A 72,089-nucleotide genomic window follows, 5' to 3' on the forward strand; every position below is an offset into this window, starting at 1 on the left:
TACAGTTAACACATCACCAGTTGTAACCAAACCTCCACAACTTCTCAAACGACCTTCCTTTTCCGGTAGCTAAATATACCACCACCGGTGACCTAAATCTCGGGTCGTTGCTTCAAGTAGGACTAAAATAGGAGATTTGAGATTGAAGAATGAGGAAGATTGAAACTTTAGAAAATGGTGGATGAAAGTGCAGCGAATCCGGAGTAGTAGTCGCCGGAAAAACAACGCAGGATCAGGATTCAAGGAATCAAACGCTTGTCGTGGTACCGGCGATGTTTGATTGAGTAGTAGCCGCCGGAAAAACAACGCAGGTGAAGGTTGGCCGGAACCCAAACCACGCATACTGTGTGTAAGTTATTATACTCTTTGGGTTAGTGATGTTTGAAATTTTGGCTCAAGATTAGTCAAATTAAGTCTCTGTGGGTGTTCTATAATTTCAATTGCAAATTGGTTCAAGAATGGATGTATCCAAAAATTGTTTCAGTGGATTCAAATGGAAAACATATCTGAATATATTAATTGGTGTTCAAACTAATCGGATTTTGATAAAATTCATACTCAGAATATAAACTGGTGCTCAAATTAGTATTTCGTGGATGTTTTTTATTGGACATGTTGGAAGGTGGATGAGGTGATGGTGGTGGTGGTGATGATGATGATGATGATGATGGTGGTGGGTTTGTGGTGCAGACAAAGATGGAAAGAAAATGAGAGAGGGGTGGGGTTAGACCGTGGGGTATGGTGGGGCGGGGGTTTGGGGTATGGGTTGACACGTGGATTATGGGGCACCCGATACTGAAACCCAATTTCATAGGGGTATGGTAGGCGTGGCTGGGTTGGCGTGGCCAAGCCACATCATTATATTTTTTTTAAATATATATATATATATATAGGGTAGGGATATGGTAAAAAGTGTTTAAAATGTGAGAAGGGAAAGAAGTGTTTTAAACCATTGGATATTTGATCTAATGGTTGAGATCAATAGGGTATAAAAATGTAAATTGTGTTTTAATTAGAGGGACCATATGTAAAATTGAAGGGCAATAGTGTCTTTTTCAATGTTTGAAATATGGTAACCGTAACCTACACAACCAAAAACACCTACATTCACTCCTTTTTCCTTAAATATCGGAATTAATGATTCACCTTAATTGTAGGGAGGTCTTTGGTTGCATATTCTTCATACGTTATCATAAAGAGATCTATAATCAGATTCATGGCGTGGTGTTCTAAAACAACAGGATAAATTGACTATGATTCAAGTCATGGTGTTTTATCTGGAGACATTGTTCATGGCGTGGTGTTTTAAACATCTATGATTCAAGTCATGGTGTTTTATCTGGAGACATTGTTTATGGCGTGGTGTTTTATCTATACAAAACATTCCCAGATTTTAAAACACCATGACTATGATTCAAGTCATGGTGTTTTATCTGGAGACATTGTTCATGGTGTGGTGTTTTAAACATCTATGATTCAAGTGATGGTGTTTTATATGGAGACATTGTCTAATCAGATTCATGGCGTGGTGTTTTAAAACACCTGGATAAATTGACTATGATTCAAGTCATGGTGTTTTATCTAGAGAAATTGTTCATGGCGTGGTGTTTTAAAAATCCGAAGACATTGACTATGATTCAAGTCATGGTGTTTTATCTGGAATCCAGAAAACATTGTATTGTGATTACATCCATGGTGTTTTAACATCTGGACAATCAATACGAAACATTCCCAGATTTTAAAACACCATGACTATGATTCAAGTCATGGTGTTTTATCCGGAATCCAAAAAACATTAAAACACCAATTCAAGATCGAAGCTGTATGTATATAACCCTTTAAAACACCAGAATCGAAGAAGGGCGCAGAAGTTAAACAACTGTGTTGTCTCTAGCGATTTCATAAGACTTCTTGTATTTATAATTGATGAAGAATGATACGTAGATAACAATCGTATTGGATCTTGCAAAAAAAATACAAAATTTGAATCAATCCCTAAACATTCTCATCGCCAGTTATTTTTTTTTTCAGTTATATTGGAAATCAATTAATTGACAAGAATGCACAATTACTAATATACCCTTTTGAATTAATTAAGATGAGGGACACTTGTCATTCCCAAATTATTTCTTACACTTCTTACAAAAGATGGACTTTGTACAGGATCCTCTACCTATATATATATATATATATATATATATATATATATAGGTAAAGGTTCCTGTAAAAAAGACCAAAAGTATGAGAATGATAAGAAAGAATCTACACCATTAGATCTTTGATCTAATGGTTTAGATTAATAGGGATCAAATTGTAAAATTGGTTTTATTTTTTTGGACTGAATTGAAAATTATAGGGGTAATAAAGTCTTTATATCCATTCAAAATAGGAAACTATAAATCAAAATCCCTACAATTTCGATATCTCTCTCTCCAATCGCTCGAACAGATGCTTTCTCTCTACAATTTCGATCTATCTATCTACATCGCACTGGAGCGGCGGCGGTGGCGGCCAGCGGCAGCGACAGTGGTGGTGCGGATCGGCAATGGTGGTGCGGATCGTCAGTGGTGGTGCCGGAAGTGGCAGTGGTGGTGGTCGTGCGATCTCTCTCTGTACATCGAACGACCAGATGATCTCTCTCTACACGACAGCGACGGCGGAGCGGCAGTGGTGGTGCCGGAAGTGGAGAAGATGATACAGAGGTGTTATATTCTTTACTGACTGGTGTTATATTCTTTACTAAATGGTGTTATATTTCTTTACTGAATGGTGTTATATTCTTTTACTGAATGGTGTTATATTCTTTTACGGAATGGTGTTATATTCTTTACTGAATGGTGTTATATTTTTACTGAATGGTGTTATATACTTACTGAATTGTGTTATATACTTGCTGAATGGTGTTATATAATTATTGAATGGTGTTATATATGTGCTGAATGGTGGTTGTAGTGTTATTCGTAGTGTTTTTTAGAGATCTTTTAAAAAAATCTTGTTCCTATAATTAAGGTGACGGTTATGGTAAGTTTTGAATTAATTGAATTAATTATAAAATTACTTGTTAACCCTTTTGAATTAATTTAGATGGAGGACACATGTCATCTTCATAATATTTCTCACCTTTCTCACACTTTTAACCTTTTTTACAATAACCTTAACCTATATATATATATATATATATATATATATATATAGGAGAAGGATCCGTTAGGAACCACCCTTTATTGCGAGAACCGCGAGAACCAATATGAACACAACCAAAAATGCCTAAAAATAGCTAAAAAATACACAAAAATTATTTTTTTTAACATTTTTATAAAAAAATCGCTACTAAAAAATTTTTTAGCGATTTTAATGTAAAAAATTTTTTGTGTGTTTTTTAGATTTTTTTAGGTTTTTTTGGGGTTTAGTTTTTAGTATTTTAGCTTGGGGGGGGGGGGGGGTTAGGTTTTTTGGGGGTGAGGGAGGGTGGTTTAGGTTTTTTTTTTTTGGGGGGGGGTGGGGGTTAGGTTTTTTTTAGCTATTTTAGGTTGTGTTCACATTGGTTCTCGCGGTTCTCGCAATAAAGGTGGTTCTCACATGAACCTTACCATATATATATATACCATTAAAAACTACATAAACATAAATAATAATTATAAAAAACATAGTATCAAAATAAAAACAATTATTCTTCATTTGAATCGTCGTCTTCGTCGGTTTCGAACCCAGGAATCGTTGCAGCATGATCCACCAAATCAGATCGAAGGTTGTGATGTATATCCCTTGACTTGATCAAAAATTCATTTGTTGATTTATCTTCGTATGTAACTGTTACGTTATCTGGTTGGGGGTCCTCGTCATCATAGTAGGTAAGGACTGCTCTACCTTCATCCTCCAAAATTATGTTGTGAAGAATGATACATGCGTATATCACGTTTCTAATCTGATCTTTGTCCCATAGTCGACAAGGCATTGCCAATATTCGCCACCTTTTCTTCAAAACACCGAACGCTCGCTCGATGTCTTTACGTGCAGCCATTTGGACCCTGTTAAACTTTAATCTCTTTGGATCTATGGTACCGTGTTTTGTGAATGATTTTACAAAAACCCCCCACTCCGGGTAAATCCCATCAACTAGGTAGTACCCATACACGTACTCAACCCCGTTTACAAAGAAACTTCCTTTGGGTCCTATACCATTTACCCGATCATTGAAAAGGGGCGAGTGGTTTATGATGGTAATATCCTTATGTGAACCTGGCATACCGAAGAACGCATGCCATATCCAAAGATCTTGGGACGCAACCGCTTCAAGCATGATGGTTGGCATCCCGTGATATCCACTCGTGTGATTTCCTTGCCATGCGGTTGGACAAAGTTCCCAAGGTCATTTCATACAATCTAAACGACCTAGCATCCCGGGTAGCCCATGATAATCGACATGATGTTCCAATATTTGTTGCTTGTCCCCGAACGACGGCTTTCTCAAATATCTTTTCTTATAAAGTTCTAAAATACACGAACAAAAGTTGTGAAGACTTTCTCTAGCTACACGTGCAGCCATTTTTAAATAGTCATCCATAATGTCCTAATTATTGTCGTACGCTAACTATCTAAGTGTGGCCGTGACCTTTTGCCACGTACTAAATCCTAATTGCCCGGTTACTTCCGGTTTTTGTTGGAAAAAAAACATACTTCTCCTCAAGATCCCTAGATATCCTTAAAAATAAGTTTCTACTCATACGATGCCTAAACATTTTTTTCATCATACTTAGGTTCGGCTGAGAAATAATCGCTTACCAACAAATTGTTAGCGGTGTGGCGTTCACGAGCGATGTACCTCCTCCGTTTAGGTTTCGAAGTCTCTTCCTCATCGTCTTCCATGATAGCTTTCACCACCGTCGCGATCGTTTGTAGAAATATTTCCGCACCATCGTCAGATGATGACGATTCACTTGAACTTGAAGAACTCATGGCAAGATTGTATTTTATGTGTTTGATATTGTGTGAGAAAAATGTTAAATATGTTAGGGTATTTATATAGGAAAAATGTTTTTTTTTTAATAAAATTCATGGCCAACGGCTAGCCCAAACGGCTAGTAGTCTTGGCCAACCAGGTTCCGCCATGTCATCTTCGTAGCCTCGCCCAAGGCCCGGGCTGAAACCCACGCTAATGGGGCCACGCCGAAACCCAAGCCCACCAGGGGTGGTGACGTGGGCGTTTGTACCCGACCCACGCCCCAACCCCCGCCCCATACCCCACAGTCTTATTACAAGTGCTCCTGTGAGTTTGTAAAATATATCTATTTTTTAGTGTTTTAATTTAATACTAAGGGCATGTTGGTTATTTTATATGGATTTAACAGAGAAAATTAACGAGCATCCACTCCAGGGATTATCCGTGCATTTTACTCTAATGAAAAAGTTAAAATACTACTACTACTAAAAGACCATAAATAGATTTTCATGATCAAAGCAAACAAGAAGAAAATGATACCATCAATCATTCTTGCAATTCTTCTATTGCATAACATGAACCCCATTGAAATCCCCAAATTCACCATACAAGATGCCACAATCGATGACATTCAAGCAGGACAAACTTACATCCAAAGAGCTAGTTGAATTTTACATCCAGCAGATACACAAACTCAATCCGATCTATCGAGCAGTCATCGAGGTCAACCCAGATGCAGTTCATCAAGCTGATCAACAACGAAAGAATAAGGACCCAATTTCACAATTTGGGTTGCATGGTATCCCTGTTTTAGTGAAGGATAATATTGCAACGAAAGATAAGATGAACACGACTGCGGGTTCTTAACTCGGTGGTGCCTCGAGATGCCGGTGTGGTTAACAAGTTGAGGGAAGCAGGGGCGGTTATACTTGGGAAAGCAAGCATGAGTGAGTGGGCTCATTTCAGAAGCTCATCTGCACCTAATGGTTGGAATGCTAGAGCTAAACAAGCATTTGTAAGTCTTTAAATTGAAGCACACCAGGTGTTTGTGTAAATGTCTTAGTAATAGTGAACATAACAGGGAAACTTGGTTACAATTGTGTGAATTAACCCCCTTAAAAGATTTTTTCTTTTTAATTTATGCAGAACCCATATGTAGCAACTCTTGATCCATGTGGTTCAAGCACCGGATCAGCTATCAGTTGCAACGAACATGGTTACTGTATCATTGGGCACAGAAACAGATGGATCAATCCTATGTCCTTCAAGTGCCAACTCAGTTGTCGGGATCAAACCCACAGTTGGCCTCACAAGCCGAGCAGGAGTCATTCCAGTTTCTCCTATATAAATTTTTCATTTATGACAACATGTGGTATTTGGATGTGTGTTATTTATGCTTTTTGTTGTATAATTTTATATTTATTTGAAATATCAGTTTGTTTATATCAACAGTTAACTGACCTTTTCAATTTTAGTTAAAACCATGGTTATCTATGCATTTCACTCTATAAATTTTGTTTGTTGAAAACTTGTTGAACCATCATATGATCTTTGCAATTCACTTGTGTTGCTAAATGTGAACATAAATCGTCATTGTGTTTAACGAATGTCTAAACTTATCGTTTAATGTAATGAACTTGCAAACACTTTGATGGAAATTTTATCTACAATTTTCTTAACCGGCCATTATAACTTTAAAGTTTATATCTTGCGTGTCATCTATCACACATGGTTTGTCTGAGTTTTTTTTTTTTTTTTGAACGGCCAACGAATCCTCCAAATGAGCTACTGGCGAAATTCACCACATCGGGATACACTCGCCTTCCGAACCGGGGAAAACCCGCTCAGTTTAAGGATCGAACTAGCGATCGCCGCCTACTCGCCTAGTCTTCATCACCAGGTGCCGCAGAAACTAAATGCTGAAATGTTGGGGCAGGAATTGAACCTGGGTCACTTGGAACTTTTGTAATTGTTATTCATTATTGTTTTATAAACTTTTATCATTATTATCTTTTCATTTACTTATTTATGTTTTATTGATTGTTATTCATGGGCTTTTTCCATAGTGTCATTTATGTGTGTGTTTGATGTATCATCATGGTTATTTGGGATATTGGGCTTCTGGGTTGGGCCAATGATTTGGGCCGGATTGAGTCAACAGAATTATATATATGTTTATTATTCTGTTGATGGTTGATGCTGCTGTTGTGTATTTGTTCAAATTATTTATCAAAATTTGGATTGTTGATGATCCTCCATTTTCCTGTCTATGCTCAAGTCATAATGTTTATATCTAGGCCACAGGTTTTACATTTGGTCCACTATATCATGATTATATGTTTGGCTGTTGTGGTTCAGAGTTCAAATAGGGTTGTTCAACCACATGGGCGGAGCTTTATAGGGGCGAGGGGGTGCCCTCCCTCTCTCGATTTTTCGTTCAAGCTCCGTCGCGGTTAAACTGTGTTGGGAATCATGGTATCAGAAAAATAGCGGAAGCGGTTTATATAATTTACCAAAAGCCGATTATATAAATTTGATTTATTAATCCGATTAATAAATATTCCCAATCAGGATCAAGGTTATACGCGTATAAACAAATAAACTGAATAAACAACCATAGAGGGTTTTAGTAATCAACCTTTGACGACTACACCGGAATTGTAACACGCGGGTTACAACGAATCCTCGCTAGTAGGGAGTTCACAACCGAGCACAAGATACCTCTAGTAGAACCGGCCAAGAAGAAGGTGGTTATTCAAAAAAAGTCTCTTTGGGTTTCCACCTTAAACATCCTTTTATTCTAAAAGGTGTCTCTTGGGTTTCCACATTAAACATCCTTTTATTAGAAAAAGGTGTCTCTTGGGTTTCCACATTAAACATCCTTTTATTAGAAAAAGGTGTCTCTTGGGTTTCCACTATTATTATTTCACAAATAATAATCTACCTACTCGTGAACATATACGATTCGTGTACCAACGTGTAACTCTTCGGATCGTACCAAGTTAGTTACGTTGACTTTAATTAAGGTCGGACATACATATATCCAACAATCTCCCACTTGGACGATTTTAATTAAATGAGTCAACGTGTGCAGAGTTGGACGCCTAGCTGCATCGCACTGCTCTTAACACGGCATGACACTTTACAGTCGTCAACTAGTTCTTTGCTTTCAAGTAACACTTTACTTAACCAAATACTATAGCCCTGATAATTCTATCAATAAGTCCCTTCTGTATAGAACATTCGTTGATCATAAGACATGGATCATTCATTCTTATATAGTGATCAACCATTCTCTATTCTCGTCTTTAATTCAAAGTGGTCTAACGAACTACTCTTAGTCCGAGCGTGGCCATGCGTTTATTCCAGTTTGAGTTTAACGAGGGCGCCAGAATGTCTAAACTTCTAATCCCATAGAAGTACAGAATTCCATCAGCATCATACAACTCCCACTTAACTTTGGATTCCTCCCAACGCTACCCGGATTACTACCCATGTTTCAGGACAGTGTTAGATAACATCAAAGATTGTCCTTGATCAATGTAGTTTAATATGTGCCTAAAGAAAAAGGACAGATTGAACATATCAATATCAAAACATCTCATGACTTAGATCCATGGAGATCGTTTTGAAGCGAGTCACATCCAATATCATTCCCTAGTGATATCTGTGAATTTTGATTCTCAAACTCTTGAGTTATTCATCTCATGAATACAATCATCTCAATTCACAATAGTCTTACATTCAAATTCATTCCCATGTAATTTGATCGACTACGGATATTTTAGAATACGCTTATTCAAGGATATAAACATACAAATAACGAACACAGTTACAAAATAATTAAACTTGCATTTAACCAATAAATCAAATAACTATTTCAATGTAACTGTTGTAGTTCAAAATTAAAACACCAATACTAACTACAGATCATGCCCGCTGTCTAGCAAATCTAAGCCCTATTTTTCCAGCATGCTCCTCATGTTTAGCTTGAGGTAGAGGCTTAGTAAAGGGGTCAGCCAGATTTAGATCTGTATGAACTTTGCTTATTACGATGTCTCCACGCTCTATTATCTCTCTAATATAGTGGAATTTTCTGAGTATATGCCTTGTGGTTTGATGCGACCTTGGTTCTTTTGCAAGAGCAATGGCACCAGTATTGTCACACAGCATCTCGATTGGTTTCTTTATGCTAGGCATAACATCGAGATCAGTAATGAACTTCTTCATCCAGGCAGCCTCCTTAGCAGCATCCGATGCAGCATTGTATTCTGATTCACAGGTGGATTGAGCAACCACACTTTGCTTCGAGCTCTTCCAAGTAACAGCCCCACCATTCAGAATGAAAACATATCCAGTCTGTGATCTTGAATCGTCACGATCAGTCTGGAAACTTGCATCAGTATAACACTTAACTGATAGCTCCTCATCCAGTCCTCCACATATTAAGAACATGTCCTTAGTCCTTCTTAAGTACTTAAGAATGTTCTTCACTGCAGCCCAGTGGCTCTCTCCTGGATTCTGTTGATATCTACTCGTCATGCTAAGAGCATACGAGACATCAGGTCTGGTACATAACATGGCGTACATGATGGAACCGATAGCAGAAGCATATGGAACTCTTTCCATTTTCTTCTTTTCCTCTTCGGTCTTAGCACACTGCTCACCATTAAGAATGGTTCCATGTGCCATGGGCAAGAGCCCCCTTTTTGAGTCTTGCATTGAGAAGCGTCGTATGACCTTATCAATATATGTACTTTGACTTAAACCTAATAACCGCTTTGACCTATCTCTATAAATCTTTATTCCTAGAATATAAGCGGCATCACCAAGATCTTTCATTGCGAAACATTTTCCCAACCAAGCCTTAACATCTTTTAGCATAGGGATATTGTTTCCAATGATTAGTATGTCATCTACATACAAAATTAGAAAAGTGATATAGCTCCCACTAGATTTCTTGTAAACACACGGTTCATCTTCGTTTTTAATGAAGCCAAACTCTTTAATTTTCTGATCAAAACGAAGATTCCAGCTGCGAGATGCTTGCTTCAATCCATAGATGGATTTATTTAGCTTGCAGACCTTATTAGGATTATTTGGATCGACAAAACCTTTAGGTTGAACCATATAGACATCTTCAAGTAAGTGTCCATTAAGGAACGCGGTCTTGACATCCATTTGCCATATCTCATAGTCATAATATGCAGCAATGGCAAGTAGAATTCTAATAGACTTAAGCATGGCTACTGGCGAAAAAGTTTCCTCATAATCAATTCCTTGAGTCTGAGTGAACCCTTTTGCTACAAGCCTTGCTTTGTAGGTTTGCACATTTCCATCCATGTCGGTCTTCTTCTTGAAGATCCATTTGTTTCCTACAGTCCGACCTTCGGTAGGAAGATCAACCAAATCCCAGACTTGGTTATCATACATGGATTGCATCTCTGCATTCATGGCTTCTTGCCATTTCTTGGATTCTGAATCCAACATTGCAGCTTTGTAAGTAGCAGGTTCAGCTTCATCAATCATGAAGATATCGTCATACCTTTCAGGGGCACGACGATCCCTAATACTTCTTCGAACACTTGGTGTTTCTGTTGTTTCTTGAGTCCTCTCAGGCTCAACTTTAACAACTGGATCAGTTACTTGTGGTTCTGTCTGAACAACTGGTTCAGTCACTTGTGATTCTCGAATTTCTTCAAGATCCACATGGTTTTCTCCAACCCCTCTTTCCAGAAGCTCTTCCTCCAAGAAAATGCCTCTGCGTTTTGTGAAAATCTTATTTTCAGTGGGGTGGTAGAAAAGGTAACCGATCCTTTTAGCGTATCCTACGAAAACCACTTTTTCGCCTCTGGGATCTAGTTTATCCGAAGATTCTAGAGTGACATAAGCGTTACATCCCCAGACCTTGAGATAGGATACTTTTGGTTTCTTTCCATGCCATATCTCATAAGGCGTTTTGTCAACCTTCTTTGTTGGAGCTATATTCACAAGTTTTGCGGCAGTTTCCAGAGCATAACTCCAAAAGGAGCATGGGAGGGTTGTTCGACACATCATTGATCGAACCATATCTAATAGAGTTCGATTTCTCCGTTCAGACACACCATTATGTTGTGGTGTTCCAGGTGGAGTGAGCTGTGAAACTATTCCACAATCCTTTAGATGGTCGATAAACTCCTGACTAAGATATTCACCGCCACGATCTAATTGAAGCATCTTAATAGTTCTATTTAGCTGATTCTCTACTTCGTTTTGGTACTCCTTGAACTTTTCAAATGTCTCATGTTTATGCTTTATAAGATAAACATAACCATATCTACTGAAATCATCAGTAAATGTAACAAAGTATCTTTCTCCATGTCTTGACATTGTTCTGAATGGACCACATACATCTGTATGTACAAGTCCCAACAGATCATTAGCTCTTTCTCCAACATTTGAAAAAGGTGCTTTTGTTAACTTTCCACTTAAGCATGATTCGCATTTGCCAAACGTTTCCGAACCCTTGGAATCTAAGATTCCTGCGGTTTTAAGTTGTTTAACACGGTTCTCGCTTATGTGACCAAGTCTACAATGCCACATATACGTATCGTTGAACTCCAACTTATTACGTTTATGGGAGATGTTGTATAATATGTTATTGTTTTGGATTTCTATCTCATAGATTCCATTGTTTGGTTTTGCATCAAAGTAAAATACATCATTAAAATAAGCAGAAATAAATTCACCATTAAAATGATAATTGAAACCTTGTCCATGCAAAGCAAAAACCGAAACAATATTTCTAGTAACACTAGGAATAAAATAAACATTGTTCAAAACAAGTTCTAAACCAGAAGGAAGTAAAAGAACATATTCTCCAATCGCCTTCGCAGCAACTCTTTGTCCATTGCCAACATGGACCTCCAAGTCGCCTTGTTTCAGCTTCTTAATCTTTCTTAGTCCCTGCAAAGCATTACAAATGTGAAAACCACATCCTGTGTCAAACACCCATGTTTTGCCAGAAAAAGAAAAGATTTCAATAACATATATACCTGAGGACTCTCCTCCTGAAGCCTTGGCTTGCTTCAGTTCAGCTAAATACTTAGCACAGTTCCTCTTCCAGTGCCCAATTTCATTACAATGAAAACACTTGGCATCCTTTTGAGGCTTCTTGTTTGCAACTAATTTGCCTTTGCCCTTCCCTTTGCCCTGATTGCCCCTTTTCTTGGTGTTAGGTTTCTTAACATGACCCTCCTTGATCATCAGCACTGGTGCAGTCTTGCTGGGTATATTCACCTCAGCAGTTTTGAGCATCTGGTGCAACTCTGCAAGTGTCTTCTCCATCCCGTTCATATTGTAGTTCATAGTGAACTGATCATATGACTTAGGTAATGAGTTGAGGATGATATCCCCAGCTAACTCATCACTCAAGGGGGATTCCAGAGGAGCCAAATGATCAACATATGCCTTCATTTTTAGCACATGAGCGCTAACTGATGTACCCTCTTGCATACGAGTGGTTATGAGTGATCTCATCACATCAAACCTCTCATGACGAGCCTTCTGTTGGAACATTTCAACCAGGTGCTCATTCATCTCATATGCCATCTTGTCATCCATGGTCCTTTGAAGTTCAGGAATCATGGATGCTAACATTAAACATGAGACTTTCATAGAGTCATCAAAGTGCTTTGCATAGTTTCTATATGCAACAGTTTGCTGATTGATGGGTTCATCAGGGACTGGCGTTTCAAGAACATACACTTTGCTCTCCGCCTTGAGAACAATTTTCAAGTTGCGGTGCCAGTCCATGAAGTTGGAGTGGTTCAGTTTGTCCTTCTCTAAGATGGACTTGAGAGAGAATTGGGAGGAATTGTTTTCAGTTGACATCTACAAAATTCAAAATTAATTAATTAGTATTTTATGTTTTAAATATCTTAATTTAATTTTATGACCCAAAAACAAAATTTTTAATTAAGATGAGATCCCGATTCATCATATGACAATGAATTGGCTTAAGCACTATCCACTGGTATGATTATGTAGGTAAACAACGATTGTTAATTGTGTCCACTACACAACTCTCCATTTGGGGTTATCGCTTAAAACGATGTATGTTTAACCCCAACTATGCCCACTTGATGAACAAGCGATGTTTTGTCCTTTACTATTAATTGTATCACCGGCCTATGTTACACAGGAAACGCGATGATTACCTTCTTTCATGATGGATGCCCAGATGCAGGGTATAGCACTAACATTTGGGTTCGATTTAGAATGAAGTGTTAACTCGTTAAGGGTGGCATAAAACATCAATTTAAAATTTGGGATTTATTTTAATATTTACCAAAAAAAAAATATTTTGAATAACTCGTAGCATGAGGCGAGTTACACAATAGTTTATAAAATCCAATTTTATATAATTCGTGACAATAGAAACTCCTTTCCACGCTCGCATGATATAGTTTTAAATACCCTATTAAACTATGTCGGTCTGTTTATCGCGAATGATCTTGTTTTAAATATTAATAAAACCCTTTTATTAAGTATACTTTTTAGTTTTATAAAACTTGTTTTAATAAAACCGTTGTCTTGATTGTGAAAATTTTATTTATTTTGGGTTATCTAGATTATTTACAATAAATAAAACACAACCACAAAGCACAATAATAAAAATCGAATCGAGCCCCTAATAGGTTGGCCGTTTCGTTTTAGCCAGAAACGAAACGAACTAGTCAAAAAGGGTTTCAAAAGCTAATTTTTGAAAGCTCCCACTTGACCCGCGATCTCTATCTTCATGGTACCTGTTCGCCATTTATCTTGATCTTGATCTTGTACTCGAAGGATTACAATAATAAATTTGAAAATACAATAAAACCAAATCTATTCTAATCCTATCTATTACATCGGATCCAATATCCGAAGAAAAAAAATACAAATCAAAATAAAACCATAACCAATACAACCATGACAAAGGTCATAACCTAAGGCTCGATTCACATCACAATCCATAGACAACCAAAAGCTTTTGATCTTTTGTCAAAACAAATAATTTTTGACAAATAAAACATAGATCAAAATTATAACTTTACCATCTATACGCGTGTAACCGTGGCTCTGATACCACTGTTGGGAATCATGGTATCAGAAAAATAGCGGAAGCGGTTTATATAATTTACCAAAAGCCGGTTATATAAATTTGATTTATTAATCCGATTAATAAATATTCCCAATCAGGATCAAGGTTATACGCGTATAAACAAATAAACTGAATAAACAACCATAGAGGGTTTTAGTAATCAACCTTTGACGACTACACCGGAATTGTAACACGCGGGTTACAACGAATTCTCGCTAGTAGGAAGTTCACAACCGAGCACAAGATACCTCTAGTAGAACCGGCCAAGAAGAAGGTGGTTATTCAAAAAAAGTCTCTTTGGGTTTCCACCTTAAACATCCTTTTATTCTAAAAGGTGTCTCTTGGGTTTCCACATTAAACATCCTTTTATTATAAAAAGGTGTCTTTTGGGTTTCCACATTAAACATCCTTTTATTAGAAAAAAGGTGTCTCTTGGGTTTCCACTATTATTATTTCACAAATAATAATCTACCTACTCGTGAACATATACGATTCGTGTACCAACGTGTAACTCTTCGGATCGTACCAAGTTAGTTACGTTGACTTTAATTAAGGTCGGACATACATATATCCAACAAACTGGTCATGTTCGTGGGTTGGTGGATCGACAAGTATGTTTACGGGCTGACACGATTACAATCTGTTTAACCCGTAAGAGTATTTTTTTCGCATATTAAAACTTTAAAGTTCTAAATGTGCATATTTTTTAAGCAATTATAATGTTTAATCTATGCCAATGAATTTTTGAAGTCCTAAATTTTGGCCAAAAAAAAACCACTTAAATTGTGTAAGATATTACATAAACACATTTAAAAAAAATAAATAAATGTGCCAAACAAATCAATCCCAAAACCCATCGGATTGACACAAACATGATCCATTTAGCTAAATGTTTTCGTGGGTTCGGCCCAAAACTGACCCTGGCAAATTCACACCTTAATAAGTTCTAAGGAGCATATCATCTGCTGGATGATGTTATATAAAGTTTGTGGCTTTGAGTTTGATACATAGATATTTTTGAGCTAGTGTTTCATGTGGATGTTGAAGGTTCTTTTCGTTGGTTATACATGTTATTATTGTATACAGTTGATCTTGTACATAATGCTATTGATGTGTATGTTTCATGTGGATATTGAAGGTTCTTGTCGGCCGACCTCCGTTTGTGGTTATTTATGATAGTATTTTATTATTTTTCTAGTAGAGACGAAATGATAGTATTTTATTATTTTTCTAGTAGAGACGAAGGATTATACAAATTTATATTAAAAGGGAACCCGCGTGATGCGACGCAGTGAACGATTTCAATACAATACATAGTTATATACAAGTATAATTTAGATAAAGATAAATTTAAAAAAAAACGCAAGAGTATACAATATATGCATTATTATAATTATATAATATATTATTAATATTATTATATTGTTATTATTCTTATTATTATCATTATTCAACAAACTAATGTATATATTCTATCTAAGAAACTAACAAATCATCAAAATGGGCACACCAACTAATCAAATAATTTGTTACTTACTAATCCTGGTTCAGACAATTCACAGACATTTTTAGGCCGTTGCGTTTTAGAATTAAGACAATTTTATGTGTTTTCTGGCCATTGCGTTTTAGAAAAACACATTCTTGAAGTGTTTTTAGTCATTGCGTTTTAGGTAAAACACATTTTAGGTGTTTTCAGTCCATTGCGTTTTAGAGAGAACACTTTCTTTTGTTTTTTAGGCCATTGCGTTTTAGAAAGGAGACATTTTTAAGTGTTTTGTTGCCATTCCGTTTTATAAATAAGACATTTCTTTGTGTTTTTGGTGCATTGCGTTTTAGGTAAAACACATTTTTATGCTTTTTCAGTCCATTGCGTTTTAGAAAAAAAGACATTTTTAAGTGTTTTGTTGCCATTCCGTTTTAGAAATAAGACATTTCTTTGTGTTTTTGGTGCATTGCGTTTTAGGCAAAACACATTTTTATGTGTTTTCAGTCCATTGCGTTTTAGAAAGTACACTTTCTTTTGTGTTTTTAGGCTATTGCATTTTACAAACAAGACATTTCTTTGTGTTTTCTGGACATTGCGTTTTACAAATAAGACATTTCTTTGTGTTTTTTGTGCATTGCGTTTTAGAAAAATGTCATTTTTTAGGTTTTTTTTTCCATTGCGTTTTACGCAACTGGGTTTTTTCCATTGCGTTTTACGCAACTGGGTTTTAGAAAAAAAATCGAAAATATAGCAATAGTATACTCGTTTTAAAGATAAAAAACGCTCGTTTTTTTGGTGCAATTTTTATAAAAAAATAATGTCGTATGAAAGAGTTATCAACGTTTAAAAAATGGGGGGGGGGGGATTGGAGGAGAGAGAAACTATTGCCTTAGATTGACTAGAATGTCCCTAAACAATCTCACGCGCCTCTTTTCTTCCCTTCAATTTCCCTCATTTAATCTTAGCCCTTGATTAAATAAATGGATGACCAAGATTACTTCATAGCCTTCTTAGCCAAATAAATTTTCTATTATATCCTAACGCATCTAATCTACTGCTTATGTATAATCAAACTAAAATGGACTTAATAGAATTGTATATATGTATTTTATATAAATGTTTTAATAAATAGAGTTAATCATAAATACTTTAATTGAATGCAAATGAATGTAGTGGCTAATCAAAACACAAAAGGACCAAAATGTAATTTAAACACTATCATGCATGATATATTTGTACGCAACGCATAAAAGATTTTGTAAGGTGTGTCTTGTTATGGGTGAAATTCTGAGCCCATATCCATATCCTGACATTATATCTTGAGTTTATGTTAGCTGTTAATGATCAGGATACCGGACCAGGATATTGGTAACATCCTGAGGCAGTATCCTGGTAGTTACTAACAATTTGCTTGTAGGTTATAGCTGCAGGATCATAACATTTACAAGGACTTGTTCCCCTGAAGACTCGCTCAAAATTGTTGGGAAAAGAACGGTGAAGCCGGAAGAATAGGTTTGCAACGGTCAACGGGGAATATTCAAGGGTATCCCGGAATTGTAGGATAGTTTGTTCATTATTGTAACTATAAATTCGGATGGCTAGATCGTAGGACACACACACAATTCGACCTCTCTAACTCTCACACTCTTCTTTCTAGCAACAATCGCACTTTAACACTCACTACTTGCAATCTTTGTAACACTTAGTAGCGATCTGAGCATTATCCTGCACTGTATCCTGGTTATTTGAAGCAATAAGAAGAACAAAGCAGCCGACGATTGTCAGCTCCCGAGGTTTTATGTCGGAGATCTAGATTGATCAAGGGCTTTGCTCGTACATCCTGTGTCCACGTTTACTTTTACTGCTCGTTGTTTGATTATTGGTGTAGCTTGATATCCTCGAGCTATATCCTGAAACTGTGCTTTTAAACAACCAACTTGACATATTTTCTGCAAACATCATTAGCACACTACCTCACAAACTAACTTGATCACTTAATTGCTTCGGTAATTTTTGACCAAAACAATTTGGCGCCCACCGCGGGGCAAGTGGAAACAGAAGACTCACACGACCTCGTGTCCTTAACCATCTCTGTCTTCATTTAATGCTCTTGTCAGCTCTTCTGCACACACGACCCCGTGTGTTAACGACACGGCCCCGTGGTACTTGTACTTGCTGTACGAACCCAGATTTGCAAATCTGAGAGTTGACCATGACCCGTGCTTAGGAGACACGGCACGTGTCCCTTGTCGTTTTCTGTTTGTCTTTATCTTCTAGGAATCTTGAGTGGGGCACGGCCCCATGCCTGGCAGGCACGGCCCCGTGTCCTTCTGATTTGTTGTTTTTATTCTTGGGGTGAAGCTTGGAGGGTCGGTATAGTGTGTCAATTTCCTTTCTTCGTATTTTTGCTGGTTTTTATCGTTAATTTGTTCCTTTTGTTCGTTTAAGCTCTTTTAATCTGAAAATCAAAAGTAAACAAAGAAACACACTTTTTCCAACATTAGTACCGAAAACGGTTGTTTTTATACTGTATTTGATACAATTTATATGTTGCATTTTGTGCATATCAATCTGCTCTCAAAGATTATCAGAATGATCACCAAACTCACAACTCACAAGTACAAAAAACCCTAAAATCAGAGCGTTTGAAGAGAGAGAAAAGACAGAGCAATAATAGAGTTAAGAAGATCAGATAATGTGAGATATCTCTTATCTCTTGTTTATATAGTACCGACTTCAAAGCCACAAGCCCACTAACTCTTCACAAGCCCAGCGACTTCAATAAGCCCACAAAATACTCTTCACAAATTCAAGAGTTCCATAACCACAACCACAACTCACAAGACCAATGAAAAATATAAAAACACCAAATGAGAAATAATAAAAATATAAAAGATATCATAAAAAAAGATCAATATTGAATTGTTATTTAACAAGTACATCATTCCACAATAAATAATATTCCAAAAGTTAATCCATAATAAAAAGAAAATCCAATGATCTATCTAGATTTGTCATTGTGGGCGCTATGTTTTCCTAAGAACGTAAATCGTTACCTTTTTGAGCCCATAAAAGATTAAAAGTCTAAATTTTAACCTTAGTCCGGTTCTAATATACCGGTTTAAACTAGTATAACCCAATTTACCGACGGTACAACTTTCTTGCTGTTCCCTCAGTTTACCGATATGATTCATGGTGAACAAGCTTCAGGCATCCGGTTCAACCGGCTTTTAAAACCTTATTGAAATAGTGCTCAGTATTTGATAAAATTTAGTACAAGGGAAACTGAATTTATATAAAATATTATTATTTATTAAAAAATAAGTTTCTATATTTTTATCTTTTTTCTATTTAAAGTGTAATATATTACGTCCTCAGTTTCCTAATTTTTATAAGTTGGAATACTTGAAATAAAAGAAAAATAACAAAAAACTTGAAAAAGAAAATAAAAAGGTACAACTCTTAATCCAGTCTCCTAATATACGTCCTCAGTTTCCTTATTTCTCATCTTCATCTCCGTATTATAAGCGCAGAGAAAACCCTTTATTCAAGGTGATCTTCGACAATGGCGAAGAATGTACACTTTCTTCTGTTCCTCGTCTCTCTCGTTTCTGTAAAAACAATGGTTTACGCTCGTCCTCAACCCACCTCTAGTTTGATAGACATTAATCTTAGCGTTGCTCCGTCTGCTGCTGCGGTTGCTACCGGTGGTGGTTGGAAGTGGTCTACCATGGCAGAATTAGTTGGTGGTGTGTTCGTGGTGTTTTTGATGTGTTTAGTAGGTGTTTGTGTGTACCAACTTAAACGTAAGTGTTCTACGTTGATTCATCCCTCCCATTCGGATTCATGTAAAGAACTTAAGATTAAGATCGATGGTTTTGGTGGACTCGATGAAACCTTAACCCATGAGGGCAATATGGTAATTTCAATCCACGATTTGAAAAAGGCCACCAACAACTTCAGCCAAGATAATATACTTGGTAGAGGAGGCTCCGCCACTGTTTACAAGGGAGACTTAAAAGATGGAACAAAGGTTGCGGTTAAGCGGACCGAATGGATTGATAAGGGTGGTCTTGATGGGTTTAAATCCGAGGTTTCTGTTCTGACCAAGGTTAGACATCGCCATCTGGTGGCGCTTCGAGCCTACTCTTTTGATGCAAACGAGATGCTTCTTGTGTACGAGTATATGCCTCAAGGGACGCTTGCTCGGTTTTTATTTGACTGGAAAAAACATGGTTTGAAACCGCTCGAATGGAGACAAAGATTGATGATTGCTTTAGATGTTGCTAGAGGTGTCGAGTATCTGCATTGTTTAGCACAACAAAGTTTTATTCATAGAGATCTTAAGCCATGCAATATCCTACTTGGTGATGATATGAGGGCCAAGGTTGCAGACTTTGGACTTGCTCGACCCGCACCACATGGGGAAGATTCGTTCGTGACACAGGTAGCCGGAACTTTTGGGTATTTCGCTCCCGAATATGCAGGTAGTCATCCTTTTTTGGTTATTTAAATTTGATATTGTTTATTTGTAAAAAAAAAAAAAAAAAAAAAACTAATAGTTTTGGGTATGATTCTACTAGAGATGGGCGAGGTATCGACCAAAATTGACGTGTACAGTTTTGGGGTAATCCTAATGGTGCTGATAACGGGCAGGAGGGCACGAGGCACAACACAGCAAGAGGAAAGTGTGCCATTGGCGAAATGGTTCCAGCAAATGTACAAAGATGAAGTTAGCTTCCGAAAGGCAATTGATCCGACCGTTGATCTTGATGAAGAAACTCTAGCCAGTGTGAGCGCAGTGGCAGAACTAGCTGCTCATTGTTGTGCTTTTAAACCACACAAGAGGCCTAACCTGAGCCAAGTAGTCAATGTTCTCTCGTATCTAGCCGAGCCTTGGAACCCATCTGAACCGGAAACCGAACTTGAAGGTCTTGACATAGACATTAACACTGATAATGACATTGACACTGGCTCCTTTAGTTCACTAGATGGACGATGACCATCTACAAGCAACTTGTGTTAGATTGTGTTAGATTTTCGAATCCCAATTTTTAGAATCAAATAATAATAATTTAATTTTAATACTTATAATGAACGATAAATATAGTTTTTATTGTTATATAAGTTCCTTCAAATCCAAGTGGATCTCTTATAATCAATAATAAAAATAAATAATCAATAAAGATATGAATATATTTTTTCAACGACTAGTCTCTAATCTGAGTATTGTAAGATGATGAATAATATACAAGACTCTTATGGTTTTCAGTTTTGTCTCTTTCTGCATGGCCAACTATTAACTGAATCAATAAAGTCATCATAATTTTAGTTGCTGTTAGATTTATTTTTATTGATCTTTTATTCACAAATATATTAAATGATTAAAGTTTTAGATTGTGGTTCATATATGGTACTTAAGTTGATTTAATTATTTATACGTTTAAGTTACTGGATATATAATCATTTGAAGTTTACAAGAAAATTTCAAACTTTATTACAAATGTGTTAAAACTGTTAATCACACACATAAATTTATAAAAAACTGATTAAATTCTGTAATTGCTAATGTTTGTTATTAATACTTAATTAGGAAGTGTAGAATTCCCTGTCGTTGGGGATGGATTTACCGATGATCATATATTGTGAACTAAGGGAGTGTTCGTTTTGTAGAATGTAAATAAGTTACGGAATTTTGGTAGTAAAATGTTAGCATGAAAATGATGTTTTAGAATTACAGAACACGTTAAATTTGAGAGGTGAGTGACAAAATCGGTATACGGGTCTGATATGGGAAGAGCATGTGTAGAATTCATAATAATGATACAAAAGCTACACTTGTTAACCACGAATACTACTGTAGTTTGCGGATGTTTTGAGGGTTGTCTTCCACCTCAAGTCCAAACTACATGTTGATGTGTCTGTTTAGCTTGCGGGAACATATTAGAGTAGCTTGAGTTAGCTGATAGCAGTTATATTTCTCTAATGCTAGTTTCAGTTTCCCGTTTATGCGCAAAAATGCATTATCTATGCTTAACAATAAATAACACTTGAAGCAAATAACACCGAAATTCTATTCCACCACACATTATCAAGTAAAAAATACCAATAGAACCTTTTGAATGTACAGCAACTTCTGATGAATAACATGTATCCAAGTAATGAATAAATGTTTCATGGTCACCAGACACGACCCAGCAAACATTTCCCGGCTCAAATACCACCAAACCAAACCTAGACAATAAAGAACACTCGGGAATCCAGACTATGTACCCCAGCCTCAAGGAACTTTGACTGGACAACTACAAAGATCAGGCATCATCTTCCATAGACACGCCACGCCTTATGACTCGACTCATAACCCACACTTTAGATAAAACTCAGGCGACTTCTGTTCAATGCACGTTAAGGTAGTCGCCAATGACCGACTGCTAAAGCCAAAATCTCCAATGACGCGGACAACCAAAAAATTGAGGGCATAGAAAGCAAAATCTAAAAGTTTCACGAGGCGGCTGCTGCAGCGTTTGCCTTGTCTAACTTCTCTTTCTCAATCTCCACTCGTCTCTGATCGGCATGCTGAGCAACACCAGTTGCAAGTGCCTGATAACGGAAGTCAAGCGTCTGGGACAAATTCTGGAACCGCACTTGATCTGAAGCTTGCATGGCTTATACAATCAATTCAACAAGCAATACCGTGTCAGCCCACATGGTTGCTAAAAATCATGATAGAAAGAAAAGAAAAGCATATGTTATGACAAGCATGTGCACGTGTACACAATTCACCTTTTGCTATATCCATAAAGAATATAAATGGATCGACTTCATCAATAGGTGATTGCAACTCATCGTCATCACTGAACTCGTCGTCGGAGTCGTCATCATCATCATCGGCTGGGCGGAATGACTTAGCCTGTATACATGTTTGGTGCACCAACAAATACATCAGATTCGTTATTATAACATGTTTAGTTTGTCTCGTCTATTTGGGTACACTAATGACAAACCTGTGCAGCTAGTCTCTGAAGTCTCAAGCTATCAGCGTCATCGCCATCCTCTGCATCATCTCCCATATCATCTTCATCATCATCTGTTTCCAAACCATCGTCCATGTCATCATCATCTTCCGGTTCGTCCTTTGCAGCTTCTAAGCATAAAGACATAAGACTACAGTGAGATATGTAGATCTATAAAACCAAAAAAACTCATTATGCATGATAAAATACAAAAATAGCACCTGCTACTTGATCCTTGTAGGCAACAAGCAGCTCAAGTGTTGCTTTGAATACACGCTCTAAGGCCTCCCCTGGTAACTGATCGGAAGGAAGAGTGAGTAGAGATGTCAAGCCCAAACAGCACACTTTCTTATCATGTTCCCTGTAAGAAACGTAACACAGACATCAGTAGCTGCAACTTTACGCTCCAATCCATGTAGATGTGATATTTCTGGCGTGGCCATTTTTATATCTTAAAAACCAAAAACAAAATGGGACAAACATAGCGAAATGCTCTCAAAGTGTACTTGTGAAGCATGAAACCTTCTAAATCATCATATTCAAAATATATGTTTTATGACCGAAATACTACAGCATTGGTAATTATACTTGACATTATTTTAATATAAAGCTAATTTACAATGTTAGACAAAAGCGTTTCAGGTCACAACAATCATACAACGATTGGTCCTTTTAAATTTAATCCAACCTGCCTGACTAACATATTTTGTCACCTCTAGTTATAAGCATAGTCACATGGTTCGTTGTACGCTTTGGTACAGGAACGTGGAACGGGGTCGCAATTCGCTAGGTCCCTAAAATTCGGTATGAGAGGGGGTAGGCTCATTTCGGATCGCTCCGGTACGATGTACCATATAATGTGGTATGATGTACCGGTTAAACTTAATATTTAGCTATAAATAAGCTTTATTTATGATTTAATATATAAATAACTTATGTATACAACATATGTACAAGATCTTGGTGCGTTAACATGTAAAAGTCTAGGGTTAATTTTGATAAAAACTATAACCAGTGGATGAAACTGTAATTTAGTCATAGTTGTTAATAGCGAATAGCGACAAGGGACCTATATGTTACATAGAGAATAGCGACCGCTATTTTATAAATAGCGATACACTAGAAAAAGAATTTTGAAAATTTTTAAATGTATATTACATCAAAATACCTTGCTATATATGCTATTTTACATGTATATTTAACAAAAACCTATAAATCCAGCTATTTTATAGCTATATCTAATTGCAAATTTACATAAAAAAACTAATCGTCGCTATTCACGCTGTTGGTCGTATGACTCAAATAGCGACACTTGGTCGCCTCGCTACATAGCGCGCTATAGCGGTCGCTATTGACAACTATGAATTTAGTTAAAAGAAAAGGTGTAAATAAGAAAAAAAGAGTAAAAACTTTTATAACCCTAACAATCAGCGGTCACGTAAACTAATTTTTTTATAACTAAATCAATCGACCTCTTGTCTCGCTTCCCTGGTCGCTCCATCTAAATATCTAAACCTAAATATTAGCCGACAGACCTTTCTATCTACGATTCAGCAGGTAAGCTTCGATTAGCCACCATTTCTTCTCTATTACGTCAGTGACTTAACAGGTAAGGTTCTATTCAGCATGTAAGCTTCAATTTGTGGTGGTTGGAAACGTGATCCCGAGCGAACCCGGATCGTGTTAGAAACATCTCATAACAAACGCCATGCAAAATCCTAAAATTAACGTTCTAAGGGACATGTTTACCTCTTAAAGTTGGCGCGAGCACCACTCTTCTTAGTTTGCTGCAACATCTGGAACCAAAGATTGAAAACTTCTGTAGCGACACCAAGCTTTTGCAATATGTTGAGTGTCAAAGATGGATTATAGTAAAGAGCATTAGCAATCTGCAAAACATACACACATCTAAGATCAAGAAGCAAATTGTTAAAAATAATATCTTGCGTTTAAGATACCGATCTCAGATGGTGTCCCCTATACAAACCCAAGGTTGTTTAAAGTTCCACAAATGTAAAGAATTCGGTTACTTACAACTTGCACCAGAAGGCATTTCAAGTATGGTCGCTCCGTAAAACGCAAGCGTTCGACGGTGAGTCTGATATATGGCTCAACCCAGTGGTCCACCTGGCCCTTGCAGTTCTGGAACACCACTTCAATTAGCTTAGGTGCAGGTTCAATGTCGTTGTCCTCCAAGTTCTTATCACTCATTATCTAACACAACAAAGAAAAAGGTAATTAGAAAATTAGAGTGAACTTGGAGTCGCACTTTATAAATAAAACACGTATAGTTGTCGAAAAGGTACATACATTGGAAAGCACATTCCACAAACTTTGTTGGTAGTCTGGCTCCTTGCATGTCAGATAATGCACTGTACCCCTGGATATATAGTTGTCCAGTGGGACAAGAATATCTGTAACAATAGAGAAAAAAAAAAGATAAATAGTTGTCCAGGGTCCAACGTGTCATCTACAGCAATTGTTCAGCCTCAAGGGGGCAGGGTTTTGTCTTTGGTAGATTAGGGTTTGCAATTCAGAAAGGGGTGGCCGCCGGTGGCGGCACAGCTTGTTGCCTGTCTACCTTCTGTTCTGATGTAACTTGGCAAGTATGAATCAATGATATATACTTTATCTTTTATGATAAAAAAAAGATAAATAACAAAGAACTAAATAAAACATATTATAGTACGTGTGATGCAATAGAGTCTTTCTTTAAACGAGGGGACATACTCGGGAAAAAATCAATAGCCCAGTCAGCAAGAGCTTCCAAGAGCAACGGCCAAAGGCTCCACATTTCCATGGATATTGTCGGTGAGAAAAAGGTCAAGTAAGATACAATTTCAAGAACTTCTTCAAAAACATCTGCATGGAGTTTGTAAATGAGCTATGAAAAAAATGAAGCAGATGAAGTTACAATTTTGTAAAAAGAGGATAATGTTACCTTGGCCATCAGTTGTAAGCATGCGACGCATTATTGGTAGTAAAGTTGGCTCAGTGTGAGCAAAGAGGTGAGGAAGCCTGCTTACTGATTCAAGAATAGTACTAATGGCACGTAAACAACCAGCAGCTGCTAAAGCACCAGGATCATCTGCTTCTTCATCACCTTCAGAAGTATTTATACACTTCCAAAATGCAGCAGCCTAACGATATAGCATTGACATAGCAAGTTATAATGACAGAATGAAAGTAGCCGCAAGTGCACTTGACATTTTCAAATATTACCAGATTCTGGCACAAGCCGAGAGCATAGGGTGCCATCTCCTCTCCGAACTTATCAACAATTGTCTCGAGGGTAAACACCAGATCCTCGTTTTCAACTTCATTCATTAGCTTAAAGAAATCTAAAAACAAAACATGTGAATGAATATAACATTATAACCGATTCAATGATATGAATCAGAAGTACATACCATCAAGTAACTGTGGAAGAATTGGCCTGATTTCGCTTAGATCTGCAAATTATAGAAATATGATCCAGTCTAATTACCTTCTAGATGTTTACTAAAACAAACAAAAATACGGAAGGGTAAACTAGCTGTGCATTTGCATTTACCTTTACAAGATTCAACAAAAGAACGCAATGCAAAAACAGAATCAACACGAACTGGAAGCTCAGGGTCACGCATACCAGCAACGACACTTTGTAGCGCCTTACGGAAATTATTTGAGTCGGAGAAATTAATATGAGCATATTGCCCTGCAACCCATGCAGCCTAGCATTCGGAAATAGTTATCATAAGAATAAGGTTTCCACCATACTACAACATATTAGTAAATACTTCTATGCATAAAGTAGAAATGCACATTGATAACTTGATAGAATGGCAAAGAAACATAAAATAAACTATTATACTTGCCTTTGCTCTGAGATGGCCAACAGGACTCGCAAACTCTGGGAAAACGTGCTGCACTAGCATGGGCTCAAGCTCAGATTTATACGGTTCAGTATGTTTTAATTTATCACACAATGCTCCGATGGCAAGAAGCGCACCGTCCTTTTGTCGATAAGGCTTAAACTCAATTGATGCCGCTTCATATCTAATCAAGAAAACAACAACATGATTGTTAAAAACACTTGCAGCTTTTTAGCATATGCAATACACACACACGCACACACACATATATATAGGGTTAGGATCGTGTGAGGATCACTAGGGTAATTGAGAACCATGAGAACAATTCTGGACCACACATTTTTCCTAAACAAAAATGCAAAAAAAGGGAAAAAAAATATTTTTGTTTTTTGGAATTATACACGTGTATATTGTCAATTTTTTATATACGTGTTTAAAACTGAAAAATAAAGATCGTACACCTATACTTGATAAAGGAAGATTATGGTTCTGACCATGTTTTTTCTCGTGTACATATGTGCAAATACGTGTTTAAAATCAAAGAATAAGTAACGTACATATATGTTTGATAATATACACATGTATAATTACAAATTGTCAATGTCAATACTCAATATACACGTGTATAATTAAAAATTGACAATATACACATGTGTATAATTCCAAAAAGAAAAAAGAAAAAAACCCTTAAAAATTAGCGGTAAAAAAATTGGCATAGAGAAAATGTGTGGTCCAGAAAGGTTCTCACGGTTCTAAATTACCACGTGTTTCTCTTAGGATCCCTACCCTACATATATGTGTGTGTGTGTTATAGGCTTATAGCAGATTGGATACCTCTTAAAAATCTCCACAATGAATAATATGAACTTTTGAAGGTTCTCTTTTCCACGTTTTCTTACCAACTCACTCACAAAGTCCATTGCTGCAGTCCTAGGACTGTATAGGTCTTCAATAATATCTGCAAAAAATACGCAAATTTATATGTGTCTTAAATGGACATGAAGAGCAATCGTATGTGAATGACTCACCATAACCCTTCCTCACATACTCGTGTGGATCTTCTTCCCAAAGTGTTTGATCGTTGTCATTGAAGCACATAAGTGGAAAGATTATCTCAAAAAGAACAACATCAAGTCTCGGTTGGAGCAAATTGTACAATGCAGTCTTAGAAATACTGCAGCAGAGATGAAAAGTTCTTTTAACATTGCAGCATAAGAAACGAATTATGTGATTAAATCAATTATATGAAGCACACCTGTTGCTCAAGTATTGCAAAATAAGGTTGGTGACTCTGTCAGGTAAATAATCACCAGTTCGGATTGCATTCAACAAGTTGAGATGACACTCCAATATTTTTCCAGCATAATTTTTCTGAAAATGCTGAGCAAAAGCTTTGTTCTCGGGACTTTGCAATTTTAAATCTCCAAACCTAAGATAAGAGGAATATAAGTGAGAGTGAAACCTGTCTCATAAGTCAGAAATTTGATGAAATGTACACGCGTTAACTCACCGAGTATAGAGGCGGTTTAATATATGAACTGTCCACTTTTTCACCTTCCACCATCCCCATGACTTGCGTAGCTCTGGATCAATGGGTTGACCCTCTAATGGAACGGGTCTCTCCAACATGTTTAAGAACAGAGCCATCCAAGCATTGAACACGTTTGGGTCGAACAATTTCTTAGGAATCTCCAGCTGAACATCATTTAATACCACATGAATATCTATGCTAAAACTATGTGACAGCATTGAATCTTTTTGCTGTAGGGGATACTCGGATAGAATATTTTATAAGAATATGTCAATATTGTTACTTACGTAAATGGACGACCAGAATATTTTGCAGATGAGTTTAATCAAATCTGCTACTTCAATCGAAGGATTTGCTATCTGAACAAGCCTGCTGAATATATTTAGCAAATGAGGAAATGTCTCCTCGACAACATGATAAACTGGAATCCTCTCCTCATCTGACTTGAATCTACAAATACAAAGTCAAATACATGTATTGATCAAAACACAGCATACTTAAGACAATTTGCAGTAAGTGATCAAACAAGCAATGACATAATAAAAAATTGATTAAATTGATTAATACACAAAAGTTCAGTATATCCATGACAAAATATAAGGTATACTGTTTGTATCAGATGTACCGCGAAAGGACTAAGTTACATTCAGAAGCACATGCCTATAAAAAATATAATTCCTCACTGAAACATTTGACGACAACTAAACATATAAAGAAATAGTAAATGGATCGAATAATCTATCTCATTGTTCAAAGCAGCTTCACGTAGTGAAGAATAATCCCTAGAATATTCTATCTGCAGGTGACAAATTAGTACCAAACCGCAGTTGTTTGCAATGCAACGATTAATAATCGATATAAATCATCATCATCATCATCATACTCAGTAAATCCCACCAATAGCAAAGCAAAGGTAGGGTCTGAGGAGGGTAAGATGTAGACAGCCTTACCTTTACCCCATAGGAATAGAGAGGATGCTTCCAGTGAGACCCCAGGCTCGATAGTAGTTTTGCATCAAGCCTTGGACATAAGGCACATAACACTCAGCAATCGGGACAAAGACCGATTAGTGTATGTACCCTTTTGTCTTTCAGCTATCAACGCCACCACATGATGCATGATTAACCGTCCTCAGCTTTTAACGTTATTTTCACGAAATTAGTAAAATAACGTTAAAATTAGTGCACTTTCTCTTTTGCCCCCCGATGGCCCACACATATATATATTATATCGATATAAATATGAAGATATCAAACCAATTATGCTGCAGGATTTCTAAGACTACCATGTTAACAATTACAAAAAAAGGCAAGTTAAGGATTAACTGTTTTACTGACATATGAAATTAAACAATAAAGAAAATTATTATGTGATACCGAACTAGTTAAGTGTTGTTAGCACAAGGGAATGTGTAAGAAAAAAACAGCTAAACTACAAACGACGATGTTTAAATTCCAGATGGTCAGATAGATTATTGCATAATGAACAAAGAGATATACGATAGACGTATGTATTCGTGTTTGTATTGTGTACCCAGATTAGAAACTTTAAAAAATACAAAATTTGGTGTGGCGTGTAGACGTCCAGAAAATCAAATAGAATGATTACATCATCAACCTAATTTTAAACAAAAAAAAAACACACACCAAAAGATCAGCCACAACAATCAAAAGCTAAGAAACATTGCAAATGCTCATATAGAAGTGGTCATGATCACAATAAAGTAACCACATCCAACATCTTCTGCCTCAGCACCCATAAATCCAAATACAACTAAATCTGGTTTATCAAACAAAAAGTTATTATAGCATATGTCGGTCAGGCTGCACCGGCACCCATTTGCAGCTGTATATGTGGCACTCTAACCCACATATGGTAATTCATAGACAAGGTACTTACTCGTATTTTCTAGCTAGAATTCTAAGCACAAAAAGAGCTCCATAAACTTGTTGATCTTGCAAATTATGTGTCACCCAGTGCAAAAGACCTGGCCATTGCTCAGGATAATCGGCATGTATGATTGTCTTGAGACATTCACCCAATTGTGCCCTGTAAATAAACATAACAACCGCATTCACTACAAACAGGGAACACCAACACAACATGTGCAAACCCTCAAGGAACCATTTTTACCTCAACAATGGAGGAAGTTGTGCTACAAAAACAAGAATGTTCTGCCTTACCACGTCTTTATCACTTGGCAAAATCTTGCATTGTTCCTCTGCAATGACACATTGCATCAAAAATTTGACAGATTGCAAAGTAAGTTCTGGCACATAAGCGTCCATTATGTTTCCGGATGTAATTTATTATTTATGTGTTTTCACAGGCAACTACATGGTACTGATGTGCCCATAGATCATTGGTTTAAAAAGATGTGCCTAAGGCGCGGTCTTGAGGCGAACTTTCCTACGGGGAAGTTTAGTGCATCAAGATGTTGTACATATAGGTTATTTATGTATTAAACCATATATAGTGTTTACTTGTGTCTAAATATTGGGTATAGGATGCTAGAAACCTATGAGAATTAATAGAAAATTTACAAAAATAAATTGCGCCTCAGCCTGTGAACTATGCAGTTAATGCGGTAAAATATCGGATATCGGTCAAGGACCGATATTTGAGATATAGGTTATTCGGTGAGATATCGGTGGGATATCGGTAATTTTAATATAATGCAGAATTTATATATATAGCAGTATAGCACTGATAATTCAGTGATATATCGGTTTTATCGGTCAAATATCGGTGATATCGGTCAAATATCGGTGATATAACGGTTATATCGGTCAATATCGCCGATATTATCGGTACCGATATTTTGACCGATATTTGAGACCGGTATGCTACTAGGGGACCGATATAACCGATATATCACCGAGATTAACTGCATAGCCTGTGAAATGCGTGAGCTTTTACGCTTTGTGGCTTGATGCGTCGTCGCGCGCTTTATATACCAAGCATATATCTAAAACTGTCACTCAGCTATAATAATTCGAATCAAATACAAGTCAAAACATGATGTACCTGGATCGAGTGGCGCCCAATTTTTCGCAATAAAGTTTTTAAAATGAATACTCGCAGCCTGGCGTACGGCCATATCACAATTTCCATCTACAACAATCTGCAGCAGCCTCACCAAATGCTGAGGAGTATACTGATACTGAAAACAAAACAAATTAAACAATCAATACAATACAAAAAAAATCATAATTAAACAACAAACACATCACATGAATCGAATTTTGACTTTCGAAGAACATCAAATCAGCAACAAATGAGACCTAATTCCAGTCAACTGTAATCAATACATGATATTTGTAATTATGATGAATATACCTGATTGAGACTGTCTTCAGCAGCTTTGCGTTCAGCAGGATTGGGGCTAAGTGCTGCTTTGAGAACAATAACAAGATTTGAAAGATCCATGAGTGCGATTGAAATGGTTTCTAGGGTTTACTGAAGATTGAGAGGAACAAGGGTGGAAAAGATGGAAATAATAACATAACATATAACAATAATAATAATATCAGACGTGTATTTAAATCATTAGGGTTTATTGAGACAGCAGCCGTCAGCCGAGTGAGCTTTTTTTAACGACTATTGGTGGGATGGGGTAGGCGCGTGGTGCTCACGCGGCTCTTATTTTGTAATGGGCTATGCCTTAATCGAACCAACTGTTAATTGTTTGTTCTCTTTGCTAAGACAATGTAAATTCAAACTATTCCTGAGTTGGTACACTAGGACTCTTTTTTTCTTTTTGAAAGGCAAGTACACTAGTACTCACGCTGCTGTTATTTTGTTTTACTACAAGTTCAAGACAAAATAATGTAAGACATGGTTGCTACCTACGGTATTGCAAATGTTACCGATTGTAAAATTTCAGTTTTTGGAGTGGACTTTTTGAATAAAAGTAGAGGTCTATACACGACATGATTTGATTTGATTTGATTTGGTTTGTTTCGGTTTTGAAAACTACTACCATATAAGTTTTGTCTTTATTATAGGTGGTTATCGATGAATTAAATTAATTGAATGATGACTTTGTTTAAGAAAATAGAACAAGTTCCATTCACTTAGACCATAGGTAATGGTTAATGCCCACTAAGGGGCATTTTTCACCACATCATCATCATAATGCCCTTTTAAAAAAGGTGTAATGGTTAAAGCCCATTTCATTTATTACTTTCCATTATTTTTCTTCTCTTTGGGCATTATTATAGAAATGCCCCTCACTCTTCATGCCCCTATAATGCCCATGAGTAATGGTGTCAGGGCATTATCAAAATCTTTCATGCCTTTATAAAGCCCCATTACATATGGTCTTATAGATTGTTATCAATTTTGTTTGAAAAAATTAAGTAGATTTATTGAACTGTTTGAAAAAATTCAGTAAATGTATTGGATTGAAAACAAAATTGAAGCCAAAATGTTTAGCATGGTTGTAAAAATTCTGATTTGGCACCGATCAATCTCGATTAATCCCTGATCAATCTCTAGTCCCGACTCCACCGACCGACTAGTAATTTCTACAACCATGATGTTTAGTTATTGAAAAATATTAATGTGTCAGTTTTCGTGCCTTGGTTATGGATCATTTCAACTGAATGATGAATTTGTTTAAGAAAATAAAACAAGTTCCATTTCCATACTTGTATTAAAATTTGTAAATCAAACACATAATAATATTATTGATCGAAGTGTCGCGCTCCGGTCAAAGATAATATTTATAAACCCGATTTACCCTTAACTATGAGTTAGTGGTAGTACGGGGTTGAACCATGAAGAGTTTGTGGTTTGCGCGTGGACAAGATTGGTTTTAATGAATGTCACTTTTATGAAGCTTGCTATGGTTTTAGTTTGATTAATTGTTTGGTTGAAAGAGGTGTCGGATTATACCGACAAGTTTGTTTTAACTAATTAACTACGAAAAACTAGAATGATTGCACAAAACTTGATTTGATGATTTAAATGTTGATCAGTTCTGTTTAAACATAATGGAAAACATGAATGACATACCTGTTACAGCAGACAGGCCAACAGAGAATCCAGTCAGAGATACAGCCATTGAGTTTGACATACTTGTCAAGATGATCTGGTTCCTCCTTAAGGTGTAAGATTATGATGGTGATGAACCGAAACTAGGGAGGTTTCGATTAGGAGAGAGAGCCGTGAATGATGTTATGAGGGTTGTGTGAATTGTGTAATTGTCTAACTTGTGTAACCCTTTAACTCTCTAATAATCTCCTTATATATACACCCAAGAGGAAACCTAATTAGTTAATAAGGGTAATATGGTCCATCAACAATTACCAACTAATTAGTAATAGCTTATTAATATATTTTGATCTATATAATATAAATGATTATAATGGCTACAAGATTAAATATTATGATAATTATATATTTAATCTCACATTCTCCCACTTAGCCGAGTAATCAGTTATCATGAGTATTAGATGAGCCTGGCCAGGAGTTAACACTCATTTTAGCCTTAAACCAAGAACTATAGCAGAGAAATACAGCCGTTGAATCATCATTCGACTCATGACCCCCATTAGTCATACTATAGCCTCAATTTAAAACCTAATAGTTATGATCAAAATACGCATAATGTCACACCCCGTTTTCCACGTGTCTCACCGGTGGGCCCGGTGGGGGATTACCGTGACGATGTTGGCAACAATATAGTCAAACCACACAATTATATAATGCACAGCGGAAGCATAATTTAAATATATAATTTCAACCTCTGATTGTAATATCAAAATGTATTACAGAAGTTGAATATCCACAGTGGATCGTAAATAAAGGTAAAGTATTGTTCCATTAGATACTGCAATCAAGCTTGCGAGGCTTATCCCGACGCTAGGGAGCTAATACCAGCCAATTACGTTTAGGTACCTGCACTTAATCTTTTTGGGGAAAATACGTCAGTTTACACTGGTAAATACATTCAACTGACACATTTGAAAATGTTTATTAAAATTGATTTGAATGCACAAGGCACAAACTCTTTTATAACTTGGGAAAATTCATAATGATCTTGTGAACGTTTTACATGTTCTTTTATGCGTTCAGTAGCCCGGGTCGTGCCGGGTTAAAGATTTATAGACACACCACGTTTGCGTAAAACCGTAGTATAAAAACCAACGGCTACGTCTTTTAGTTTTAATGTCGACACTTTATACCGGGTGTACGCCTACACCGGGATGTCGATGGTCGTGGCCATTTCGTAAAATGATGCCGAGGATATCCGGGACAACGGTCATTAAACCCCCCAAAGGCTTATAAGCAACAAAACTGTTTAAATGAGCCAATCATATTATTTAGTTATCCACCTAAGCGATGGATGAATATAATGCTCAATCAAGCGGTATTAATATACCGTAACCCAAGCCCATATAGGGGAAATAAGTCAAAAGTATTTACCTTTGCAAGTATTAATCCTTAATTTAGATCAAGTCACCGATAGCTTTTACTGGGGCTCCTAATCTGGAACGAAGGTTTTAATTAACCTCTTAGAATCCTAACGGTCCTTGTATTAGCCGTAGCTTAAACCGGTTGATTCCGATATTTAGATATGGTTAATTCGCACGAAAAGGCGAAAACCGAGAATGGAGTATGATTTGGATCCGACAAGTTCAGAGACTTGTTTTATATGGGTTTATAGTTCATACTCTGGATTTTGGGGTTCAAATAATATAATTTGACCCATATCGGCTATTGCACGAAAACTAGTTTCATGAGCCGTACCGTGTGCGCAAATAGGCGAAACGGTTAACCATAAGAGTCGTACGCTTATTTCCTAAGTCAATATGCCTTAAAAGTATTTTGGTATCAGTAGGATACCTTCCGTAATGCCCGTAACGAGTTTAAGTTTATATTATGCCCCGTAGGGGCTTTTCGGTCATTTTAAAGACTTTAAAAGGGATTTTCGAGTTCTACAGGAAATCTGAGTTTCCCGAACAGCTTATAAAGCTTAAAATACTTTATTTATTATTTAAAATCAGTAGCAACTGGAATCGGGTCAAAAGACCTTGTAGAACTCCCGTTTTGGCCAAAAAGGGCATATTCGGTATTTACCGAACCGTAGCCATAACCGCAGGTTATGAGCAAGGTAAAAATTATTAAAAATCTTTAAAATTCCCAAAATATTATTTTACCACAGTGGGTAAAAGTTTTGGTGACGAAAACTTGGGTTAGATGGGCGTTATGCTAATTGCGCCGTTAATTGTAAAACTTTCTTAAAAGTGCGCCTTTTAGCATAACTCTCATTCTAGACCTCGGATTGACGTGAAACTTTAGGGACATGCTTATAATTTAACAAGCAAGGTTTTGGTCCATTCACGTGTCCGAAATACTTGTTTTTATTTTAAAAGGCCGTTACGGTCAACTTTTAGGCGAATGACGGAAATGCGCTAAAGACTCGGATAACTCATGAACCGACCACAGAGGCTTATACCAACATGTGACCTGGTCTTAAGAGAGTCCTAAGGTATATTTATACCTTACTAAAACGGGTCAGAACTGAAGTCAAAGCAAAAGTCAAACTTTTGCGACTTTCGGCTCCGAACCGGTTCTATATAGTAAATGATCGATTCAAACGAGCGCAAACAAGTTTATATGCTTATTATCATATTTTATGATTGTCAAAACAGGTTCCATAACGTATACATTACAGATTATGCTTGAATCGCTAAAATAGCTTTCTGTTGACTTTTTAACCGCACGTTTGACTCGATAATTGACATAGTTAGAGTGGTGATCAGGGGGAACCATTTTAGAGGTTTAATACCCACATAAATACCAACTCATAACCATTTTTGATTCGTCATAAGACTGAATCATTTGCAAGATATTGCAATGACAACCGTTAGTTACGACGGTTGCGTTTTTAGGCTATAACTATGGAAATGTGAAGCCAAAATGGTTATGAACGACTTACAGAAGTTAACTCTTGATGAGAGAACAGAAGGGAAAGCTAGAGAGCTCTTGAATGATCAGTTATAAGTGTTTTTGAGTTGTGTGATTGGTAATGCACAAGATGTGGCTATTTATAGCCAAAGAAGGCAACTCATGATCATTTCAAGCACTACTATCAGTCCAGAGCTGATGGGTAGTTGTCCCCTACATGTATGGGTCATTTGTAGGGTGCCCATGCCCCATAATTATGTGTATGATCGTTCACAAGTTCCAAAAGCCAAGTAGTTACCATTTTTCTGCATCTGGGCACTTTACGCGGCCCGCATGGGAGTTCCATGCCATTTTAACGCGGGTCGCCTAAAGTTCAAAAATCAGACGCGAAATAGAGGAGGCTCGCGGCCCGCCTCAACTTATGTTGAAACTTCACGCGGGTCGCCTAAGGTTATATTTTCTGAATTTTTAAATCTTTTTGTAATTATTACAGAATCTGGCCATTAATAACGAAATCTTTCGTAATGATTCGCCTGACCTTTCGGTTTTGAAGGGGTAACCTTGCGGTTTGGCCCTCGGTTATTTACCGATAGGGGCCTCGTGTTAATTACCCGCATTATTAAGTCCCCGGTTTATTTATTATTTATTTTGGAAAGCCTTAACTTTCACTGTTGACGCTTTTAACCCTTCTTCTACGAATTCGATCGTAACTTTCTCGTTTCATATCGAAACTTCGCGAAATTCATATATGTTATTTTAGTGAGGGTATAATACCGTTACAAAGTCTTGGGAACGTTAAAGGGTCACTCAGAGGTATTATTAAACATGTTGACACAGTTAACCCCTGTAGTTTGTAATCTCTCACTTTTTTCCGCGTTTTATTTATGTACGATCTATAATTTATTCGTTTGAAGGTTTAAGCATTATTTAGGGATACTATACAGTATATTTACCCTTGTTGACATTTATAACCCTCGAATTTATATACTTTCAAGGTTTGTCAAAATTAGTCCTTTATTTATTATAGATGCCACATGTAAACAAATGACACGTGTTAACACATCATTGGACACAAAAATTTCGAGGTGTTACATCCTCACCCCCTTAAAATAAATCTCGACCCGAGATTTACTCAAATAAATAGGGGTATTTTTCTTTCATTGTAGCTTCGACTTCCCACGTATATTCAGGACCTCTACGAGCATCCCATTTGACTTTTACAATCGGTACGTGCTTTCTGCGAAGCTTCTTCACCTGTCGATCTTCAATCGACAAAGGTTTTTCTATAAACTTTAAGCTCTCATCTATATGCACATCTGTGTGTGGAATCACCAACGATTCGTCGGCGAAGCACTTTTTGAGATTGCAGATGTGGAACACATTGTGAATTCCATTGAGCTCTTCAGGCAAGTTTAGTTTATAGGCAACTGATCCGACTCGTTCAATGACCTCAAAAGGCCCTATGTATCTCGGACTCAGCTTGCCTTTCTTGCCGAAACGCATCACCCCCTTCCAGGGTGACACCTTAAGTAATACTTTTTCACCCACTTCGAAGTGAAAATCTTTACGCTTTGGATCAGCGTAGCTCTTCTGCCTATCGCGGGCAGCCTTGAGACGTTCCCGAATCTGGACAATCTTGTCCGTCGTCTGGAAAACAATCTCTGGTCCCGATAATTGGACCTCTCCTACTTCCGCCCAACAAACAGGCGATCTGCATTTCCTACCATATAATGCCTCAAAAGGCGCAGCCTTTATGCTGGTGTGGTAGCTATTATTGTAGGAGAATTCGATCAGGGGTAGGTTTTTATCCCAATTACCACCTAAATCGATCGCACACGCACGAAGCATGTCTTCTAGCGTTTGGATGGTACGCTCACTTTGACCGTCCGTCTGTGGATGGTAAGCCGTACTAAAGTTTAAACGCGTGCCCAAAGATTGCTGGAAACTTTTCCAGAAATGAGATGTGTATCTAGTATCCCTGTCGGAGATAATAGACACAGGTATGCCGTGTAAGGCTACAATCTTATCAACATAAAGTTGGGCTAACATATCGGAGCTATATGTCTCCTTGATGGGTAGAAAATGAGCTGATTTAGTCAGCCTATCGACTATGACCCATATTGTATCGTTTCCTTTCCTGGTTTTGGGTAACTTGGTTATGAAGTCCATAGTTACGCATTCCCACTTCCACTCGGGAAGCTCAGGCTGTTGTAGCAAGCCAGACGGCTTTTGGTGCTCGGCTTTGACTTGAGCACAAGTCAAGCACTTTGCTACATGGGCGGCTACAGACTTTTTCAAGCCTATCCACCAATAATTTGCCTTTAAGTCTTGGTACATTTTATCAGCACCAGGATGGACTGAGTATTTGGAACTATGGGCTTCCTTGAGAACAACATCTCGTAGTCCTCCATAAATCGGAACCCATATACGTCCATTCAGCCTAAGAATTCCATCCTTGCTAAGAGTCAACTGCTCCGCAGTTACTCCCAGCTTTTCATTAGGATAATTAGCTTCCAACACAGCCTCTCGTTGTGCAGCCAAAATCCTTTCAATCAAATTATTTTTAACTTCAATGCTCTTGGCATTGATTCGAATGGGTTTTACCCTTTCTTTCCTGCTCAAGGCATCGGCGACTACATTCGCCTTGCCGGGATGGTACCTGATTTCGCAGTCATAATCATTCAGGGTTTCCATCCAACGGCGCTGTCTCATGTTCAACTCCTTCTGGTTGAACAGGTGCTGGAGGCTTTTGTGATCAGAATAAATCACAAATTTAATACCATAAAGGTAGTGCCTCCATAACTTCAGTGCAAATACAACGGCACCCAACTCCAAATCATGGGTGGTGTAATTCTTTTCATGCACCTTTAATTGCCTTGAAGCATAGGCAATCACCTTGCCCTTCTGCATAAGCACACACCCCATGCCTGTATGTGATGCATCGCAGTAAACTACGAATTCATCTGTACCTTCCGGTAATGTCAACACAGGTGCGTTGCTTAGCTTCTGCTTCAGTATTTCAAAGGACTCTTGCTGCTTCGAGCCCCAAATGTACTTTTCTTTCTTCTTGGTCAAGGAAGTCAAGGGCGCAGCAATCCTTGAAAAATTTTCAATAAATCTCCGGTAGTATCCTGCTAAACCCAGGAAGCTACGGATTTCGGTAGGCGTCTTTGGCTCTTGCCAGTTCATGACTGCCTCCACCTTAGCGGGATCCACTTGGATACCACGCTCACTCACAACGTGTCCTAAAAATTGAACCTCTCTTAGCCAGAATTCACACTTCGAGAATTTGGCGTAGAGTTTCTCACGTTGTAGTAATTCGAGAATGCAACGGAGGTGCTTCTCGTGGTCATCTTGGTTTTTAGAATAGATAAGGATATCGTCGATGAAGACTATGACGAATTTATCTAGATACGGCTTGCAGACGCGATTCATGAGATCCATGAACGCAGCCGGTGCATTTGTGAGCCCAAAAGGCATCACTAGGAACTCGTAATGACCATAGCGAGTCCTAAATGCAGTCTTGTGTACATCTTCATCTCTGACCCTTAGTTGATGATAGCCCGACCTTAAGTCGATCTTTGAGAAGTAGCTCGCTCCTTGCAGCTGATCGAATAGATCATCGATCCTTGGTAAAGGATATCTATTCTTTATGGTAACTTTATTCAGTTCTCTATAGTCGATGCACAACCGCATCGATCCGTCCTTCTTCTTTACAAATAGGACAGGAGCTCCCCAGGGAGATGAACTAGGTCTGATAAAACCTTTCGCCAGCAGTTCATCCAACTGGGTCCTCAGTTCTTTCATTTCCGTTGGCGCTAATCTGTAAGGTGCTCTTGCTATCGGAGCTGCTCCAGGAATGATGTCAATTCTGAACTCCACTTGTCTATCTGGTGGCAAACCAGGTAGTTCTTCAGGAAAAACCTCGGGGTATTCAGAAATGACAGGAAGATCCTCGATCTTTGGCTTTGGTTCTTCTATTATCACCTGAGCCATGTAAATTACACAGCCTCTGTTCAAACACCTTGAAGCTTTCAGCATAGATACGTCTTCGGGCAATCCGTAATGCGTATCCCCTCGAATGGTAAGAGATTCACCACTCGGAGTCTTTAAAACTATTTGCCGCTTGCCGCAAATGATTTGGGCCTGGTTATGGGATAACCAGTCCATGCCTAGCACGATATCAAAACCCGCAAGTTTGAAAGGAAGTAGAGATAAAGGAAAAGAATGGTTCCTAATGGATATTTCACATCCTTCTAGAACAGTAGAGACGGTTTCTATCGTGCCGTCTGCTAATTCTACTTCGTATTTCACGTCAAGGGTTTTGATTGGCATATTTAGTAGTTGGCAAAATTTCTGGTCTACAAAGGACTTATCAGCGCCAGAATCGAACAGTACTCTTGCAAATATATTATTTACGAGAAATGTACCTGTAAGCACATTGTCGTCCTTGACCGCTTCCTTTGCATCCAAGCGAAAAACTCTCGCATTTGTCTTTTTAGTCTCTTCTGCCTTCTTGGCATACTTCGGGCAATTACTCTTTATGTGCCCCTTTTCATTGCAATTATAGCAGGTGGCGTCCTTTATCTTCTTGCACTCCACTGTTTTGTGCTCCTTGGACTTGCATAGCCCACAGGGTGGAGTCCTTTGCTGCGACTGCGAACCAGACGCAAACCTACACTTCCCGGAGTGAGGTTTCTTGCAGACCTTGCAGTAAGGTCTTCCATCAGCTTGCCCCTCCTTCTTTGCCTCCGACCCTCTCTTGCCTTCACCGTTTCCACGGTGCTTTTTGCCAGACTTTCGTGAGGTATCATCCTCACGCTTTCGCTTTTCAGCCTCCTTGCTCCTTTGTGCCCTCAGACGGACAGCATCAAGTGTAAGAGACAAGGAGAGGTCAGTAACTGACCTGAAGGTCGTTGGCCTAGAAGCCTTTACGCTGGCCTTGATCGCCGGCTCTAAGCCCCCAATGAATCGGGCAATCCTTCTTGATTCTGGTGTCACAAGATATGGCACCAGGCGTGACATAGTGTTAAAGCTTGTCAGATAAGCTTGACAATCCAGGTTTGTCATCACCAGTGAGACAAAATCAGCCTCAATCTTCTCAACCTCGTGCTGAGGGCAGTAGTTTTCTTTTATGAGGGTAATAAACTCCCCCCATGACATTTTGTACAAGGCAGACTTACCTGAAGCCTGCACCAGAGCTCTCCACCACGCCAGGGCCTCGCCCTTGAATGACTGGGACACAAACTTAACCACGTCCCTCTCAGCGCACCCGCTGATGTCCACAATCGTGTCCATCTCGTCCAGCCAGGTGATACAATCAACCGCACCCTTCTCCCCTGTAAATTCACGGGGCTTACATGATACAAAGTATTTGTAGGTGCAACCCTTAGCACTGGACGCATCAGTATATTCTCTATCGCGGTGAACGCTGTGCTCAGTAGACGAGTGCTTGTCGTCATCTTTCTTGGGTTCAGAGGGTGGTTTGGAGTGTGTCTTTGGTTTAGAGGGTGGTTTTGACACAGATCTGCCTTGAGACTCAGTATGTTGACGATCAATAGCTGCCTGGACAGCATTATTGATCAGAGCCTTTAGCTGTGCGCCTGTCAAATGTACTGACGCATTGTCATAGTCATCTTCATTCGTGTGGCTGTTCTCTCCATTGGGATCCGCCATTTGTAACTTGAATCTGTTACAGAAGATAACAAAATTTTAATTTAGGAGATTATTATGTGATTGTCTTTTATGACAATTTGTCAACCATGGTACAGAGACCATATTCGGTTAACTTATTATCTCATTACATTAAATATTAGGATTTGAATATCTCCTATTTTAACTATATAAATAGTATTGGCGGCATAAAGCCTAATCATGATGATGTTTTATAATATTAGCCGAGATTTCATAGAATCAAAGGCATAGAGAATTGAACCGTAGTTCTTTATCTCTTTCTGACAGGGAGTCATAGACCACCACTGTTCTTTGTCGTTATAAGACAATTATTATGGCCCATAGGCACTACACCTCTAATGGATGTTTCAATATGATTAGCCCGTAGGCACTACATCTCGAATGGATGTGTTAATATGGTTGGCCCGTAGGCACTACATCACTAATGGATGTTTTAATATTACTGGCCCGTAGGCACTACATCACTAATGGATGTTTTTATAATATTGGCCCGTAGGCACTGCATCGCTAAATGGATGTCTTTATAATATTGGCCCGTAGGCATTGCATCACTAAATGGATGTCTTTATAGTACTGGCCCGTAGGCATTGCATCACTAAATGGATGTCTTTATAGTACTGGCCCGTAGGCATTGCATCACTAAATGGACGTCTTTATAGTACTGGCCCGTAGGCATTGCATCACTAAATGGATGTCTTTATAGTACTGATCACCTTCATTGGTGATTTAACCCACGATCTATATATCATTTAGTTGGGTTTTGAAATCCTCAAAGGATTATTGTATAAGAATGACGTGCGTGATTATAACGAATCACATCTGCCATGAATGTTAACATGCGTACAGAGGTTAACAGGGAATCAGAATCTTTTCAGCTAGGTCGTACCATCTTGACTGATCTTAAAAGACCCCAAGCTAGGTTTCACCCCCTTAAGATTCTTTATTAGGCAGATCAATATAAAAGGAATGGTTTTGATTTATTTTTATATATATTAAAACAAAACTCATAACATACATTCCGAAATTTCAAATACAATTACATATTGCCCTAAACGGGTCTTTCAAATAGTACATACCTCCATAGAGGTTTTAAAATAAGTGACAAGTCCACGCAGGGACTAATATAAGATAGGTGTCCATGCAAGGACGAAAGATAAGTCCACATAGGGACTGAAATATGATAAGTTGTCCACACAGGGACTTATTTCAAAGTAGAAATTACATTAGTACAACTATTAAGGGCTAGTGGTCACGTTTCTTCTTTTTGCCCTTTAGTAGGTTCGCCAAGCCCTTGAGAAATCCTCGGTGGCTTTTCTTCTCTTCCTCGAACTCTCTCTCCACACGATCTAGTCGATGGAGTATTTCTTCCTGTTCAGGAGGAGAGAATCGTGGTTGTGGCGCTTGATGCGGAACGGGAGGTCTGGGAGGTATTGGATACCCATGAGCTGAGTAATCCGGTGGTCCCATGTTTCCATGTGCTCCGTCAGGGTAGCGCGCATTATATCTAGCCGACACCACATATGGGTCACGCTCATAGCCGTAGTTGTATTGTGCTTGTGACGGTTCAAACGGGTTGTAAGCCGTTGGACCTGTGTAAGCTGGTATGGGTTGGTCATACCCAAATGGTGGCGAATTTCGTGCAGTAGGTGCGGAGTTCGCTTCTTGTATAGGACTTGAAGGTCCTTCTTCATGTAGTGGCGGATAGTGGCTACTACTAGAATGTCGAGGAGTGCTGAAGTGGTTACCCCCTCCTCCTCGTGTAGACATACGAGCATTTGTTCTCCTACGCCTCGGCGGATCAGGTATAACTGGTTGTGCCGGTGGCGGAGGTGGTGGCGTAACTGCCTCAAAGCGTGAATCCTCAGATGGATCCTGTGGATGTCTCGGTTGTTGCGTCTGATGAGATGGTGTGTTGTACCACTCATGTCGGTCAAACAAGGCCATAAAGCTATCTGGGCCTTGATACTGTGGACCATGATATGAAGATCCATCAGATACTTCTATCGGATGCGTGGGCGTACCACGAGCTGGTTCAGTTGGATCCTCATCTTCCTCCATGGGATCTTCAGAAAAATGGTCTTGTGGCCCTAGTGGAACAAAACCTGAAGGTTCCTGTATGTAGTCAGCCGGATTAAACTGAGCTACGTAGTATGGACTAGGGTCGTCATAATTCCGGTGCGAAACCGAACGTTGTAGAGGTATGAAGGAAGGTTGTGGGTTGTTGGGATTATTTTCTGAATCTGGTCCAAAGGAGTGCCGGTAGGATGGCGTTGAGCTGTGCGAAGTGGAATGCCTCGCTGGTTCGTAAAGATCTCTTCGTCGTTGTGGCTCTTCGCTCCGTGTCATCGAAGGATGTCTTGTACCAGATGGTCCAGCTTCTTGATCGTGATGTGTCACGATTTCTCCTCGGCCTCTTCGTCCCCTTCCTCTTCCTCGGAATATAACAGGTGGCATTTTCCTGCTCCAAAACTTATTAAAAATCAAATCGAAAATAAAGACAAAAAGGAGTATTAATCCGAATTTGTCCTAAGTTCTTGTCTAGACTCAAGTATGTGCAATTGTGTCACTGAGATTAAACACAATAGGATAGTGTTTAATTCACTCAATGTTGGCTCTGATACCAACCTGTCACACCCCGTTTTCCACGTGTCTCACCGGTGGGCCCGGTGGGGGATTACCGTGACGATGTTGGCAACAATATAGTCAAACCACACAATTATATAATGCACAGCGGAAGCATAATTTAAATATATAATTTCAACCTCTGATTGTAATATCAAAATGTATTACAGAAGTTGAATATCCACAGTGGATCGTAAATAAAGGTAAAGTATTGTTCCATTAGATACTGCAATCAAGCTTGCGAGGCTTATCCCGACGCTAGGGAGCTAATACCAGCCAATTACGTTTAGGTACCTGCACTTAATCTTTTTGGGGAAAATACGTCAGTTTACACTGGTAAATACATTCAACTGACACATTTGAAAATGTTTATTAAAATTGATTTGAATGCACAAGGCACAAACTCTTTTATAACTTGGGAAAATTCATAATGATCTTGTGAACGTTTTACATGTTCTTTTATGCGTTCAGTAGCCCGGGTCGTGCCGGGTTAAAGATTTATAGACACACCACGTTTGCGTAAAACCGTAGTATAAAAACCAACGGCTACGTCTTTTAGTTTTAATGTCGACACTTTATACCGGGTGTACGCCTACACCGGGATGTCGATGGTCGTGGCCATTTCGTAAAATGATGCCGAGGATATCCGGGACAACGGTCATTAAACCCCCCAAAGGCTTATAAGCAACAAAACTGTTTAAATGAGCCAATCATATTATTTAGTTATCCACCTAAGCGATGGATGAATATAATGCTCAATCAAGCGGTATTAATATACCGTAACCCAAGCCCATATAGGGGAAATAAGTCAAAAGTATTTACCTTTGCAAGTATTAATCCTTAATTTAGATCAAGTCACCGATAGCTTTTACTGGGGCTCCTAATCTGGAACGAAGGTTTTAATTAACCTCTTAGAATCCTAACGGTCCTTGTATTAGCCGTAGCTTAAACCGGTTGATTCCGATATTTAGATATGGTTAATTCGCACGAAAAGGCGAAAACCGAGAATGGAGTATGATTTGGATCCGACAAGTTCAGAGACTTGTTTTATATGGGTTTATAGTTCATACTCTGGATTTTGGGGTTCAAATAATATAATTTGACCCATATCGGCTATTGCACGAAAACTAGTTTCATGAGCCGTACCGTGTGCGCAAATAGGCGAAACGGTTAACCATAAGAGTCGTACGCTTATTTCCTAAGTCAATATGCCTTAAAAGTATTTTGGTATCAGTAGGATACCTTCCGTAATGCCCGTAACGAGTTTAAGTTTATATTATGCCCCGTAGGGGCTTTTCGGTCATTTTAAAGACTTTAAAAGGGATTTTCGAGTTCTACAGGAAATCTGAGTTTCCCGAACAGCTTATAAAGCTTAAAATACTTTATTTATTATTTAAAATCAGTAGCAACTGGAATCGGGTCAAAAGACCTTGTAGAACTCCCGTTTTGGCCAAAAAGGGCATATTCGGTATTTACCGAACCGTAGCCATAACCGCAGGTTATGAGCAAGGTAAAAATTATTAAAAATCTTTAAAATTCCCAAAATATTATTTTACCACAGTGGGTAAAAGTTTTGGTGACGAAAACTTGGGTTAGATGGGCGTTATGCTAATTGCGCCGTTAATTGTAAAACTTTCTTAAAAGTGCGCCTTTTAGCATAACTCTCATTCTAGACCTCGGATTGACGTGAAACTTTAGGGACATGCTTATAATTTAACAAGCAAGGTTTTGGTCCATTCACGTGTCCGAAATACTTGTTTTTATTTTAAAAGGCCGTTACGGTCAACTTTTAGGCGAATGACGGAAATGCGCTAAAGACTCGGATAACTCATGAACCGACCACAGAGGCTTATACCAACATGTGACCTGGTCTTAAGAGAGTCCTAAGGTATATTTATACCTTACTAAAACGGGTCAGAACTGAAGTCAAAGCAAAAGTCAAACTTTTGCGACTTTCGGCTCCGAACCGGTTCTATATAGTAAATGATCGATTCAAACGAGCGCAAACAAGTTTATATGCTTATTATCATATTTTATGATTGTCAAAACAGGTTCCATAACGTATACATTACAGATTATGCTTGAATCGCTAAAATAGCTTTCTGTTGACTTTTTAACCGCACGTTTGACTCGATAATTGACATAGTTAGAGTGGTGATCAGGGGGAACCATTTTAGAGGTTTAATACCCACATAAATACCAACTCATAACCATTTTTGATTCGTCATAAGACTGAATCATTTGCAAGATATTGCAATGACAACCGTTAGTTACGACGGTTGCGTTTTTAGGCTATAACTATGGAAATGTGAAGCCAAAATGGTTATGAACGACTTACAGAAGTTAACTCTTGATGAGAGAACAGAAGGGAAAGCTAGAGAGCTCTTGAATGATCAGTTATAAGTGTTTTTGAGTTGTGTGATTGGTAATGCACAAGATGTGGCTATTTATAGCCAAAGAAGGCAACTCATGATCATTTCAAGCACTACTATCAGTCCAGAGCTGATGGGTAGTTGTCCCCTACATGTATGGGTCATTTGTAGGGTGCCCATGCCCCATAATTATGTGTATGATCGTTCACAAGTTCCAAAAGCCAAGTAGTTACCATTTTTCTGCATCTGGGCACTTTACGCGGCCCGCATGGGAGTTCCATGCCATTTTAACGCGGGTCGCCTAAAGTTCAAAAATCAGACGCGAAATAGAGGAGGCTCGCGGCCCGCCTCAACTTATGTTGAAACTTCACGCGGGTCGCCTAAGGTTATATTTTCTGAATTTTTAAATCTTTTTGTAATTATTACAGAATCTGGCCATTAATAACGAAATCTTTCGTAATGATTCGCCTGACCTTTCGGTTTTGAAGGGGTAACCTTGCGGTTTGGCCCTCGGTTATTTACCGATAGGGGCCTCGTGTTAATTACCCGCATTATTAAGTCCCCGGTTTATTTATTATTTATTTTGGAAAGCCTTAACTTTCACTGTTGACGCTTTTAACCCTTCTTCTACGAATTCGATCGTAACTTTCTCGTTTCATATCGAAACTTCGCGAAATTCATATATGTTATTTTAGTGAGGGTATAATACCGTTACAAAGTCTTGGGAACGTTAAAGGGTCACTCAGAGGTATTATTAAACATGTTGACACAGTTAACCCCTGTAGTTTGTAATCTCTCACTTTTTTCCGCGTTTTATTTATGTACGATCTATAATTTATTCGTTTGAAGGTTTAAGCATTATTTAGGGATACTATACAGTATATTTACCCTTGTTGACATTTATAACCCTCGAATTTATATACTTTCAAGGTTTGTCAAAATTAGTCCTTTATTTATTATAGATGCCACATGTAAACAAATGACACGTGTTAACACATCATTGGACACAAAAATTTCGAGGTGTTACACATAAGCCCTTTAGCGTCTGATTTGTATTTATATTTGTCTATATGTCATTACACCTGCAGAACATATGTTAGAGACATACAAAATCAAACTGGGGAAATTTTATTAATTAAAACATAAGCTAGTACAATATGCCATTAAATAAGGTCTTTAGTAAGTCCCATATTCGATACATGTTCTTCGAAAACTTTAGGTGGGAGACCTTTAGTCATCGGATCTGCAAGCATATCTTTAGTACTAATATACTCAATACAAAGATTATTTTCCTCAACTCGTTCACGTACGAACAAATATTATAAACCAGCTCCAGTCGAACTGTTACTGTTCGAGAAACTAACGGCAGCTGAGTTATCACAGTAAAGCTTCAATGGTCTAGAAATGGAATTCACGATTTTGAGTCCAGTGATCAGATTTCTAAGCAACATTCCATGACAGGTTGTGTTGTAAACAGCAATGTATTATGCCATCATTGTGGAAGTTGTGGTTAACTGTTGTTTATGACTTTTCCATGAGATAGGTCTGCCTGCTAACATAAAGATATAGCCCGAAGTGGATTTCTTGTCATCTTTGCATTTGGCAAAGTCAGAATCGGAATATCCTACCACTAGGGGTGCAAACGAGCCGAGCCGAGCCCGAGCTTGACCAGGCTCGAGCTCGATTAACTTATGTGAGCTCGGGCTCGAGCTCGGCTCGATTCGAGTTTTGTTTTCAAGGCTCGAGCTCGGCTCGTTTGTATTTTCTCAAGCTCGAGCTCGGCTCGGGCTCGGCTCGTTTATTATCTATTAATTAATATATTAAATAAAAATAATATAAATAATAGACTTTTTAGGCTCGTGAGCTCGATAAGTGAAGCTCGGGCTCAGGCTCGTTTACTAAATTAGCTTATTTTTAGGTTCGAGTTAGACTTGTAAACAATTTTGAATAAGCTCGGCTCGACTCGGCTCGTTTACACTAAGGCTCGACGAGCCTAACGAGCTTCACATGCGAGGCTCGAGCTCGGGCTCGATAAACAAACGAGCTTTATTTTAGGCTCAAGCTCGGCTCGGGCTCGATAAGGCTCGGCTCGTTTCGAGCTTTTTATCGAGCCGATCTCGAGTAGCTCACGAGCTGCTCGGCTCGTTTGCACCCCTACCTACCACTTCTAAGTGATCACTTCTTCTATAAGTCAGTTTATAGTCTTTCGTCCCTTGCAGATATTTGAGGACCTTCTTAGCTGCTTTCCAGTGATCTAGGCCAGGATTAGTCTGATAACGGCCTAGCATTCCAGCAATATAAGCGATATCTGGGCGAGTACAGACTTGAGCATACATCAGGCTCCCGACTACTGACCCGTAAGGTATCTGGCTCATTTGCTCCTTTTCAACCTCTGTTGTCGGACACTGGAATGAACCGAAAACATCTCCCTTAACTACTGGAGCGACTGAGGGTTTGCACTGTTGCATATTGTAACGTGTAAGGACATGATCTATGTAAGTCTTTTGAGACAATCCTAAGATCCCTTTGTGTCTATCTCGGTGAATTTCGATGCCAATGACGTAAGAAGCATCTCCGAGATCCTTCATGTCGAAGTTATGCGAGAGTAACCGCTTCGACTCATGCAACATGTCTAAACTATTACTTGCCAATAGAATATCATCTACGTAAAGGACAAGTATAGTAAAGTTACTCCCACTCATCTTGAGGTAGGTGCATTGATCCACTTGATTCTTCATAAAACCTTGTCTCTTCATGACTTCATCAAACTTGAGATACCATTGACGTGATGCTTGTTTTAACCCGTAAATGGATATCTTCAACTTACAGACTAGATGCTCCTGACCTTCAGGTTTAAAGCCTTCAGGTTGTTTCATGTAAACATCTTCGTTTAAGTCTCCGTTAAGGAAAGCAGCTTTGACGTCCATCTGATGCAGCTCCAAATCAAAATGAGCTACTAGGGCCATAACGATCCTTAATGAATCTTTACGAGAGACAGGTGAAAACGTCTCTTGATAATCAATTTCCCTCTTTCTGAGTGTAGCCCTTTGCAACCAATCTCGCTTTATAGCGTTCAACGTTCTCGTTCGGATCCAGTTTTGTTTTGAACACCCATTTACAACCTACAGGTTTAACACCGTTGGGTAATTATACTAAATCCCAAACGTCATTTTTCTTCATGGTTTCAAGCTCATCAATCATTGCTTTGTTCCATTCAGAAGACTGATCACTGCTAATGGCTTCATTATAAGAGATAGGATCATTGAGCTTTCCAACATCCATTTCAGTCAGGTAGGTAATATAATCATCCCAATTAGTAGGCCATCTTTGCCTATATGACCTCCTGAGTTGATTATCGGGTTCAACGTTGTCTTGGTTTTGAGCGTTTGATGTGCCTTCATTATGAGGTATAATGGGTTCTGATTATGGAGATGGAATTTGTGCAGTAGCTTCAGGTGCAGTTGGGTAATTCTACTAAATCCCAAACGTCATTTTTCTTCATGGATTCAAACTCATCAATCATTGCTTTGTTCCATTCAGAAGACTGCTCACTGCTAATGGCTTCATTATAAGAGATAGGATCATTAAGCTTTCCAGCATCCATTTAAGTCAGGTAGGTAATATAATCATCCCAATTAGTAGGCCGTCTTTGCCTAGATGACCTCCTAAGTTGATTATCGGGTTCAGCGTTGTCTTGGTTTTAAGCGTTTGATGTGCCTTCGTTATGAGGTATAATGGGTTCTGATTGTGGAGATGGAATTTGTGCAGTAGCTTCAGGTGCAGTTGTTGCATTGGGTACAAGAGGAGTAAACGGAGTAATGGTAAGCGACGAGTCTCTCCCCCCGCGTCTTGTACTTCTTGCAATTCTTCGTAAGGGTTGGTACTGCTCCCACTGACCTTGAAATCCTCTAGGAACGCAGCACGCTTAGTTTCAACAATACGGGTGACATGGGAAGGACAATAGAAACGATAACCCTTTGAATGATTAGGATACCCGATAAAGAAATAGATAACTGTTTTAGGGTCAAGTTTCCTTAGGAAAGGATTATAGAGTTTTGCTTCAGCAATGCAGCCACTCGGTTTCCTTCCTGTCCAAAGTTCATAAAGAGTTTTAGGGACAGACTTAGAAGGAACTCTATTGAGTATATGAACAACTGCTTTTAGCGCTTCAGTCCAGAGGAATAATGGTAAATTAGTGTTGGTTAACATACTGCGTACCATGTTCATAAGGGTACGATTTCTTCGTTCAGCGACACCGTTCTGCTGAGGTGTACCAGGCATGGTGTATTGCTTCACAATCATCTGGTCCTTACAAAAAACATAAAATGGACCAGGAGTTTGACCCACATCAGTATGTCTTCCATAATATTCACCGCCTCTATCTGATCTCACAACTTTAATCTGACGATCTAATTGCTTTTCAACTTCAGCTTTATAATCTTTAAAAGTTGTAAGAGATTCAGACTTTTCCTTAATAAGATATAAGTACATGTAACGAGAATAATCATCAACGAAAGTGATAAATGAAGTATGTCCTGTTATGCCAGCGATTTGGTAGGGACCACTAATGTCAGTATGAATGAGTTCTAATAGATTAGAGCTCTTAGTGGCACCTTTCTTATTCGCTAATGTCATTTTACCTTTAAGACATTTGACACATGTTCCAAAATCAGTGAAATCGAGAGGAGGTAAGACTTCATCCTTTACGAGATGATTTAATCGTTCTCTTGAGATGTGGCCTAAACGTTGATGCCACAACATAGATGAAGTCTCTAAGTCTCGAATCTGTTTCATCTTTGTGAGTGATTCATTAATATTATATGACAACAAAGATTTGGAAAAATTATCATCTAGTTCTAATGTATAAAGACCACCATCCAGAATGCCAGTACCATAAACAACGGAATCATAGAGAATAGAGAGTTTGCGATGACCATGGGAAACAACAAAATCGTCCATGTCTAACTTTGGTCCTGATACAAGGTTCCGAGTTACCTCAGGAATATATAAGGTATTATAAAGTTTAATACATAAACCAGTTTTCAAAAATAATTGTAATGTTCCTATGGCCTTCACTTCTAATTCCCGATCATCCCCAACTTTAAGTGTTCTTTGGTTTCTTCCCAGCTTCTGGATTGAAAGGAATCCCTGAGTAGAGTTAGTTACATGAACCATAGAACCAGAATCAAACCACCAAGAATTGGCAGGAACATTTAAATTAAAGGACTCAAGTATCATGAAAAAATCGTTACCTTTCTTAGCCAGCCACTCCTTGAAGTCAGGGCATTCCTTTTGCTTATGTCCTGTTTTCTTACAGAACTTGCAATAGGGTTTACCTAAGGATCTCTTAGAGCTGGAAGGTGCATGTTAGTGCAGTCATCTGTCGTCTTCGTCTTATGTCGAGTCTCGAGTTTGTTGCAGTTTTGATCAGGCATGAAATCAAGATATATGAAAATGATAGCTGGTCGTTTGAAGTCAAAGCTGGCCGTTTGAAGACAATGGTTCCGTTTGAGAGAGGCTTTCGTTTGAAGCCATTCCGTTTGAGTGTTAACTGTCCGTTTGAGCATGTTCAAACGGTCAGGTCAACTACTATATATAGTCCTCAAACGGTAATCATTTGCAACGATTCGGATATTTGATACCGAGGTGCTGCCGGTATTTTCTTGTACCGTAATCACTGTCATATCAATAGAAAAGAGGTTTAAAGTGTATTCAAGCTGTTTTCTAGTGCGTTTCTTAGTATTCCCCCTCTGAAACGTACAAGAGCTCTTCCGATCGACTCATTCAGGTCGCGAAACCGATCCTACAATTGGTATCAGAGCTCAGGACGAGGAGTTCTTGCCATATTCAGCTTGGAAATCTTGTTTTCTACACCTTCTGTTGAAAGCCGATACTTTTCACGGTCAAAATCAGCTCAAAACTTCACACTGTGTTCGGAATTGATTACTGACAAAGCCTTGAAAGTTTAAGACTGAAAATCGAAGTAAAACAGATAGAATATTGCCTGTCCGTTTGAAATTGTTCGACAAAATGATGACGTCATGAACCTTCCGTTTGAAGATCGTCCTATCGTTTGAACTGATCGCTTGAAAACGGTTCCTATCGTTTGAAACTGTTGTCCTATCGTTTGAAACCAGCTTCTGATCGTTTGAAAGTCCACTGTTTGAACCGTTCGTTTAAAAGTAATCCGGTCGTTTGAAAGTTACCTCCGGTCGTTTGAAAGAGAATACTTTCGTTTGAGTTTACACTTCCGTTTGAACTAACTAACGTTTGAAACTGTGTAGTCCGTTTGAAAGTTGTTTAGTGTGTGAAACATGAGTACCGAGTTCTACAACGCTTTTGCAACACCATCGAGTCCAGCTGCAGTTGTTCAAGCTATGAATTTAGAAAATGAGACGGGAACCACTCAAAAACCCCCGAAATTGATGAGTATCGAAGAATACTACGGCTGGAAGGATAGATTTGAAAACTGGGTTCAAGCAAATTATCTTAGATCATGGGAATGTATCTTGAAGAAGTATGTGTTACCGAGAACGGGGGTGAATGTTATCAAACAGATATCCGAATTCACAGATCAAGAACGGGCAATGTACAGAGCAGAGAAAATAATGATCAGTTTATTGCAACAAGCGATTAAGGAAGATATATTCATTCTGTTAGAACACGACAAAACTGCTAAGTCGATATGGGATGCTCTTAAAGTCAAATTCGAGGGAAGTGAGAGTATGATTAAAAGCAAAAAGGCATTGCTTAAAAAAGAGTTTGATCTTTTTAGCAGCTTACCAGGAGAGGATACTAAGAAGCTGATTGAGAGATACTGTCACTTAGTGCGATCATTGACAATGATTGGTGTTGATAAAAGTCGTGAAGAGTATGTGGATAAGTTGGCTGATGCATTACCTCAGAAGGAGTGGGGAACGTATTTGATGATATTGAAAAACACGGGTGTTTATGACGGACTGACAATTGGACAGTTTATCGAAAAATTAGAGGCTCAGAATCTGGAACAGCAAAAGATCATCAGGATGAATAGTCCGAGTGGTCAACAAGATGTGAAGATGTACTACAAAGGTAGCACTCCAGTTTCAGAATCTGAAAGAAGTCCAAAAATTCAGACAGCATTCAGTGCTGGTGATTCATCTGACAAAGCTGATCAGGGTTCAAACATTAGTAGCAGCGGGTTTTCATCATTTCTGAGTGTCAGTCCCAAAGAGTCAAAGACAAGTTTTCAGTCTCAGGGAACAAAGACGGGAAATGGATATGTTATTCAGTGCAACATAGCTCTCAACCTTCCAGAAGGTCAAAGCTTCTCTGAAGACACTGCAAAAGACCATATGGCACTTCTGGGTTCTGTTCTGTTATCCTATGAAGGTCTGGTTGCTGGTTGGATCGGAAATCCTATGCTCACCAAAGAGGATTACGATCAAATAGACGCCAAAGAGATGGAACTCATGGATATCAAATGGTGTCTTGCAAGTGTTCTTCGACGTGCTGAGAAGTTTAAAACCATCACCGGGAGAAATGACTTTCTTGATGCTCATGTATCTACTTTAGGTTTTGATAAATCTAAAGTTACTTGTTTTCGGTGCAGGGAGAAATGCCATTTCAAACGGGAATGCAAAGGAAGAGAAGCTAGTGGTGCACAGAATCCATTTGGGAAAGATGATTACTACCGCAAAGCTATCTATCAACAAGTTGGTCAATCTCAAGAACCACAGACGGCTCATGGGAGGAAGATTGAAGATCCCAAGAGAGCATGTTTGGTAGATTTCAGCTGGAGTGATTACATATCATCTGATGATAAAGCAGCAGCACGCATAATCGATCAAGATGATGAAAGACTTCCTGAAGGCTTCAGCTGGGATATGTTTGTTGATGAGAAAGGAGAGTTCAAAGCTTTCATTGCCAAGATTATGAGGGAGCCAGACATGTTTGCCACGTGGATGAAGTCTATCGGTGAAACTGTCAAATCGGTTGCTTCTGATGAAAATTCATTTAGTAGTGATGAAAGTACAGAAAGTGTTGGTGAACTTTCAGACAGATCTAGGGAGGTTTCAGAGGATTCAGATGAAAGTTTACAGAGTTCAGATGAGAGTGTACTGAATGAATTTACTTCAGAAAAAGCGGTTGTTTTTTATCAAACACCGTCTGATTCTGGTGTATCAGATGCTAATTCTGAAAAATCTGTAGAATTTGATCAATCACCGGTTGACAAAAGCAATGATGATGAAGAAGAAAAATATGTAAATGTTGCTGAATCTCATCTTTCTCCTAAAAGTTTTCATGTTTATTTTGCAGATCACATGAATACACTGAAAGTTATAGAACAACAAGAGAAGTCTGAAGGTGATGTTCAAAATGTTGAAAATGTTGCTGAGAAGGTTACCGAAGTGGAGAAAGAAGAAGAAAAGGTGACTGAAGTTGAAAAAGTGATTGAAATTGTGAAAACAATCGAGGTTGAAAAGATTATTGAAGTCGTCAAGCCTTGTGAGAAGTGTTTGGAAGCCTGCAAAGATTGTGCAGCAAAAGACGACATTATAGCTGAGTACGAGAAGAAGAAGGAGCAGTTACTGTTCAACCTCAATTACGTGAAAGAATCGTACGATGTTTTGAACAAAACAGTAATTGGTCTCCAAAAGACAAACTCAGAAAGAGAACAGGCACTGACAATGATGAATGCAACTTTGATGTCAAAACAAAAAGTGATCAATTTCTACATTGAAGAGAGTGCCAAATGGAAGCAAGAGTTGGAAACTGAAAAGATCGAAAATGAGAGAATTAGGCGGTTATTGTTAAGCTATTCTACTTCTGATTATCTCATTGATCGTGTTTACCCAACTGTTGCAGGATTGGAAGCTTTTCAAGACGAGAAGCCAAGGAAGAAGAAAGATTGTGGTAAGAAACCGACTGTTAGCTATAACAAGTGTCCGCCTCCAATTTGGGATGGGTATTCTCCTAGGAAACCAAATGAGGAGCAACTTGAGAAAGCAGTCAATATAAAGTTAAAAACCGACACAACTGACGTTTTACCAGACAACATTGATGTCACGTTTACCTCGTCCGATACTGATCATGAGTCTGAGTTAATTAAAAAGGTGGTCGATCAGGTGTTGGATACTGATGAGGAGTCCGAGTCGAAATCTGAGTCTGGAGGGTCAAATTCGTCAGTAAACAGTCAAAATTCGTCGGTTAAACGGTCTTACAGTATAGAATTTTTTTTATCGAAAGCAAATTTGGATGATGAAACATTTGAAGTTGCATACACTTTAAATGATTCGGACAAATTATACTGTGACAAAGAATTTCCAATAAGAAGTGTTCGTTTTGACATGATCAAAAAGGTTTTCAAAATGACAGAAATCAATATTCCTGAAATAAAAGATTTAAATCTTACTGAAAAACCTAAAAAGTACACTTCAAGAGTTCAACAACGTCTAAACAAGAAAAAGGGTTACAATTCGGGTTCGGGTTTTCAAAAGAAACCTAACCAAAATCGTAGCTACAAAAAGAAAGGTTTAGGTTTTGTTCCACCAGAAAATTATAAAAATGATAAAAATTCTAAAACAAAAACAGAATTTGTGTCAAGTGGAAGCTCAGATGAAGAACAAAAGAAACCATTCTAGAGACAGTCAAACCAAGAGTTTCTTGCTGAGCGAAAGAAGAATGGAACTGAAGTGTTTTATCAAAAGGAGACTCGTACCTGTTACAGATGCAATGAAACTGGTCACATTGCATGGAACTGTTCTGCTAATGCAAAAACAAAACAGGGAGTTTCTCAGAAACTAAAAGAAAAAGTTGTTGATGTTGAACCACCAACCGATAGACTTAAATGTTTTGAAAATTCTAAATATGAGGTTGGTGAGTGTTCGGAAAAGAATTTTTACAAAAAGAAAGAGAAAGACAACCAGGTGTGGGTTGTTAAAAAGGTTGATGTGAATGTCGGCGATGAATTTGGTTCCACAAATCCAGAAGAGCCACAGGTTGAGGAGAAAATTTCAGTGAATGATGAAGAGTTTTCATCACTGAAGTTTGAGGAAGTTAAAAAGAAAGTTGGAAAAACTGAGATTTCAAATCAGTTTTACACTGAGAAAAAAGAATTTGATGTCGAGAAAACATTTAATGGAAGTGTAAAGAAAATTTTTGGGAAAATGTTAAGTGGGAAAGCAAAGGGGGTTAAAGACTTTTACGCAACTAAAAAGGCAACATACAACCCCACTGCGCAAGAGTTGAAATCCATCAAGTCTGAGAAGACTTGGATGGAAGTCTGCTTCCCATGATAGTCGAAGGACTACGCCGGAGATCCCAAGTTTATATCGTGGATCAGGAATCGGCATCATTCTAGTGTTTGAAAAGTTTATTTGAAAGATTTTGAATAATGTTTGAATGTTTACAGGTGAAAGGACTACGCCGGAGCTTCCAGGTTGGTAATTGAGAAGCAGGAATCGGCATGTTTCTGACTAATTTGACAAGTGGTAAAGAGGTTTCTTGTAGATGTATCATTCCTACAGGAAAACCTACAAATGGTTTTATTTGGGTCTACTTACAAGTGGTATTTGTTGGTTATTCTTTCAAGTGGTTATTATTTTCAAGTGATGCAGAGATTTCTGAACTGCAAATGGTAAATCAGGGACATTAAGTTGTACTTGATTTACTATTCATATGAGATTGATAAACAAGATGATGAACCATATCCCCATGCTTCATAAGTGGTAAACTTAAAAATGGTAAACACAAACTCATTTTCCGGAAAAATCATTTTGATTAAAACAAACTTAAGTGTTTTGAAATCTAAATGAGAAAATGGTTTGTTGAAAGGGGGAGTTCAGATTGTTTATGCCTAGTGAATGGAGATTTGATGTGATTCGATATCAGTTGTCAAGTTTCTGTACAGTTTGTGTTGATTTCTATGTTTTCAATTGGGTCAATAGTCTAGTAGTTTTCAAATTTCCTTTGAAATGTGTTTGCATTTTAGGGGGAGTAGAAAATTTCAGAAAATCCAAAAACATTAGAAAATTTGAAAAAGACAAAAACATGATAAAATTCAAAAATGAGTTTCGTTGTAAAAGAGGAAATGATAGTACGTCAGTAGGCTGTCACAACATGCTAAAGAATTGGAAAGATAATATGTGATAAACAGTCTTACTGTGGATATGTCAGTAGATTTTTACACATTTAATAGATTGTGACGAGATATAAACTAAATTTCAAACTTGCTTGTTCTGTGGGTTAACACAAACTTGGATATATAGGTAACCCCTGAAATCTTGTTTGAAAGGTCCCTTATTCTGAGATACTAGGTCTTTATGCTCAGTGATATCTGGGGTATTATCCCGGGACTTCTGTTGTATGGAAGTACTGACCTAGTCCCCGGATAATGCTTTCCGCAAAAGGCTTGAAACATAGCTTCGCCCTCAGCATGCTGATGAAACAATAAAATTGATAGTCGCTGCTGTTGAAATTAAAAGATCCTCTAAAGGGGACACACCAAAAGTCGAAGCCGTCATTTCTCTGCGTATACGGAAGTATCAACCTGAGCTCTCACGGCCCTCGCATCTAACCCCTATACAGATATCATCTGTGGTATATTCACCTGTAAGACTGAATATTGGGATCTGGATACGGGAGTATATTCAAGTAGTGGGACACACGAATAAGTTTAAGTTCTTAAAACATTAATATCGTATCTCGGATCAGTTGAACTTTGTGTGAAAATTTCAGTGGACCGATATACTGACAATCTAGGTAAATTGTTTAGAACTGAAAATGAAATTAGCTTAACGGTGTTAGTGACATGTCTCATAAACTGATATGATCCTCTTACACGATCTCACAAAAATAGTGTATGTAAATATTTCTTCTCTGCATTTCATTTCTTTACATTGAAAAATCCAAAAAGATTTTAGTGTGTTTTAGCATAAATTTTGAAAAAATACAAAAAGATTTTCGACAAACTGATGTTGGAAAGCAGATTTTCAAAATTCCGAGTGCTAAACATGATGAGAAATATTTGAGGGGGAGTGTATGTTTGGAATTAAATGTTTTCCTAATCTAACCCTAAAGTGGTTCATCTGATTGGAAAATCATGTGTGTGTAATCTAAGAGGGCATGTGTTTATGTTTGAGATATATGTGAAAAATTTATTTTGAGGTAGAGTGTTTGCAGGATTAGAAGAAAAGTTGTGAGATGAAAGGCCAGACAACGATCCTGAAGATGTTGCTGAAGAACAAAGAAATACCAGCAAATTGAGAGGGGGAGTCTGAAGACAGAGAGAGAGAGAAGCTCAGAGGACTCATAAAGACTGAAGATTGTGAAGACTCGACACTTAAGACTCGTCAACATCTGAGGGGGAGTCTGTTAGTGCAGTCATCTGTCGTCTTCGTCTTATGTCGAGTCTCGAGTTTGTTGCAGTTTTGATCAGGCATGAAATCAAGATATATGAAAATGATAGCTGGCCGTTTGAAGTCAAAGCTGGCCGTTTGAAGACAATGGTTCCGTTTGATAGAGGCTTTCGTTTGAAGCCATTCCGTTTGAGTGTTAACTGTCCGTTTGAGCATGTTCAAACGGTCAGGTCAACTACTATATATAGTCCTCAAACGGTAATCATTTGTAACGATTCGGATATTTGATACCGAGGTGTTGCCGGTATTTTCTTGTACCGTAATCACTGTCATATCAATAGAAAAGAGGTTTAAAGTGTATTCAAGCTGTTTTCTAGTGCGTTTCTTAGTATTCCGCCTCTGAAACGTACAAGAGCTCTTCCGATCGACTCATTCAGGTCGCGAAACCGATCCTACAGTGCACTTGTATTAGGATTTGGCTTTTGGACTTTGGAAGCATCCTTTCTTTGATAATTGTGCTTCCTCTTCTTAGAGTTGGAGGTGGTGAAGTTAGCAACATCAGTCGTGCGATCCATCTTCATACGCTCTTCCTCCTGTACGCACATAGCGACAAGCTCACTCATCGTCCATTTGTCCTTCTGAGTGTTGTAATTTATCTTGAATGCTTCATAGGATGAAGGAAGCGAAGTGATGATGAAGTGAACAAGAAAACCATCACTGATTTCCATCTCTAGCCATTTCAGCTTATTGGCCATGTCATGCATCTTCATGATGTGTTCGCGAATGCCGCTTTTCCCATCATACTTAGTCGTCACCAGCTTGACGATAAGAGTTCTAGCGTGTGCTTTTGATGTTCCTTTGAATTGAGCCTCCACAGAAGCCAGATAGGTTTTAGCATCTTCAGAATCAGGAATAGCTCCTCTAATTGCGTTATGAATGGACTGCTTCATAAACATGAGAGACATGCGGTTACACCTAGTCCATTTTTCATGAACTATCTGCTCAGTAGAAGTACTTTGAGTAGTAAGGTCCGCTGACTTATTCTCTATAAGAGCATAATCGAAATCCAGCAATCCAAGTGTAAGCATGAGGGCATCCTTCCATTCAGCAAAGTTATCACCAATCAAAGGTGGAATCCTGCAATTTGGTGCTGATAGTGGAAATAAGATGAGCAATTTATGATACTAAGAAAGAAGTCCTAATGTGATCTAAGGGCATGTTATACTAACGCAGGCATAAATAATGACCATTTTAATTATGAAGCTGTGATATTGTCTATTACTAACATCAAAATAATAGACTTAGTTAAAATTCTACTTAAACGAACACAAATCAGCTTTGGCCAGAAGTGTAATCATTTAAGTATGTGTGCAACGTAATCGTGACAAATCAGCTTTGGCCAGAAATGAGACAATCACTTTAGTTATGCACTTGTCAAGTATGCTAGACATGAATGAATTAAATCAGCTTTGGCCAGAAATTAAGACATTTCACGTTTGTAACGCATACACAACATAGCTTTTATAATACTTGAACAATAAATAGATGTATTAAATCAGCTTTGGCCAGAAATGATACATCAGAAGCTCATTCAAGTTAAGCTATTTTGGTTTTGTGAAAATTATCTCATTCTGATTAGTTAATTAAGTGTTTACAAAACCAAGAATTTAATAGCAAACCACCTGTTAGTGCGGCTAAATTTTAGTTCACATGAAACAGCCTAAAATAATGAGGTTTCAAGTCAGGTCTCGACTGAGTTATGAGATCTCGAGCCAGTTATGAGGTCTCGAGTCGCAACCTTATTGTTTCGAGTCAGAACCATGGTCTCGACTACTGTATTTTATGAGATCTCGACTCATAATGAGGTCTCGAGTCGCAACCATGGTCTCGAGCTGTGAAGATTGAAGCCTTTATTCGAAACCTCAGTGGTCTCGAGTTGAAACTTTATGGTCTCGAGTCGAGACCTTTGTCTCGAGTTGTAAAGATTTGATGACCCTTATGATTTCGAGTCGAGACCTTGTGGTCTCGAGTCAAGATCTGATGGTCTCGAGTCGTAATCTGATGGTCTCGAGTCGTAATCTAATGGTCTCGAGTCCACTGTTAACAGCTGTTATTGTGATAATAACTGAAAGCTCGAAATTTTAGGGATTGTGGGATAATGTTTCCTGTTTTATTGCTGATCTAAACTTATCAAAAGATTTCGAAAATTAAAACTGGTTATCTATTAACAGTTTTCGACAATTTTAATAGATAAAATTCAGATAAAAAACAGTAAAAACATCCACTAATCCAAATTATATTCCAAACTTAAGGAATTTTCGAGTTTTTCTTAGAACATGTGATGAACCCTAGAAAAATAAAACATAATTCTGGGATCCAAAACCTGAATTCTAAGGCTTATGTTAATAGATTTCGGACATTAATTTACCCATATTGGTTTCGGGTGACATGATTAACCACCCTTTTTCTTAAAACACTGATTTCGGATCAAAGAAAACCGAAAACGACCATGATTTTTATAAACTGTTAAAAAATTCCGTTTTCCAGATTTTGATCCCAGAATAATGGATACGAAAAACAGAACTGATTTATCAACATATGCTCTGATACCACATGTTGATCAGTTCTGTTTAAACATAATGGAAAACATGAATAACATACCTGTTACAGCAGACAGGCCAGCAGAGAATCCAGTCAGAGATGCAGCCATTGAGTTTGACATACTTGTCAGGATGATCTGGTTCCTCCTTAGGGTGTAAGATTATGATGGGGATGAACCGAAACTAGGGAGGTTTCGATTAGGAGAGTGATGTGTGTAAAATGCAACATATAAATTACATAAAATGAGGCATAAACTAACCCTTTTTAGTACTAATGTTAGAAAAAGTGTGTTTTTGTCTTCCTTTTGTATTTTCAGGATTAAACGAGCTCAAATGAACAAAAGAAGCAAAAAGGCAGCTAAATCTAACATAAATACAAGAAAACGAATAAATGTCGCCTGCTCGACCCCTCGGCAACATCCTCCCAAACAAAAACAAGAGAACAGAAGGCTGAACACGCCCCGTGCTCAATGAGCACGGGGGCGTGCCCAAGTGTCTGCAGAAAAGACAAAGTTGTAGAAGCTTCTATCACCCACCACAGGGGCGTGCCCAGCGGACACGGGGCCGTGGTCAACTCTAAGATTCGCAGAATCTAGGCAAATCTTGATAGTACAGATACACTTCTGCACACGGGGTCGTGCCCAGCGGACACGGGGGCGTGATGAACTAATACAGACAAACTGCAATTAATGAAGAAAGAGAAGATGGATGGACGTGGGGCCGTGTCCGGGCTTCTGTGCAGGCTATAAATAGGGGTGCTTGGCTCACTTGCAACTCATCCCTTGGCAAACCACCTCTCTCACACTTCACCCACCCACCACCACCATCACAACCCACATCCACCACCATCATCCATCATAGAGTGTGTGAGTAGTCTCGGGATCCAAGATTGATCGTAAGTGTTCTTGACAATCAAAGGCCATGTTTGCCTAAGTCTCTTACATCGCTTGGTGAATACAAGCATTTAGTGTAATACCTTTTATTTTTAATCTTTTCGCACTTTTTATTTGGTTATGTATTAATGACTTTAATAACTAGTTTCTTATGTTGAAGGCGAATCTTCCTTATCATTTGTCCGTGGTGGCTTGGCATTATTTTACTGTCTATATAAAATAAAAGATTTTCACCATTCATATCTCCACGGTCTATATGGAGATATGTTGGCTACCTGGTCGGGGGTTAAGGGAATGGTTTGGTAAGAGTCTTGCATTGTTCAGTGTAAGATCCTCCAAGGACCTGGGTCAAGTTTAGTAGGACCTCCTTCAATACCCACTGGTATTGGATGGCGGGGGTCCAAACTCCTTGACCCCCTCATATGCAAACTACTATTAAAACATTAACCCGGCTATTTAGGATTGTATCCCTGCTGACTCAAACTACTTAACCGAGGGTAACGTCACCTTCAAAAGAGGGGCCTACCACGTTACGCATTAATAACTTAATTAATTATCTTTCAATAATCCAACCCTTTAGGATTGTATCCTTGCTGACTCAAACTACTGGGTTGAGGGTAACGTCACCTTCAAAAGAGGGGCCTACTACTATAACTAAGATAATCTCTTAAAAAGTGCAAAAGTGCGGAAATAATAAAAGGTTACACTAAAGGCGAGTCGGATCCAAGTGATTCATCTTGTCTATCTGTTTTTATTTTTATTTTTATTTTCAGCATTTTTAGTTTTTATTTTCTAGTTTAAAACCTTTTTCTAAACTTTTGATTTGATTAGACGTTGAGGATAAACCGGTATTAAAAGCTCTTGTGTCCTTGGACGACCTCGGTATCTTACCAACACTATACTACGCTCACGATGGGTGCACTTGCCCATATGTGTGTTTGGTGTTAGTAAATATCGTGTTTTATAAATTTAAAACTTGACTAATGTGTTAAAAAGGGCTAAAAAATATACATAAAAATATATAACACACGACACGCATCAAGTTTTTGGCGCCGTTGCCGGGGAACACAAGGATTTTAAGAAAGTTAGGAATCAACGGCCTAATTGTTTTTTCTTATTTTTCTGTTTTTTTAGGATTTTTATAAATTTTCAGCTTCTGCAGAACTCAGCACGGGCCGTGCCCGCTGAACACGCCCCGTGCCTAATCTTTGGTACTGGCAATCCTGTTTTAAGTCAGACAGTAGCTGAACACGGGGCCGTGCCCACTCAACACGCCCCGTGCCCAAGTTTCAGTTACTGAAAACAGAACCGTAAGATCCCGACGGTTGGTAATTTCTGACACAAACATGTGCAATACTGATTTTTTTTACTATCGGCCCTCTTATGGTACGTGGCGTCAAATATGTGGTGGCAATCATAAAGATTTAGAATGTTATTTTCTAAATTATAAGCCCCTATATAGACCCATTGTTTTCATGTAGCCTTAAGAGGGGCGAAAGTAAAAGTAATCCTTATCTCTCCCTCGAATGCTCTCAATCGAACCTTCTAGGAGAAATGCTTCTTGATGAACTATTTCAAATGGAAGATCTAATTCTTAATTGGGTAAAAGAACTTGAGATGGAAATCATTAATTCATCTCAAGACGATACCCAAGAATAATTGTTGAGATCGCATTCGGATAAAAACAACTTCGTTGTTCCCGATATCACTTTTAACTCTGGCGAAGACTTGAGCGATAGTCGTCCATGTGTCGATTGTGCCGTGAAGGACTCCCCATCGATTTCGTTCGATGCATACATAGACCTGAGCGATTCGGCATACACCTTCTTTAACGAGAGTCCGGGAAAGGGTTGGACTTGTCCACCTACATTTAGCATAGGAATCACCCTCACCGACAACCTCTTGCGTTCTCGTCTAAATCTAGAGCAATTAAGGTATCTCAGGCACTTCGGGGTTGTTCCGTCCCGTACGGAACCACCCGATCCGGATAAATTCCTTAAAAATAGACGAAACTTCACAAACAGCCTCTAGACACGGGGCCGTGTCCAGGTCAGCACGCCCCCGTGTCCACCAAAAGATTCCCGTCTGACTTTTTGTCAGAATACGGACAAAATATATCAGGATCCTGTCTGCACACGGGGTCGTGTCCAGCCAACACGGGGCCGTGTGCAGCGTGCTGTCGTTTTCTATAAAGGCAGCAAGATTCCTTCACATTTGGACCACTCTAAAGACAAAGATTTGCTGGGATCTTCACACATACCATCCTAGGTATATTCTAAAGAAGGTTCTCAACAACCATCTTGTCTTTTCCACTTTTATCCATTGCCTTCTTCTTCAATTTTTCCTTCATACCTCCATTAGAGCTTGAAATCACCATGATTACAAGCTTTATTATGATGTTTGTTAGATTTTTATTCAAGGAATCTTGTTAAAAATAAGTTCTACAACAGTGTTTTAAGTTATTTCTGCTAAAAATGCTTTAAAAATCATGAAAATAATTTGAAACTCCAAGATTTCTTGTTCCAAAAATCTGCAGACATATGGACACGGGGCCGTGCTCAATGAGCACGGGGCCGTGTCCGAGGTACTGTTCCAATAAAATTGAACTCTTTTCGGTCTGTTTTCTCAGAATGGCGAGCAGAACTAGCGAAACATCTTTATCGCACTCCGGGAACAACCGATAAGGGAGAAGGTCATCAACGGTTGAAGACTCTCTTGTAAACTACGTTTATGCTTTAAGAGAAGCCATTGATGAGATGACGGGAGTGGAAGAAGCATTGGTCGACAGTATCAATCATTTGACGGTGGGGCTAGAGGGATGTCTTCGAGAGGTCAACCTTTTGCACCAAAGGTTGAACATTCTCGCTTCTCCTCCTTTGGTACCAATCATCACCCAAAGGGCATGGAATGTGGTACCGGAAGTCATCATACCGGCCGAGTGGTACACCATACACCCGGAGCCCCCTCGAGACATATTACAAGGGGTTCTGGTTGGTGTCACTCCCCCTCCGCAAGATGTTGAGGAAAATGAACCCGCCTTCTTCCTCCCAGGAGAAATAGAAGAATGGCTTTAACAACATCTTGGGAACACCCCTCAGTTTGGAGTTCTACAAAGCCTTTAAATACCGAAAAGCTATTTCCAGAATTTTGATTCCTATTGTAAAAGTAGAACTCCCTAGGATGATTTTATGTATCACTTGACCTAATCTATCTTAGGACTTTTAGTTTTTATTTTTCTGCTTTGTTTTTAAATTTCTAGGACCTATGTAATGTGTTAGTTTTAATGAAATGATGGTTTAATTAAATTGGTGTTTGGATGATGATGTAATGGGTAAAACACACTCGGGATGGTGAAGGATACCAAGGGAAACTTAAACCAGCACCCCATGCACAAAAACAGAGCCTCCCGCAAAATTTTCTTCATTACAGCAAGTTCGGCACGGGCCGTGTCCAGCCAACACGGCCCCGTGTTGAACCATCTGCAGAAAATCACCCAGTTCAGGTAACTGGACACGGGGCGTGTTCGCTGAACACGCCCCCGTGCCCAGGCTTCTGTTTCTTTTTAATGATTTCTGTTACTGGCAACCTGAACACGGGGCCGTGCCCGGACACCACGGGCCTGTGTCCAGATGCCCAGTAACATAAAAAATTGTTTTTAAACACACTTTTACACATTCAATCAACCTAAAAACTTATTTTTGGGAGACATTGAGGACAATGTGTAAATTAAGTGTGGGGGGATGCTAAAACCTTGAATTTTGCAAGTTCTAATTACAAGGCTTACACAAAACTCTATTGGAACCGCTAAACACCCCAACTTTTTTAAAAAAATCTTTTCATTTTTTTTACTTGTCTTGGTTTAATTTCGGAATTTCAAGTTCTAAAAAGGTTATATTTTTACAAATTTACAACCGATAGCGTCATGATAAAAAGAACCAACATAAGAAAATTATGAAAAGGCATGACAAATCTAGTTAAAATTTGATTATATATACTTGATCACATAAAAACTCATTCCCACAAAAAGTGAGTTTGCGCCTTTATTGAGCATAAAAATACACATCTTTAAACTAAATGCTCATTTTTCGTTTCTTGTGTGAATAGCCGCTTGGTTCTTACGACTCTAGAACTTGCCATGACGATACATTCCCGATCCTTACCAACATAAACCCAAGTAAGTAAATGATGGAGGCATTAGGACTAACCCTTTTTATTTCAACACCATTATTTTTTCTTTTTTCACCACCTACCCAAAATCCCCATAGTTAACCCCTTTGAGCCTAAATCTTTTCATTTCTTAACCCACAAAACAAACACCCTTTTTACCCACCAAAACCCTTTTTTTTATTTTAAACCCTTTATTTTAGTAAATAGCTCGGTTTTTCATGTGACATTCCTTATTAAAAAAATGATGATGAAGCCAAAAGAAATAAACAAACAAGTTATCAAAAAGAACTTTGTTTGAAGAATTGCTTCATTACAATAAAAAAGTCATAAAAATAAAAAGTTTTATGAAAACCGACGCTTTTTACGTCTTTCGCCCTTTTCTACTAACCACTAACCCAACCACCTACCTTTAACCCAAGCCTAACCCTTCCCCCAAAAGTCCTCTTGATATTTACAAAGGTGTATAGTTAAAAGGGAGAAGGATTGATTGCTTGGCAAGCATATGGTAGAAGTAAGTTCCATGCCGCTCTCGAGTGTTTCACAAAAATACATCTTCGGCCGAGTGTTGGGTGATTCCCCATGAGGTATGTGAACTTGTATATAAATGGAATTTTAAAAAGGCATGTTATGCCCAAATAAGTAATTTGTATTTTGTAATGTTCTAAATAAATCATGACGAATAGGTTTGTAAATAACATAAAAATAAAACCTAATAAAAATCTTGGAATCCCGACACTCTATGACAAGCCCAAAAACCTTCTCTTCTACCCATTCCATTTGGGAGTGTAAGCCACATTATAAAGAGTTTTACTTGAGGACAAGCAAAGATTCAAGTGTGGGGGTATTTGATGTGTGTAAAATGAAACATATAAATTACATCAAATGAGGCATAAAACTAACCCCTTTTAGTACTAATGTTGGAAAAAAGTGTGTTTTTGTCTTCCTTTGGTATTTTCAGGATTAAATGAGCTCAAATGAACAAAAGAAGAAAAAAGGCAACTAAATCTAACATAAATACAAGAAAAGGAATAAACGTGGCATGCCCGACCCCTCGACAGCATCCTCCCAAGCAAAAACAAGAGAACAGAAGGCTGAACACGCCCCGTGCTCAATGAGCACGGGGGCGTGCCCAAGTGTCTGCAGACAAGACAAAGTTGTAGAAGCTTCTATCACCCACCACGGGGGTGTGCCCAGCGGACACGGGGCCGTGGTCAACTCTAAGATTCGCAGAATCTAGGCAAATCTTGATAGTACAGATACGCTTCTGCTAAGGCTGGCAAATCGTGTCTTAACAGGTTTAACAGATTTCTGACAGCGAGCACAACATAAGTTTCAAACATGTTTACGACTCGTTTAACTACTTTCTACCTCATGTTTATAAAACAGTTTTATGTTTTATGTACAAAGATGAATAAATGATAGACCCTAACATTGTAATTTTAATTATTTTAAAAATTAAAAAAGTCAAAGGGTGTGTTTTTCAGTCCAACAGGTATAATCGTGTCTTAACAGGTACCTAATTGCCAGCCCTTCTGCACACGGGGTCATGCCCAGCGGACACGGGAGCGTGGTCAACTAATGCAGACAAACTACAATTAATGAAGAAAGAGAATATGGGTGGACACGGGGCCGTGCCCAATGGACACGGGGCCGTGTCCAGACTTCTGTGCAGGTTATAAATAGGGGTGCTTGGCTCACTTGCAACTCATCCTTTGGCAAACCACCTCTCTCACACTTCACCCACCCACCACCACCATCACAACCCACATCCACCACCATCATCCATCATAGAGTGTGTGAGTAGTCTCGGGATCCAAGATTGATCGTAAGAGTTCTTGACAATCAAAGGCCATGTTTGCCTAAGTCTCCTACATCACTTGGTGAAGACAAACATTTAGTGTAATACTTTTTATTTTTAATCTTTTTGCACTTTTTATTTGGTTATGTATTAATGACTTTAATAACTAGTTTCTTATGTTGAAGGTGAATCTTCCTTATCATCTGTCCGTGGTGTTGGCATTATTTTACTGTCTATATAAAATAAAAGATTTTCACCATTCATATCTCCACGGTCTATATGGAGATATGTTGGCTACCTGGTCAGGGGTTAAGGGAATGGTTTGGTAAGAGAGTCTTGCCTTGTTCAGTGTATACATCCTGCAAGGACCCGGGTCAAGTTTAGTAGGACCTCCTTCAATACCCACTGGTATTGGATGGTGGGGGTCCAAACTCCTTGACCCCCTCATATGCAAACTACTATTAAAACATTAACCCGGCTATTTAGGATTGTATCCCTGCTAACTCAAACTACTTAGCCGAGGGTAACGTCACCTTCAAAAGAGGGGCCTACCACGTTACACATTAATAACTTAATTGATTATCTTTCAATAATCCAACCCTTTAGAACTGTATCCTTGCTGACTCAAACTACTGGGTTGAGGGTAACGTCACCTTCAAAAGAGGGGCCTACTACTATAACTAAGATAATCTCTTAAAAAGTGCAAAAGTGCGGAAATAATAAAAGGTTACACTAAATCCAAGTGATTCATCTTGTCTATCTGTTTTATTTTTTATTTTTATTTTCAATTTTTAGTTTTTATTTTCTAGTTTAAAACCTTTTTCTAAACTTTTGATTTGATTAGACGTTGAGGATAAACCGGTATTAAAAGCTCTTGTGTCCTTGGACGACCTCGGAATCTTACCAACATTATACTACGCTCACGATGGGTGCACTTGCCCATATGTGTGTTTGGTGTTAGTAAATATCGTGTTTCATAAATTTAAAACTTGACTAATTTGTTAAAAGGGGCTAAAAATATACATAAAAATATATAACACACGACACGCATTAGAGAGGGAGCCGTGAATGATGTTACGAGGGTTGTGTGAATTGTGTAATTGTCTAACTTGTGTAACCCTTTAACTCTCTAATAATCTCCTTATATATACACCCAAGAGGAAACTTAATTAGTTAATAAGGTTAATATGGTCCATCAACAATTACCAACTAATTATTAATAGGTTATTAATATATTTTGATCTATATAATATAAATGATTATAATGGCTACAAGATTAAATATTATGATAATTATATATTTAATCTCACATTAAACAATAATGGAGAACAAGGTTCACACCCAGTTCGACAATTGTAGGACCTAGGCTTACTACACGTTTTAACTTGGTTTAGATGAATTAGTTCATTAATGGTTTTATATATAATCACAAGGTTTATGTGCCAATTGCTATCAACGTTCAAGACGGACCGCAATGCACTTTGTTACCTCGGACAAGTAACTCCTATAACAAGATAAGGCATAAATATGCATATTCATTTCAAGAAGTCAAATTTCATAACTCACTCGACAATTCGTAAATTCAATACAAACGTAAGACAATTATCTAATGTTTCAAATGCAATTCAAATTGTCAGAAACCAAATATTAAACAAGTAGCAAACCCTAAAAAATCCTTACAAAAGTCTACACCGGGGGTGAAACCCACGAGAATTTGCCGCTCATGACGAACGGAACACAATCAACGGATGATTGGAGCCAAAAATTCCTGTCGGGCACCAGGGGCAGGCGTCCCCGAAGCCCCCCCTGGCATCGCCGACATAGTGTGGAAAGTCCAGTTGTTGTTGACGCCTTGTTTCACTGCCTACGCGAATTCCATCGACGCGGGTGCGTCGCCAACGCCCCATGTAGGGCACATTTTGCTGTTTTCTCGTATCTCGCGTTTCCGGTTGATCCCGTTCGCTCCCGGTGCTCCGTATAGCTTCCAAATAGCCCCTTAAACTCCTTTAGACCTGCAAAACACAATTCCAATCAAAAGTAGGTTATTCAAAACTAAAAGCTATGTAAACACATAAACTTAAACATAGTAGAACACTGGTATTCGACCACACATCAATTATCTATAATTCAAAATATACAGATTTCGTTTAACTAATAATCTTTAATAAATAATTCGTTTGGTTAATTGCTTATGCCACACACCAAAACTGAAACCACACCATGTTTAGATTGATATATTATGGCTTAACCGAATCATCGGTTCACTATCTAGATCCATTATTACGTTTTTTTTGCTCACCTTGATAAAAGATCATATAAATTTAAACAATTCAAGAGCGTTTAATCACTCAAACCGATTAGAACACGTACCCGCATAGGCTTGCAACTCAATCAGTCTCCGCCACCAATCACAAATACTAAGCACAAATCAAAAGGTCTTTAAAGGGTTGTAACAGGGCTAGGCTAAGGGTATGGAATAGGATATTTTGAAAGTGACTAAGGTGATGAAACTCGATTTTTATTACAAAGCAACTATTCTAAACACGACTAACATCAAACTAGAAGGCAAAATTCTTCGCCTTTTATTCAACAACTATCAACACATATTTTTGTGCTCTTTCTCAACAAGTTTCTATTCTTTTTATGATACTTTTTGCATTTTCGATTATTTTTTTTTACAAATATAAACCACAACTTTAGACCATGTGTAGTGGGGCGTTTTTTTTTAAATTCAAAAAAAAAAAAAAAAAAAAACGCCCGAAAACGCCATGCACCATTACATGGGGCGTTTTTTTAAGCAAAAAATCAAAAAAAGCCCCTTTGGCGTTTATAAAACCATGCCCAACACCCTTTGTCTTTGTCCAATCAGATTTCATCCCCCCTTGTCCTATCCAATAAGATTTTTTCTTTTTTTTTATTTAATGCCCCAATAATGCCCAATAATGTCCCATCCCCACTACACCCATTTTAGAAAACGCCTAATAATGCCCCTTTGTTGACTGGACCGCCACATGGCGTAAAATGCCCACACTTGGGGGCATTATTTTCCCCTTCTACTACACATGGTCTTACAAACAAACTAATCCTAAAATCGAATTTTCATCATACGGGTTAAAAATAAAAGGTTTAACGGACATAGGCTAAATGGGTTAAGAAATATATATATATATATAAAAATATTTTTTAAGTATGAATTTAAAAATGCTGAAATTAATGAGCAAATTTGAATGCGATTAAAAAACATGTTACCAAACTTTCTAACGGTGTTAAGAAACAATTTTATTTTATAAACACGATAATCTATACTATATAATAAAAGAAACCAATAAAGGGACACTTGTCATCATTCTAGACTATCCTTAATTATAAGTAATTATTATTTAATTTAAATTATTACTCATTTTTTTTAAACAATTGAAAACATTCTTGATTTACTATATAACTTTATAGATTCTAAATAACTAATTCATACTCGTATGAATATATCATTACATATACCAATATGATTTTTTTAAATATCTATCTATCTATCTATATAGTATATAATAAAAGAAACCAATTGATAGACACTTATCATTATTCTAGACCATCCTTAATTATAGATAATTATTATTTAATTTAAATTATTATTACTTGTCATTATTCTAGACCATCCTTAATTATAGATAATTATTATTTAATTTAAATTATTTAATATTAATAAAATTAGTATAAATCTTATCAACTCTAGATCATTGGCATAAA

At 38.1% G+C, this 72,089-nt stretch overlaps 3 protein-coding genes and 1 long non-coding RNA gene across 5 annotated transcripts; 2 read left to right on the forward strand and 2 right to left on the reverse strand.

The window, feature by feature from the left end:
* The first annotated feature begins 5,456 nt into the window (after window positions 1-5,456).
* LOC110909449 lies at window positions 5,457-6,388 on the forward strand. The gene is made up of 2 exons (XR_002575372.2): window positions 5,457-5,954; window positions 6,086-6,388. It is a non-coding gene; the product is annotated as an uncharacterized LOC110909449 (long non-coding RNA).
* Window positions 6,389-11,707: 5,319 nt separating this feature from the next.
* On the reverse strand, window positions 11,708-12,322 carry LOC110909450. Its single transcript, XM_022154399.2, has 2 exons — window positions 11,974-12,322; window positions 11,708-11,884 (listed from the first exon to the last, which is right to left on the reverse strand). Exons 1-2 carry the CDS (start codon window positions 12,284-12,286, stop codon window positions 11,868-11,870), a joined length of 330 nt encoding a protein of 109 aa, XP_022010091.1. The 5' UTR covers window positions 12,287-12,322; the 3' UTR covers window positions 11,708-11,867.
* Window positions 12,323-19,070: 6,748 nt separating this feature from the next.
* Window positions 19,071-20,559, forward strand: LOC110909452 (receptor protein kinase TMK1). Its single transcript, XM_022154400.1, has 2 exons — window positions 19,071-20,033; window positions 20,130-20,559. The coding sequence occupies exons 1-2, from the start codon at window positions 19,112-19,114 to the stop codon at window positions 20,546-20,548; spliced, it is 1,341 nt and encodes a 446-aa protein (XP_022010092.1). The 5' UTR covers window positions 19,071-19,111; the 3' UTR covers window positions 20,549-20,559.
* Window positions 20,560-21,596: 1,037 nt separating this feature from the next.
* Window positions 21,597-31,619, reverse strand: LOC110910947 (importin beta-like SAD2). Of its 2 annotated transcripts, none has more exons than XM_022155521.2 (22): window positions 31,284-31,619; window positions 30,972-31,107; window positions 30,078-30,165; window positions 29,844-29,993; window positions 28,232-28,394; window positions 27,924-28,108; window positions 27,669-27,842; window positions 27,442-27,587; window positions 27,248-27,371; window positions 26,417-26,597; window positions 26,113-26,272; window positions 25,970-26,011; window positions 25,782-25,900; window positions 25,501-25,699; window positions 25,290-25,421; window positions 24,870-24,973; window positions 24,594-24,773; window positions 24,309-24,448; window positions 22,781-22,920; window positions 22,551-22,690; window positions 22,330-22,456; window positions 21,597-22,211 (listed from the first exon to the last, which is right to left on the reverse strand). In XM_022155521.2, exons 1-22 carry the CDS (start codon window positions 31,371-31,373, stop codon window positions 22,048-22,050), a joined length of 3,084 nt encoding a protein of 1,027 aa, XP_022011213.1. In that variant the 5' UTR covers window positions 31,374-31,619; the 3' UTR covers window positions 21,597-22,047. The 2 variants fall into 2 exon arrangements, with proteins under 2 accessions (XP_022011213.1, XP_022011214.1); XM_022155522.2 differs by having other exon boundaries at window positions 22,551-22,687; window positions 31,284-31,611.
* Between the last annotated feature and the right edge of the window lie 40,470 nt (window positions 31,620-72,089).

The sequence above is a fragment of the Helianthus annuus genome, chromosome 15 (genome assembly GCF_002127325.2).
Source record: "Helianthus annuus cultivar XRQ/B chromosome 15, HanXRQr2.0-SUNRISE, whole genome shotgun sequence".
NCBI lineage: Eukaryota > Viridiplantae > Streptophyta > Magnoliopsida > Asterales > Asteraceae > Helianthus > Helianthus annuus.

Excerpts from the sequence above, each read along its gene's own strand:
- LOC110909452 (XM_022154400.1), top strand. The coding sequence starts at position 19,112 with ATGGCGAAGAATGTACACTTTCTTCTGTTCCTCGTCTCTCTCGTTTCT. Across the intron at positions 20,034-20,129 it reads TTTCGCTCCCGAATATGCAG|AGATGGGCGAGGTATCGACC; the intron begins GTAGTCATCCTT and ends TGATTCTACTAG.
- LOC110909450 (XM_022154399.2), bottom strand. The coding sequence starts at position 12,286 with ATGAACTACAATATGAACGGGATGGAGAAGACACTTGCAGAGTTGCAC.
- LOC110910947 (XM_022155521.2), bottom strand. The coding sequence starts at position 31,373 with ATGGATCTTTCAAATCTTGTTATTGTTCTCAAAGCAGCACTTAGCCCC. Across the intron at positions 25,700-25,781 it reads TCGGCTTGTGCCAGAATCTG|GCTGCTGCATTTTGGAAGTG; the intron begins GTAATATTTGAA and ends CTATATCGTTAG. Across the intron at positions 24,774-24,869 it reads TGTGGAATGTGCTTTCCAAT|ATAATGAGTGATAAGAACTT; the intron begins GTATGTACCTTT and ends TTGTTGTGTTAG.